The 72,089-nt window shown below is 40.2% G+C and overlaps 1 long non-coding RNA gene across 1 annotated transcript; it reads left to right on the top strand.

The window, feature by feature from the left end:
• The first annotated feature begins 53,174 nt into the window (after positions 1 to 53,174).
• LOC119485576 lies at positions 53,175 to 68,696 on the top strand. The gene is made up of 3 exons (XR_005206308.1): positions 53,175 to 53,185; positions 64,071 to 64,075; positions 68,576 to 68,696. It is a non-coding gene; the product is annotated as an uncharacterized LOC119485576 (long non-coding RNA).
• Positions 68,697 to 72,089: the final 3,393 nt, after the last annotated feature.

The following is a 72,089-nucleotide window of genomic DNA, read 5'->3' as shown; positions in this document are numbered from 1 at the left end:
AGTTGATTTCTCGCTTCAAAATCTTTCAAAAGTGAATTTAGTGATGAAACTAGAATGGCACACGGAGAGCACAGACATCCACCCCCCTCTCCGTTCAGCTTGCCCCATCATCCACGCGTATTTTTGTTTATGTTGAGATTAGCTGTACGTAGCGCAGCATTGTAAAACACATCATTCAAACTGGACAGAAACAAAATAAAACTCACCTAAACCTTCGTTGTTACTCTTTCCAACAATCACCAAGTGTGCTTTGGTCGAGCTCAACTGTAATTGCATTGAGTTCAATGTGAAAAAAGGTTGAATCTACAGTCATCGTCCGTACTGGTTTTAATGCTCAGGCTGATTGTAATTCTTAAAAATATTCCTGAATCCGGATCATGATCCGGATCGCCACCAAAATCTAATGAATTGTTCATTGTGCCACACCCCACCCCTCCAAAATATTTCATTCAAATCCATTGTGGACTTTTAGAGTAATCCTGCAAACGGACAAACCAACAAACCAACGCCAGTAAAAACATAACCTCCTTCCTAGGCCTTTGGTGGAGGTAATAAAAAACATGTTGATTCTGGCTACTGTTGTTGTTTCACCATAGCCTGTGCCATTCCGATGCTTTGCATTGTGGGATACAGTAGGCGAGATGGACTGGTCCAATGCATACTGGAATTTTTTTCCAGACATCTGGGTATTTTTGGCACACTGGAGATCTTGCTTTTTGTTTGCATACTACATACTACTAATCAGTTGGTACTACTATTAAAGTATTCGGTTTTGAATACAGCTTCCGTTTAAACAAACACAGCAACAAACAATGAGATGGTGAAATCAGTATAGTCAGCTACAGCATGTACTGAACAGTACGTGTGTATGGAGGGGTGAAAAAGTATGGTTTGAGGATATACTGTTATGGTCTAAACTTAAAGCAACACAAACACTGTCTCATGGTACGTGAGGGGAGAAAGCTTCCAGTCCTAATATCTGAGGCCAGGAAGTCATAGCAGTGGAGCACTGGCCTCGGGTGCTCCGGCCTCCGTCTGATGAGTAACACACCAGGAGCTTATTAGCAGGACAGAGACGAACAACAACCAGGCCAGAAAAAGGCAGAACAAGAGCAACATCACAATGATTTCTTTCTGTTATCCTCTCAGTGTAAACGGCAATAGGGCTCCTCACGTGAAATTAATATGGATAAAGAAAATGACTAAATAAACATTTAAAGTTAAAGATGAAACCGCCTACGGGATCAGCTTGACATCTCAAAGCGAAACGCCTTGTGCACAACACCTACAGTACTGTCTCACTCATTTATGTTTTAAGGCATTCTTTAGGTGTGTATGTGTGTGTAAAGGCGAAAGGGGAACTTGTGAGGAAGGAGACAGTGAACAGCATGAGTCCTATAATGGCTTTCTCTACCATTCTGGCTTGTTTGGACTCATCATTCCTTTTCTTCCTCATGCCCTGACCTCTGCTCTCGCCTTTCACTCATCTCTCCTATTGTCACAACGGAACAGAAAGCTCAGAAGCTATCCTCTATTACCGTACAACAACCTTCAAATATATATATATATCCTTTTTTTTTCTCTCTCAAATCATCGGCTTTCCTTGCCCCTCTCTCATTCTGTGTTTTCTCCTTTCGCTTTATACTCCCCCTCCACCGGCAAACTCTGTCTGTCTATCAAAAGTTTAGCTTACCCAACTCTACAAATCCATTTGAGCGTTCAGAGGAGAGAAAATATAGCAAGGACATGTACTGCTTTTCTTATCCGTAACACAGCGGCCGATGGTCATTTTGCTCAGGAAATGATGTTGAAATTGTAGAACATCAATCCTAACATATACCTTCTCCTAACATTGTCCGAGAGTGAGTCCAGAGCCATCTGAAGTGCAAGCGTATAGCCTAAAGTTGCCACAAGTATCTGATCAACACTGTAAATGAACTTGCAAGTAGTTGAGGTTAGATTGCTCCCACTGTAGTATTTCTACTGCTCCTCTCAGTTGCACGGCCGCAATCTTTCATACTTTATACCCTACTGATTTTCTCTTCTGATTTTGCAAGGAAAAAATGGGATCGGGATCGATAGATGATGTAATGTAAGTGACTGCACATTTAATTTACTACATGAAAAACGGATTTAGTCTTAAATTACCCTTTAAAGTCAGCTAACATCAGCCACCGTAAGCTACTGGTCACACCAGAGTAAGTAAGGTTATAACAGCGGAACACCTGAGTGTATTAAATTCAGCACAGGCGTGTTTTATTTTTTTATGGATTCGGGTTTTGATTTGAGGAAGTATGTGTTGTTTCCTCTTTCAAAAGTTACATATCAGTGACGCTGGTCAGAGTAGCTAATTAGTGCATAGAAAAGAATAGAATAGAAAGTACTTTATTGTCTGCTTTTCGCGTACAAAAGGCAGAAATTTGTCCTTGGTTCACATGTGCAAAAACTGCTATTAAAAGGGTACATTGAAACTACATATCACATCCACACAGGACACATTCAAACACATTCACATAAAAGCACAATACATCAATGGAAGCTGGATGAACAGCAGGTACCACGACTGAATCAAGGTTAAATAAATAGGTATAAAGTGCAGTGTGCTGAGGTAGCAGGCTGGCTTCAGAAAATGGCTCAATTAGGAGTTGGTGTACTCTGTGCATTGGCTGACCTCAAAACTCCATAGCTTGCGCAGCAGGAAAAGTATTTGCATCTGAAAATAAACTTTGGTACAAGCATTATATTCTTTAAAAGCACAACGAGTAGCATTTTCCTAAAAACAATGTATAGACTCAAATGCAAAAATAATCTCTCTCATCACTTATGACCCACTAAGTGTGTGGCGTTGGTTGTATTTGTAGAGAGCCTGCCCTCTGCCTGTATTTTCTTATTTTGCTGTGTTCGGGATGTTTCTAGGTGTCAACCTTTATAAAAAAACGTAGCGACCAGGTGCCAGATCGGAAGAACGCATCTAAGAGGAAGCTACGAAAATGTCGGACAAAGCGCCGAAAAACGCAAAAAAAAAAAGCAAGCCTAAACACAAAGCGGACCACCACAGCTTGTTCCCAAACGAAAGAGAATCTGGGGTTGGCTTTGACCGGCTGGCGAGCCGGGGAGGAGGGGCAACCGACAAATCTCCCTTATTGTGCCTTTCACCCTTTATTGTTCTGCTTGACTGTTCCAGTCCCTATATCTTACTGAAAATGTTTTAAACTTACTTCAAGTGGATTGAGCGATCTCTACCACGTGGTTTAGGTGTGTTATGCTAAAAAAAAATCCACTAGAAGTATCTGTTTCTTTAAATAGCATGCCTTTTCAGTCTGCCTCCTTACAGGAAGTTAGCAACAAAAAAGTCACTCCAGACATGAGGACTAATGAGGTCTAATTTTTAAAGGTGAGCATATTTTTTTGACATATAGTTTTATAGAGGCCTTAATGAACAGAATTATGTCATTTGATACCCCAAAAAGTCCAATAAGGTGCAAATCCTTTTTCTAAAAACATGCTCTACCAAACAGTTGACCTTTTATGGTAAAGCTAATGATGTAATTCAAATATACTACTTGCTACTAATTAAAAACAATTTTTGATAATTCTTTGTTGTAAATATGATACAATTAATGCTATTCTATTATATATACTGTATATATGTAATTGCTAGAATAATTTAATAAATATTTTACTGCTTTTTTACTGTCTAAAAACAATGTGACATCATTTACTGGTAAAAGTAGTGATGCTAAGTTAATAAATTTACAATTTTTATGAAATAAAAAACATATGGACATTCACTGTTCTTAATATAATTTGTAAATATTATATTTTTAAAGTTATTATATTATAGTTGATGAAAAAGAAATATCAGTATGATTTTTCACCATTTATGAGAGGTTTTCAAAGTAGCCTACTGTAAATATGGTAAATATCTGGAATAAATACATGAAAATTGTATTAGTACTGGCAATACTACCAATTCCATGGTAACAAATTGACATAATTGGTATACTAACTTGTTACTAGCATAATGAAAGTACATGGTTTGCATTGTACTTTTACCATGGAGCAACATCTCAACCATTTGGTAGAGGCCTGCGTAAAAAAGAAAAGAAATAAAGAATTCATTGTTTTTTCTGAGTGAGGACATTAAAGGGTTAAAGACCTGAATGTATCCGATAAGCTGTTTTCCCTCTCTTTTGTATTTCCTCTTGTATTAATATTGCTCATTTGTTTGCTGGCAGTCCAATATAGTTTCTGGATTTTGCCAAGTCAGCTTTCCACATTAATGCAGTCTGCAGCACAGGTAGTGTTTCGGATTACAGCTGAGCTGTTCTGTTTTGTTCCTTTCCATTTTGCAGCATATTCGAACTATTACAGTTTCTGCATAGCAAAAAAAAAAAAAAGAAGAAGCTGCTGTACAAATGTGCTCTTCTTTAATCAATATGAGACCGACCATGATGATAGAAGTGTGAAATTGCAAACAGGGATTTGAAATCATTTCATTCGTCTGTCTCAATAGTGTGAAATCTGAGATATGATTTATGAATCACCCACAGATGCTCCGTTACATGCCTATTATGCGTTCCTATCGGCATTAAAGCTGGAGTCGGCAGATAGGAGCAGATATAATTAAAAAAAAAAAATGTTTTTATAAAACGGTCACTATATCCTGACAGTAGAGCATGAGACAGGTTATCTTAAAAAAATCATGTGCCTCTGTGTCCTCCGGTGCTCCTAATGGCATCTGCAAGATTTCACAGACTGGAGGGAAACAACTAATCAGAGCTGAGATGGAGCCTTGCCATCTCTGAGCAGCTGTCAATCACTCGTGAACTCCGATCAAACGGTCAAACTAGGCAGTGCTGATCAAATATGAATTCATATTCTGTTATTGTAATGCCTATTTCTCTCCTCAAATGTTTTCAGAAACATCTTGGAAACAAAGGAGAAAGTTTGCTCCGGCTGGTGGGCGGTGTTTGGTACTTCCTCAACTGATCTCAACATGGTGGCCGGGTTATCAGCTTTCTCATTTTACAGCCAAACAGTACACTACAAGATGTTTGTTATAACATTTAATCACTCGGCCTAGTTTGACCGTCTGATCCGAGTTTGCAAGTGATTGACAGCTGCCTCCGTTATGGAAGTTTTGCCAAATGATACCAACAACACTCAGCCTACTGCAACTTTAAGGCATATCCATTCAATGTATCTACACCGTACTATTCGCACAGTGTTCATCTGTGTAGATGACGTGCACAGGTGTTCTAATGGGACAAACAAACGCAGCAGTCTTTGTTTCTGTCACCTGCCTCCATCCTTCGACCACTCTCCCTCTCTCTCCCTCTCTCTCTCTCTCTCTCTCACGCCAACATGCCGAGTGCCTTGTCTGCCCATCCATCAAGCAAGGAGGCAGATGATTGGCCGCCTCGGACAGCTCCTCATAACAACAGTCTCTGCATGGTAACTGTTACTGAGGAGAGAAAATTACTAAACCCACGAGATACAGCCTGCTAAAAATAGCATGCCATCAAAAATCCCTGCTGCTTGTAACACCCCGTGTATATATGTGTGTGTGTGTGTGTGTGTGTGTGTGTGCATGGGGTAAGGAGACGGATAAAAATATGGAGAGAGATACCGAAAGAGAGGTAATACATGACAGAGGGAATGACTGACTGACAGACCGACTGGCACTCTAAATGGCTGACTGATTGTATGATTGATTTACTTACCACCTCCTGTCTTCACTAAGTAAGTAGCATAAATCAGCACTGCAGAAAGGAGCAACACTTTAAAAGACTCTGCTAGGCCTTCGGGGTTTTTCTGGCTATTTCAAGACGGATAAAGTTACTGACACATTACCTAGACACCACACACACACACACACGCAGGATGGCAACTCAACATCAAAAATACATAGCTAAAACTCAAGATGGGAGTGTGTGAATGTGTGTGTGTGCGTGTGTGTGTGTGTGTGAAAGAGAGAGAGAGAGCCAAGGAACCCAGTGGCCATACTGATGTGTCTAGTAGGATGAGCTCCTTTGATGTGCCCGTATTTATAGATATGACCCAGGGGCCAATATTGTATTTAGGTACCTGCAACTTGAGCTGGGAGGAATGCTCAAATCCTAATATTTCAGCGTGTACATATGTGTGTGTGTGTGTGTGCGCACACCCGTGCGTGTGCGCATCCACGGGTGTATTTGTCTGTGTCCAAACTCAACAGCCTGGCTTTAAGCTTCTTCTTGCTTTAGTTGCTTTCAGCAGCAGATACTGTTAGGTATTAGGCTCCAAAAGCCGGTTTACTGTTGTAGAAAATAACTATAACAGTCCAGCTTTGAAGGCCAAAATTATAAAAATTGGAAAGCGTGCAGCGCTTTCAACTGATCTTGTTATTTTTAGCGGGTCATGCTATACTGATAATCAGCATTTCGGATCGCAATTGTAATTTGCCGCATTGCAGAGTGGCCTGATGAAGATAAACCGAAAAATAAATTGACCCGATGTTGAGGGAACGTGGGAGTGCGATGTTAAGAATTGCAAATTATTACATCAGATTGGAGATAATTTTTTTGAGAGTTCAAGTTCACTGTTTTCTTCTTTTTTTTTCTCCCCCTTCTAGAAGACACACTGGGACAAACAGTTCGTAGTAGCGAACAAGCAGGGGGACAACAGATCGAAGTAAGTGAGCAATTTTTGGGGTTGTTTGTTTTTGCCCGCAGTTAAGCCCGTGGTGTCCAATTGCCTGTTGGAATGATCTCTTTCACAGTCCAAGGAAGCATTAAAAACTTAATCAAAACGCCCTGCCAATAAAATAGGCCTCTTCAAATGAAGTATGTCATACTAACAATTTCCCACTCCACTTTCCCCCGAGTGCACACACAAACAAACGCGCGCAAACACATTTTGTCAGCACAATATCAATACATATTGGCATGCTGCTGTTGCGTCCTGCCATCCCTGCTATATTCCCTCCTCTCAGAAAAACTGCAGCATATATTCTGCCAGCTGGAAGCCTTAGTGATTATTTAACTGCTCTGGGCTTAGCTTGGCAGCCCGCGAAGGGAGGGTGAGGGAGGAGAGGAGACGAAAGAGGGAGGAGAAGAGAGGAATTAGCAAGGGATGAGGTGTGTGTGTGTGCGTGTGTGCGCGTGTGCACATATGTTTGTGGATGCTCTAAAAGCATTAATGTGCGAAAATTCACTAAGAGCATCCCTGAGCCGATTTTAGAGTGTCAGATCCACTTCCCGGCCGTGTGCATGCAAGTTCTCCTTCAATTGGGAATGCTGTGACAGTGAATCCGGCTATATGGATCAGTCCCTAACATGCTGGATTCTTTTTTTTTTTTTTTTTCAACAGCTCCTAAACACCCTTTTCCCCCTACCTCTCTAGTTTACACTTCCTGAATGATAATACCACAAATAATTAGCAGAGAGTGTGCTGTTGTACTGGGGAGAGAGAGACTAGGCAAAGGAAACATGAACGAATCCTCTCAACATGCTGAGAATAGCAACAATTGAATTCCTCCAAAGCCACAGAAACATATCATAATCCTGTAATTGATATCCAATTTTGGAGTCCTGGATACACTATTGATGTGTTATTGCTCCACGACCATGAAGAATTCTTAAAAAAGACATTTCATTGATTGGCATGGTACTTTAATCCCCAAAAATATGTTGCTAAAGCACGAATATACACAACATATAACATATATCACATGGATATATACTGTATAGCAGGGGTCTACAACCTTTTTTCCTCTGAGAGCTACTTTGTCAAAATGAAAGTGGCCGAGAGCTACTCATATTTTATATTATTAGTAACATTTATTCACATCGCTCAGCTCCACCTAAACCAGCTGAATAAGCTTCTTTTGTGTGAACATTTAGAAAATGTTGATATCTAACACTCACATTTTGACATCATCAACATCTTAAATTCAGCAGCATGTGCATGTTTTATTTCTGTTTGCATTTCTTTACGTTTTCACTGTGTCAAGCTCACACTATTAAATTCATCATCATCATCAGATGAATGTCATAGAAAATAAAACAATGTTGTTACTTATTTTACTTGTCCTTATTTTCTGTCTGTCCACATATCACTGTGTCACATCACTTCCCTTCATCATCTGTAGTTCACATGCATGTATTACATGCATTCAGTGTTTTTAACAGTTAGTGAGATGACACTGCATGGAGTCAACAAGAGAGGTGTCTGCTGGAGTGTGTCCACTTAGAATCACTCTTTTGGAGTCATTTAAATGTTTATCTCTCAGTCTTGTTCTTAACTTAGATTTCATGACATTCAAGACAGCCAGCTGGGCCGTATCGCTGGATTCAACCGACTCATCACACTGGATGGAAAACCATTTGCACCTGTCCAATGTCCTGTTCTAGCTTTTCCACAGCATCCACAGACAGACAGCGCAGACACTCTCCTTGCCACAGTATTAGCACCAAGTTGTACAACGGCGATAGCAGACATCATTTCTGTCTTACTTTTATGGTCCTTGAATAGCGTTTCAGTTTCGTTACGATGTTTGCCACTTTAAATGAAGCCTCTGCTGCAGCGCTGGCCTTCTTCGTCGGTTTGATAAACAGAGACTGTCGTCTATTAAGCGTTGTTTTCAGCTCCTCTACCTTCTCTGTTCGTAGACTGCTACCAGCCGGAAAGTCCCGTGAAAAGTTGCCTTGCACTTTGGTGAAGTGCCGCTCGACATTACATCTTCTACCGACTGACACGCTCACACCGCAAATGAGACACAGACACTTGTCATACACATTTGTGAAAAAAAAATCTATTTCCCATTTGTTATGAAAATAGTATGTTTTTTGCCTTTTCTTAGCCTGGCTATTTTCCGTGGTCATTGTCAAATCTGGTGTGTGCTTGCTAGCCTGCCAACATCTCCTAATGTTACAGCGTTACTGACGTAACCAAACATGGCAGCAGCGCAACTCCTTTAATTGACAGCTGATTGGCAAATAATCGTTTTTTTTGTCAGAAGGGGGCGGGATGTCTGTGAATTGGTTTGGATAGAAATTTAGGTTTACCAAGTGACTTTGTCTTATCAACTTTGTTTACATATTCTTTGAAACTTTGGCGAGCGACTCAGAAACAGGTCGCGAGCTACTGGTTGCTCGCGAGCGACGTTTTGGAGTCCCCTGTGTATAGCCTTCAGTAACTGCAGTGTGATACAGGCTTAATAATTGCACACATGGCTTAAAATTATTATTATGCTAGCGTGTTAACGCAAATTTGTTTAAACACCACTAATTTCTTCAACCCTACAATTTTTAGGTTGTAGCGGGCTCAGTTTTAAAGTAAGTGAAGATACTGGTGTAACCTAGGTTAAAGGGACTATTTGTAAGATTCAGAAATGCTGCTTAACAGCGACACCTGTGGCCTTGAAATCAACGAAAGTCAGCGTCGAGCTTGCGCTTGCTCGCTCTACACAGACATGAACGAGCATCGCTCAAAACAGTGAGGTGACACACGTCAGCTAAAACCACAATATCACTATTTCAGCTGCTTGGCAGTAATGTTAGCTGACCAGACGAAGGTCTCTCCATGAATCACTGCTGATCCTAGTGTTGGCTTTTCCTGCTCAGCGCAGGCTTCAGCAGCGGGGCTCCTCAACGAGTTACGTTATCGCCTCCCGACCGCAGCCGGCAGCCGAAGACACCGGCACTCGGTCGGTAACGAGACGATAACGTAACTCGTTGAGGAGCCCTGTCACTTCACAAGACATGGAAAACCTCTGTTGGTCTTGAGGAGCGGCAGCATTTATTTCTGCACAAACGTCCACTCTACATTCACTAGATATTCTCAGAGCTAAACTAACTCTTCTGCAGTGTGGAGTGAGCGCGCATTCACGTCTAGAGGTGGAGCGAGACGGCGAGGACGCGCGCGCTGTCTGAGTGAAGGAGAGCAGGCAGCAGAGACGAGGCTCCGGCCACACGCGAGCGCGCATATGCGAACGCGCATGTGTGCCGACCCGCTATATACATACGCTTAAAAAGTTACAAACAGTCCCTTTAATATAACCTTAAGCAAATAAAAGGTTAAACAAATAAATACAATGTAAGCAAATTAAATGACATTTGATATTAAGTTAATTAACATTTACAGTCATAATTGTAGTTTACATGGTTGATTTTCCTATTTTACTTTGAGTACTGTTGCTTTAAACGCGTGCAGCGTAAACAGCGCATCAGCGTAACTGTAGCGTCACTTGCTGGTGAGAGAGGGAAATTAGAGAGAGACTAGCAGAGCGCAGGAGACAAAAGAGGAGTCAGGAACATGAAAAAGAGAAGTCAAATAAGAGTAAAGAAGCAAGTTTTCTAAGTTTTCTTTCCATTTTTGGAGGATTTTGTCAAGTAGTTCTTGCTAGTAAAGTGAGGTGAAAGCCGCCATGTGCTGGGTGCGGTGCATTATGTTAACCTTTAACCTGTGTTCAGGTGTTAGTCCTCCTCAAGTACTTCATTATTATAACTATGTAAGACTAAATTACTTTTCCGTGTATTGCACTGTTATACAACAGGCCAGGTTTTTTAGTTGAGAGGATCGTTTGGTGTTTACACACCGAAGCTGGAGAATTAAGAAGGCTAGCCACCCATAGGAGAAATCGAGTTGGATGTGCGTCTGCTTCTGCAAGGTCAACCTACACTTCAGAGATCAGGACACTGATTCATACTCCTGGATTGTGGTAGGACTAAACCTTCAGTATTTTTTTCTGCAGAACGCAGTGGAGTTCATTTGAACTTATAAAGGACTTAACAAAAGGACTGATTACACACAAAGTTGTGAAGATTTTGGTTATTGATCATACAAATTGATCAGTGGAATATTTTTGGTTTCATGTTTTGATTCTGTGTTCAACTTTTTTATTTTCATTTATTGTGTGCCGAATTGGTGATACAAAGAGGTTGTGTTACTGTAATTGTATTCACTTAATGGTTAAGTGAACTAAAGAGAAATATAACTAAGGTCATGAAAAGGGCTAACTGAGATAAAAATTAGAACTTAGTACTGAGTCAATTTAAAGAGAAAACAAGAAACTAAATTACAACTTAAAGGCGCCTAAATTGAAAAAATCTCCTAAACTTAAATAGGTTTAAATCAAACCAGAGTGAAATAGAATAGGGAGAAATACATGTTTGATGAGATTTTGGGTTTTATTTTCAATGTTTTCCAGGGATTTAAGTGCACAATTCCTGTGTGGTGTGTGAAATGTGTGATTTTGGTACCAATTAATGTGTATGTGTACTACTAACTTTTCTATATAAATAAGCCGGCAGTTCAAACTTACTTCTTGGTCTGTGGTCTGTTATTCTTGAGTGCTAGTTATAAACTGCTCCTCTGAACCTAGAACTGGTCCTACCTATCTGTAAATATCTGCGGTGCTACACTGGCATCATATGAAACTAGAAAAACCAAAGGAATCCATTGGCAACAACCATGTCATACAACCTTGAAAAGAAGGAGGTTAAATAACGCTCCAAACTTACACTACATTTTGGAGAGGAAAAACTGGCATGGCCATTTTCAAAGGGGTCCTTTGACCTGAAAATGGGTTCTCTGGGTACCCACGAGTCTCCCCTCTACAGACATGCCCACTTTATGATAATCACATGCAGTTTGGGTCAAGTCATAGTCAAATAAGCACACTGACACACTGACAGCTGTTGCCTGTTGGACTTGAGTTTGCCATGTTATGATTTGAACATATTTTTTTAATACCAAATGCATTACCTGTTAGTGTTTCTGGACAATATCTGTCGTGTTTTGTGTTAATTGATTTCCAATAATAAATATACATATATTTGCATAAAGCAAGCACATTTTGTCCACTCCGATGTTGATAAGAGTATTAAACACAAATCTCGCTTTAAGGTACATTTTGAACAGATACAAAATGTGTAACTAATTTGCGATTAATTGCAATTAACTATGGACAATTATGTGATTAATCACGATTAAATATTTTTGATTGTTAGCCCTAATTTTTACTATTATTATTTTTTTTTATCATTATTATTGTAAGGGAGGGGTTTACCTAAACCAACATGCAACATGTGTAGATAAAATAAGACACATTTCCAATACTAGTGAAAGAAAGAAGAGAAAATTGCTGTATATCACTACACAAATATATATTCACAAAAGTAACACAGGCCTGTCTCATTAAAAAGTATAATATGTAACAGTTGTCGGCTGCTGTTTGTAAACACACAGAATTCAAAGGATGAACAGGATTTTTATTTTTGATTAAAGTTGGGACATCCAAGTCCAGAGTCAAGTCCAACGTCCAAACCAACAAGTCCCAAGTCAAGTTCACGGCAAAACCACCAGGGTTGTATGTTGCACACTTTTTGATAACGTAATTGTCAGATCTTGGGGCTTGGGAAGGGATAGAAGGACACTCCATTCAATTCACGAGTGAAGTCACAAGTTGTTAGTGTTTAAGTTACAGACAAGTTGCAAGTCTTCTTTGTTTTTGTCAAGTTAAGCCTAAAAACATCAGCTTCGTGACTTTAGTCTTTCCAGCTGCTGAAAAACAATTGAGAAACAGAGTTGTTATCCTTCTGGTGTAGTGGTTTCTCTGTCATCATTTAATTTATTTCAGCTTTTTTTTAATCATGTGGAAGATGATTTTATTGTTCTATGAATGCCTGAATGACTATGTAATTTGATTATAAGGGATAAAGACATTGATTTATGCACTGCTAAAGAAACACAAAGGTATTTGCCTCAGCTGTATTTGTGAATAGCATGTCAACAGTCCCTCATTCTCAAGTCCGAGTCATGAGTGAGGATGAAATGGAGCATGAGATCGACAGGTGGACTGGTGTGGACCGTTGCGGTGGAGAGGGACCTGAGTCGGAAGGCAGAGCTTTTGATTTACCAGTCAATCTATATATATTGCAACCATACGGTCATGAGCTTTGGGTAGTTACCGAAAGAATGAGATCGCGGATACAGGTGCCCAAAATGAGTTTCCTTCATAGGGTGGCTGGGCTCAGCCTTAGAGATACGGTGAGGAGCTCAGACATCCGGAGGGAGCTCGGAGTACAGCTGCTGCTATACTTTGCGTCGAAAGGAGCCCGTTGAGGTGGTTCGGGCATCTGATCAGGATGCCTCCTGGGTGCCGTCCTTTTGTCTTAACGCCTCGGGATCAAAAACTGCTGGGGGGTGGAACATCTGGACTACAGTACCCTGCTGTCACAGTGACCTGGCCCCGGATGGATGTTAACAGGCATCTACATGCTAACAGTCAGTGATATTGTGGTAAATGTTGCGAATACATCTCATGTCCGAGACTCTCAAATAGCCATCAGTAGACAGGAATATCATTCGTTCATGTTACTTTGTTAATTATACTTCAAATCTGTTCACTTAATTAAACCTGCAGTAGTCAGAATGTTTTTTGGCATCATTGGGCAAAAATTCCATAATAACCTTTCAGCATATTGTGATTGTGTTTCAGCATGTTCTGAGAGAAAACTTCTGCTCCTCCTCATGGCTCTATTTTCAGGCTTGAAAAGAATCACAGCTCATTTCAGAGAGAGAGCGTTCCTATTGGCTGTTCATTCAACGGAGGCAGCTGTCAATCAATCGCAAACTCTGATCAAACGGCAGGCAGCGCAGATCAAAAATGAATCAATATTATGTTACTTTAATGCCTATTTCTCACCTCAAATGTTTCCAGGAACATTTTGTAGTGTACTGTTTAGCTGTAAAATGAGAAAGTTTGCTCTGGCTGGTGGGAGGTGCTTGGTATTTCCTCAACTGATCTCGACATGGCTGTCGGGTCACAAACTTTATCATTTTACAGCTAAACAGTACACTACAAGATGTTTCTGAAAACATTTGAGGCAAGAAATAGGCATTACAGTAACAGAATATTGATTCATATTTGATCAGCGTTGCCTAGTTTGATGAGTTAGTGAGTGATTGACAACTGCTAGGAGACGGCAAGACTCCAGCTCGGCTCTGATTGGTTGTTTTCCTCCGGTCTGTGAAATCTTGCCGATGCCATTAGGAGCACCGGAGGACACCAGAGACACGTTTTTTTTTTTTTCAGATTATCTGTCTAATGCACTACTGTCAGAATATAGTGACCGATTTTTAAAAATAACTTTTTTTAATCATATTTGCTCCAATTCTACCTACTTCAGCTTTAATGAAACATAATATGAATATATGCAGACACGTCATGTTGCAAAAAGAGCACAATTCTGCAAATAGAATGTTAGCAAATTATAGCCTTGTACCATCAGGGGTGTGTGTGTGTGTGTGTGTGTGTGTGTGTGTGTGCGTGTTTTGGGTTGAGCTACACACTCATGAGGACCATCTCTTGACATCCCTTTGTTATGCTGAGGGTATTTTGGACTGTGAGGACTTTGTTTTGGCCGGTCCTCACAGTGACCCGTCAGAGCTGATTTTAGGGTTAGTGGTTGAGATGGTGAGCCTCAAAGGGACTAAAAGTTCTATTCTGTGTACTCAGAAGTAATATAAACCACTGTGTGTGTGTTTGTGTGTGTGTGTACGTGTTTGTTTTTCTATTCATGGGTGTGTACTGTATGCCTGTGTCTGAAGAAAGAAAACAGTAAGTAGAACATTTTTACCACAGTGGGAATGTCTGTAAGTAACGTATTGCTGATTCAGGACCTCTGAGTAAAGATGTTGTTGTCTGTGACTTTGTGTGTGTGTGTGTGTGTGTGTGTGTGTGTTTGTGTCAGGACTGCCTCGGCGGAGTTCAGGCTTTGAACTCTGCAGCTCGGGCTGCATTTGCGACACGCATGCCTGCATTTGTGTATGCGTGTGTACACTATACGGGGTAGGCTAAAAGCAGCGAGTATTCCTTTGGCGCACATAAACACGTGTGTGTGTTCATGCTTCAATGAAGCATTTAACAAAACTACATAGGAAAATGTGAGTTTGCTGAATCAACAATGTACAAAAAAGAAAATATCCAAGTCCCATCTCTTTTTTCTTTTTAACTCCCTTTCTGTTCTGCCGTTATTCCCCAAACGCTTACAAGCCTCATTCATATGCAAAATCACTCACAATTGAATTTTTCTTCACCATATATTTAAATAACACGCAGCTGCGATAACTGCACTATTTTACAATATAATGACTCCCTCTCTAAGGTCAATGGTCATCATTATGATTTTATATCATGCAACCATGAGGATCTTATATATACAGATCACATACTGATGACCGTATTATAGGATATACCCAGAACGTTATTATACAATCCATTACTGGACTTTATGACCCCGGGCACTATTAAAAGCTAAATTGGTCTTATAGCAGCACAAAAAAGGACAAGAAGTTAATTCTACCATGAAGTCTGCAGATAGACAGGCGGGCAGATGAAAAGTTACACAGTCATACGGGAAGAGAGAGATGAATGCACCAACACTTCATTTAAATCTGGGCTCTGATTTGATTCATTTCCGCATGGTCCATTATTTTTTTTTCTTCCTCGCTTCCAGCTTTTTTAATGAGTGTCTTCATTCTGCGTGTTACTGTCTGAAGCAGAGCTCCAAGCGACAGATATCTTTACACTCCAGCACACATTATAGAGCCAACGCCCTCTGTCCTCATTCTCTCTCACTTTTCTCAGACAGTTGCTAAGTCCATGTCCGTCCAATTTACGGAGCACTTTAAGTGATACTTTCCCGTCTCTCGCCAGTGTTCAATATTTCCCCTCTCAGCGAGGCCGTCTGCTCCTCTCTTCTGACGCCCACTTCACCTTTTCTCAAGTCTCCCCTCTGTCTACACTTTTCATCTTAATTCTACCCATCTCCATATCTGCCCCTTTGTGGCCACGTTCTTACACATCAGTGTAAATTCACATTATGTTTTTGTTCAAAAACTTCTAAGATTTCAAGTTTTTCTGTATTTCTCAAATTCTCCTTTACTCAGGCTTTGAACTTGGCGATGCTAGGAGGAATGTGTCAAAAACATTCTCAAGGACTGAGAGAAAACGCTGAGTGCTTTCTCTCAGTCCAACAGGAATATAGTGAAGATGCCAAGGCTTTCCTGCTCAGGTTACTCAAATCTTGATTGCAATCCAAACCATTATCATTGTTGTTGTTTTTACTCAGCAGTCATGAATCACAACATCTAGAAAGATCAGCAGAAAATGAAACCAGACGATGAATCTGCCAAAGAGAAACATAAGAAGAGAAAGTATCTTCCAGTCTGAAGCAAGAAATGTGGCAATAAATGAATGACAATATAATATATCCGTATGGTTTTCTTGTCTCCAAACTTCTCTTCTTGACACATTTTCACTCTGTTCATCAATGATAAACAATATGCACTTAAGAATAAAATGTTATTATTCAAAGACCTTTAAAAAAAGATTGAAATTTGTGTAACTTGCAAAAATTTGAAGGCTGCTATATAATTCATATTTCTATATTCACAATTAATCCAATGACTGTGTAAACAGTGTGAAAAAAGTGTAAATGCGGACGCTTGTAGTGTCAAACCCACAGAGAATTATCACGCATTTCTGCAGCTCCCTTCAGCTCTACACAGCATTTTAGTATCGTTCAGCTCATTGTTTTAGTTTCACTGCTCACAACTTCACTGTTTTGGTTCAGTCTCACTGCTCTCATTAACCTTACTTTTGGCAGCAGCTTTTTTTTTTTCAACAAATAAGCTCTACAAATCACCTGTAGGCTACTGCTGTGTACCAAACAGCAGACATGCGAAATATGGTGACGGACTTGTGAACATAGTGGAGCATTTAGCAGCTAAAGAGTCATATATGAAGAGGAACTAGTGGAGACCCAAACTGAGTCGAAAAGAGAGTTAATATTGGACGTGCATTCGCTAGGGAGCAAAAAAACATGACTACACATGAAGGGTGCGGGAATGCGGAAAATCTGCATTTTCCTTATTGACAACAATGCACACCGAGTCTGGTGCGAATTATCCGTGTTGCCGCGTTCCATTTTCGCAATGAGTTTCCTCCTCAATAGTTTTGTGTCCACTCCACACAACAAAAACTTATCCAGACAGAGATTATCTAAGGGGCTAATGTTAACTACACAATACATAAACTACTCAGACCCCAACTGTGATGTTAACGCTAACGCTAGCTGTTGTGGTTAGCCCCGTTCCGTGACCAACATATAACCTAACTATAAGCAAGTGCATATCAGCTACATTACCATCATCATTGTATCCCAGCTGCTGGGCGATCTCAAGCCATATATTGTCCTTTAGTTGGTTGTTGAGGTAGTAGTGTTTGTCGTACATTATTAGGTGTTGTGAAGGGGACGGCCAATTGTTATTCCGAAAACACCAATAGTACGAAAAATTTCACCACTGGACCAAAAAAAAGATAATTTGTCTGACAGTCCTTTACCCCGAAAAGAAAACACGATTGTTCCTAGGCCCCGAAAATACACACTCTCTGTGCAAAAAAACAGAAGCACATGGCTAATTATTATGCAGAATGACGGTGATCAGTTGGAACAAAGGATTTCATTGGTCAAATATATATTTCCGCAGGCGGAAATCCGCTGTAATCGAGGTCCGTCCAAATATTTTCTCACCCTCACAAATGTTCCACAGGGCTTCGCGAGCTTTCATAAGAAACCACAAAATATTTCATAAATTTCCCAGATTTTTTTCCACGGCTTTAACTGTGCTGTCTGTCCTTTTGTACTGAAGAGGTAGCATGTAGTGGAATTCATCAGAGCATTTTTTATGAAAACAACTTCCTGGTGCTTCTGAAAAACAGGATGCTGAGAGCAGAGTTGCCAGCCAGAAAACCAGAACAATGAGCTAAAAGAGGCTAAAAAGTTTCATAGAGCAGATAATAGAGGTGATAATTCTCTTTGGGGTTGTCACCATGAGAGGCCCCTTTCATATTACACAGTGTCATCTGATCCATGTTAATATAAAGCTTTGAGGGATATACTACAGATGACATTTTGTGGAGATGCTTTACTCAATCATCTGGCCTTTTGATGAGACACACTGAACAAGTGCACACAGGTGAAGGCTATGATCCCTTGTCCATTTAATCATTCATTAAGGGGACAGAGCAGGTCTTTCTTTCTTTTCCCATTTTCTTGTCCTTGCCTCTCTTTTATTCTCCTTCATTCTGTCCTCCCCTGCCCTTATTCTTCCCCTCTCTTCTTGTGTATTAGTCACAGTCTAGGGCCTCAGGGTCAGTTTGGTCTGCCTGTTCTTCCATTCTTTATTTCCCATTCTCTTTCTTGCCTCCACCTGTCATTCCCTTTTTTTTAAATCTCTCTCCGCTTGGTAATTTCCTTCTTTTCTTCCTCTCCATCTCGTCAGACACTCATGTCTTCTTCACTTTTCATAATTACTAGGGCTGTCAATCGGTTAAGAAATGTAATCGTCCGTAGTTAATCGATTAATCCCAAATTAATAGCACCGTTTTATCTGTTCAACATGTACCCTAAAGGGAGATTTGTCAAATATTTAATACTCTTATCAACAAGGGAGTGGGCAAATGTGCTTGCTCTATGCAAATATATGTATATATTTATTATTGGAAATCAAAAGAACAATGACAGATATTATCCAGAAAGCCTCACAGGTACTGCATTCAGGATAAAAACATATGCTCAAATCATAACATGGCAAACTGCAGCCCAACAGGCAACAACAGCTGTCAGTGTGTCAGTGTGCTGACTTGACTATGACTTGCCCCAAACTGCATGTGATCATCATAAAGTGGGCATGTCTGTAAAGGGGCGACTCGTGGGTACCCATAGAACCCATTTTCATTCACATATCTTGAGGTCAGAGGTCAAGGGACCCCATTGAAAACGGCCATGCCAGTCTTTTCTTGCCAAAATTTAGCGCAAGTTTGGAGCGTTATTTGATCTCCTTCCCGACAAGCTAGTATGACATGGCTGATACCCAATGGATTCCTTAGGTTTTGCAGTTTCATATGATGCCAGTACTCACTCTAGCTTTAAAACTGAGCCCACTACAACCTGAAAATTGCAAGTTGCAATAATTAAAACACATTTTCGTTAACGCGTTATCACGTTAACTTTGACAGCCCTAATACGCATAGTTCTCAGATCACCGTGCTATCGGGATATTACATCTTCCTCTCCGCGTCTTTCTCCCTTCCTGTCTTTCTGAACACCCTTCACCTACAGTTACTCCCCTTACCCACAATCCAAATTTGTTTCTCCACTCGATCCCTCCCCCCCCACACACACACATACACATTCACACACACACACACTTCTCTCTGTTGTGTCGATTAGTCAGAGTTGAAGGCCTGGAGTCTCTGGCTGATGGACACATTTGTCTGCTCAGCAATCTGCTGCTGCGCCAGAAGGAGCATACACACACACACACACACACACATACACACGCACACACACACCCACACACACACACACACACACACACACACTCAAATCCATGCATGCACACACAAGTATGTAGGCACGCACTCACAAAGATACACACACACACACACACGCACAAAATCTGTCAATCTGCACCTATGTCAAGAGGAACTCACCATAACTAATGCCTGAGGTAACCTACTTTCGTTAGCTATCTCTGAGTTGTGAGTCATATGATTACACACACACACACACACACACACACACATGCATGAGCACACACAAGCCCTTCACACACAGGATATAGATCGATATGCAGTGGATTTGGCAAGTGAGTTCAGACGCAAACTATCGTCTGTAGATGAAGAATGTTTCTCTAGCCGCTGTCTGACAAAGGAGGTGAAACGCCCGTCAAACACCATCTCAGCTAATAATGTTCTGAACTAAAACATTAAAACATCCTTCTACAAAGTTGTAAAAGATGAAAAAGAATTTGCAGATTTTGCGTTTTAAGGTCAGGGAAAGCCACTATGAAATACAGAGCGATGGAATTTCAATTTAATTTTGGGAAAAGCAGATCTTCTTTGGTCTACAAAGAATGGTTGATGGAGATTACTCACTGATAAGAAATGTCAGTCCCTTATTTGAACCAGTGATTATAAAGTAAAATGATTATAAATTCTGAAGCTTTTACCAGGGGAATGATGGTAACTGTGAGTATGGTAATTATTTAATAAATGATTTAAACTAGCCTTTTTTGAAAAGTTTTATTTTTATTCCATAATGACATTTCTTTTCCAATGAATTTTATTATACAATACTGACTTAACTCAACTGTACTGTACTGTAATTTGTACAATACCATCAATAATACTGCATCTATTCTGTACATTTCAAGAAATACTCTTATTTAATTCTAATTTATATCATTCTGGCATTTCAACACACTTAATAGCTCTTCTCAGCATTTTGTATTTACTTATTTGCACTGTGGTTATGAGTTATATAGTGCACGTCTTAATGCAAATATGTGTGCATATTTTGTATTTCTTATATTCTCATTTCTTATTTTGAATTGTATTACTTACTTATATTTCTTTACATATATTGCGTTTATATTTGAGCATTATGTACATAATTCACATGTTACGTACTCCTTTATTTTTATTTTCTTACATTTCTTTATGTTTATATAAGAGCAACTGTAACGCTCCGGGGATCAATAAAGTATTTCTGATTCTGATTAAGCAAGCTCAACAAGTGCTACCACAGCAAGGTCAGAGTACTTCTGAATCAACCAACTTGAGGCTGCTGCTGTAAATAAACACAGTGCACAGATATACAGTTTGTGCTGCTTACCTACAGTAGCTGACTAATAGCCAGGTGGGGCTGTGAGCTTAAATTAATTACTCAGCATCAAAGCGAAGAGCTAGTGTTAAAGGTGCAATATGTAAGACATGGGCAAAATTTTAGTTTAAAACATGAAGAGGCTACGGTGTTGACATTATGTCCAAGACATCTACTGTATGTGTTGTTTTCAAGCCCCCAGGAAGAGCGCCGGGCTGTGAAGCAAATTTCTGTAGTGGGCAAACAGTGGAATTACAACCTCTGTGTCCGTCACGTAATGCCATTGGGCCCAAAAATACTTTTTCCCATTGACTTACATTGGGAAAGAGACGTCTGTAACTCTGCGGATGTTTTTTTTTTTTTAGGTAAATCAATTTCCCAGTGCAAACACTTGAATAGCCATTATTTTAAAATGCACTAATATCCGAATCCTGAGTTATTTACCTTCCTCCGATCATATGAATGAGCCCCAGACCGAGACTGCACTGTGAGCTGGGAGGCGGATTTAAAGGAAACGCTACTGTGCCTGCTCTATGGGCCCAATGGATGCGAAAGATCGCCGGATGATCTGGGTGCTTTGTAACTCGGTCAGTCGAGCCATTTTGGCTTCATGCGCCACTGAGCAACTTTCATAGGAATGAACTGGAGCCCGCCTACAACGCTGTATCCAGTTCTCTTCATACATCCGTGATTGCGTTACAGAGATATCTACTGAAATGAGCATGCTAACCAGCTAGCCCCGGCCCGTCCTGTCTTGTACCTCAAGAGGCGATAGTGAGTCACTGTAGCGTCCAGTCTACCCTCAGTCCAACTTGAGAGGACAAAGAAGTAGAGCTGTCCTGAGGGCTTGTCAATCACGTTGAAGGAAAAGGGTCAATGTGCATTTTGAGTTTGTTTATTGGTTTAATTCAAAGTGGCAGAACGAGAAAATGACTTGTCTTCGTAACGCCCTCCCTGCCGCCGGGAGGCTGCTTTGCTGGGAGAAGAGTGGACGTAGCTCTGGGAGACGGACGAACATTCAGTTGCAGTTATCTTGCATTCAGCCAGTGGTGCAAACAAATATAGATTAAAATTTGGCATTGTCATCGGGAATTTTCTTTTATAATAATGAGTTGAGTTTTAATAATTTTCAACATTATTTCAGAATTACTGCTACAACTACTTACTACTCTCCAATGTGTTTCCCTGTGTTCCTCACTCTTTTTGTGTGTGTGTGATTGTGTGTGTGTGTGTGTGTGTGTGTCTCATTCCTGTCTTGCCGCTCACCTGGACCCGCTTGCTATCAGCTCATCACCTCTCCTGGCTCACCACACACCTGGCTACAATCAGTTCATCGAGCCACAGTAAATCAACCCCAGCTTTCCTTCCACTCACCACCACCATATCATTGTTCCAGTCTCAGTGGTATTTGTCTTCAGGCCCCAAACTCTAGTACTAGTACAACCTACTTGTTGATATTGCTTTCTTGCCAACTCATTCCCTCCAATCATGTCTCTCCTACAAAACACCAGATAACTCGTTGAACCGAAACACCGGTGCATTGAGGAACAGAAGCCTGAGGAGCAGGAGGAAGTCAGCCATCCTTCTCAACCAAGACCTACTCCTGCGGCAGTTTCTCTTCAACAAGTGCCAAGTAATAACGATACGTAACATTATGTGGCCCTGTGTAACCCTACCCAAGATGAGCTGTAGGCCTGCTGGTGAAAGACTCTTTTTCAGCGGTCAGTCGGATAAAAACTGGCATCAGGGCATCACATCAGACTGAACTCTTTGTCGCTGCACTGCTTTGAAAGAGACACCAAACAACACCAAGCCCCATCGTCCCCTGTCGCAATCATCAAAAGTAAGCTCATTTACAATTTCAATATTGTTGTTTACTGGGTTTAGTTTTTGTTTGGTGTACAATTGGATTTTATGCTGATGTTGCTGCCAGCTGTGTGTGTATGTGTGTGAATATGTGGCCGCCGTGCCAGGCTATGTTAAAGTGTATTTATGGCTGGACCGCAGAGGGCCAGCCCTACAAACGCATAAGTCTGTCACTGAGTGAGGGACAGAAAGATGAAGTTACACAATTGGTCGGCCGATTGATGGAGTTTCCTCATTGGCCGTTGCTCTTTCAAAATTAAAAGGCGGGGAACAGTCCTTTATGCAAATGAGCCCGTCCATTGCAACGCGTCCGCCTCACAAAACTTGGACCAAGCTGTGAAACTAGGCGATCTAGTTCTAATATGAAACGAGATTCAGCAGTGGCATAGCCTATTTCTCGCTTAAAATGTTTTCCGAAGTAGATTTTGGTGGATTGTTTAGATGGAATAACAGAAAGTTTACGAGCAGACCGCCATTTTGTTTCCTGTTTGAAACGGCAACAAAGAGTATAGAAGCAAAGACACGAAACTCTGTGTTTTTTTTGACAACAGCCGCTGCTGCCATTTTGGACTGCGTAGCTTTGCTGCTGAGCGCTGATCTTGCAATGGAATGAGCAATCAACTTTCACTTCTTGGCAAGGTACGTTCTTTGATGTGGCCGCCGTGCCAGGCTTTGTTAAAGTGTGTTTTTAAATGTTAATGCTGGTGCTCTATCCATACGCTTGATTAAGGACACTGTTGCGTCTGTCAGCTGTGTGTGTGCGTACATATGGCCGCCGTGCCAGGCTATGTGATGCTGTTAATGTTTGTCTTGTTGGATCAGAATCAGCTTGATTGGCCAGGTATGAGTAGGCCCACGCATAGTGTACCAAGAATTTTCTCGCTGATTATTCTGCTCTCGGTGTACATATGGAAATAGAAATGCAGCTAAAAACAAAGGTCAACAAAGCTTAACAAGAGCAGAGAAAGAAGATACATACATAAAAAGAGTAAAAGGAATATCACACAATGTATCAGGCTCTACATGCTGGATTAAATATTGAATGATTCATGTAACAGGTTGCTTCATTTACTTAGGCTTGTACTGTATGATTAAACTGGCGCATTCAGGCAACTAGCCAATAGATGTAATGGCCTATTTTGGTTAAAATATCAGAACCTTTTAAGTAGATATTCGGTCTACATGGGCTAGGTCCACCTGATTTTCTCTGTGCCCATCTACACTGTGATTTCTTGTGTCTTTTGGGTTCAAGTGAGAAAAAATAAGTGCCAGTACTCTCTCATGCACATGTTGGCATGAGTGTCGGCGGCCGGTATCAGCAATCTGTTGCGACTTAATCCTATTTATTTATTCATTATTTCTTTAAGCATGTTATACTGTGTCAGTCATCATCAGCTGTGGTTTCATTGATGTATTATTATAATTGGGCTATGCATCTTCTACAGCAGGACTATTATACTCCAATGCTATTCCAACTGGAACATTAAAGGGTTAAGGTTGTGTGTTTTTTACATTTACCCATAGTGTTTATAGTGTGTTATTTGTAGCCTATAGTAGGGTATCATTCAGGTTTTAGGAGCAGTGTCCCAGTCAGGATGCTCCTACATATTATGCAGCAGGATAAAGAGACACATTCAGAATTTCTACAGTGAATAAAAGACACTAGGAGATATTGGCTTTGGGGGTCCAACCCAAAGAAAATTTGAAGGTTTTTGACTTAAAACTATGCAATTTCGTTTCATAATTACTAGTTAAATTATTATTTTTTATTTACACGTATCACAGCCTTTGTCTGAACATGTAATTCTTCTGGAAATGTTTCCCCTTAAAGAGCAGATTCAGAAAACTTTTAAATAATGTATTAAAAAATATTTGTTCACAAATAAAAAAAAGTTATGATGAACAGTTCACTATTTTTTTTACAAAAAGGACATGTACATTGTATAAAATTAGCGCACCCTCGTTCTCACCCTGTTCGTCTAGATGCTCCCCACAGAGTTGTTATATTCATACGCATTATGAGGCACGGAGCAAATACACAGGTGCTGCGTTGTTATGAATCATGAATGACTCTCCCACAGAACCTGATATGAAGAGGGCAGAACATAGTTCCAACAGCTTGAGAGAAGTGCCGGTATGCAAGAAAAAGTCATGGTCATACTCCATTGAGTAAAATGAAGAAGAGCCGGTACTGCGTACCGGTGAGTACTGTCCCACTTTGAGCACTGGTTCATCTCCTGCTTCAGTAACTCCTGCAATAACCCTGTTCAACTTTATCCTGGTCTGCATTGAGTCCCCTTGCCAACAACTCCTAACATGTACACAATTTATTCATATCATTATGTATTCCATAGTGAGTTTTTTTATTCATCTAATATTGAACACTTTGGGGCTCCATAGCAACAGTACACTGCTGTTGGTCCCACCACTTCCCCCTGTGGATTACCATCTGACTGCATAAAAAAAGTACCTTTGAAGCAGTCTAAAGCTGGCGAAGGTCTGGCAACAAGTCATTTGAGACACATTATAATACTTTCCCACACCTACTCACTTTTACAACATTTGAGAAAGAATCCGCTGCAGCAGCGAAACTGCAGCTCTACTGATTGGTAGAAGCAAGATGGGGGAACTATTTGATGGCTACCACCGTGTGTTGATGCACCCACGAGATCTCTCGGGAGTCTACATTTTGCGGTGCGGTTGACTAGTTACTGTAAAAATAACACACAAGAAACAGGCGTGCTCCAGCTGTTTTTGCCTATATTGACGAGCTTCCTCATCGTTTCTCGTGGAAGTCAGTGGGGGGAAGAGATGATTTGGAATAGTAAAATAAAGTGGGAAAAAAGAAGTGGAAAATCAAACACCCTGGCTGTGGGTGATGAACGTCTGCTGTGGTTGTTCGTCTCCTCCAGTCCATCCCAAGAGGAGAGTGTGTGTGTGTGTGTGTGTGTGTTGGGGGGGATGAGAGGAGCAGAGGAGGAGGAAGAGGAGGTTTGTCTGAATCAACATGTTTTTTAAGAGGGATGTGAGAAACTGGGACAGTGGTGGCATCGCTGATGTCCCTGGGCTCGGCGCGCTACAAACACAGGACACACACACATAGAGAAAAGCAAGCGCGAACAAACACACATTTACACACGGAAGACTTTCTCGCACCCTTGGGGAGCCCCGCTTTCAAAGTGCTTTCAAAATGGTGCTATGCCGAATCTCCATACATTATAGTCAGAATTTATATAAAAAGGCCGTATTTGCATAAATGTAGCCACATAGGGACCAAACACAGCAGAGAGAATATTCAAGTGGCTTGACTTGTTAGTCCCACTGACACACACACACACACACCTAGTCCTACATGTACTGTACAAAACACACATATCTGCTCACATACAAGAGACAGACATCAAAGTGGAGGTACAATTCCAGGGAAAATCATATGACGCCATAATTCACGCATGAACCTGACAGGTAAAGTCATTTGATTGGCGTCTGAGTGTTTGGAGAGCGATCCCAGGACAAAATCAGGTCTATTAGGTGCCTGATTGCATTAGATATGCAAATGAGGCCCAGCTGGAGCCAATCCCGTCACACCTGTGGGTCCTCGAGGTCCTGCTGCGACAAACCAAAGAGGTGTGATTTTAATGATGTGCTCCAATATGAAGCAGGCTCTCATTCATTACAGTTAATCTGCAAGCATATGTTTTTAAAAAGTACATTAGTGTGTTAATTTTAGCAGAGGAGGAATACCTGTGGAGGGCAAAGAGTGGCTTTTCATCTTAACCGCATGGGTTCAAAGTCTCGAACAGTGAGTTTGATGCATGTTTTGAAAAAGAGAAAAAAAAAAAAATCGGGTTGATGGTGTCCCTTGTGCATTTTGGACGTAACGTTTAAAAGCGGGCGTGTTAAAAAGAGTGAAAATCAGTCATGCATTTGACAGCGTGTACATGAATGCAGTCTACCATGGCAGGAAACATGCCGCACACGTTCAAGCGACTAATGAAGGTAAAGGGTTAGTTAGCTGGTGTCATCTAAGGGAATTTTTCCATGCAGAGATTAGTCAGATATGTCTCCAGATATAGGCAGACGATAAAGTATGAAGTGCGGAAAAGGGCAGTTCATTAGTACTCATCAGTGCTACACTTTTCTGTTCCTGCCTCCGACTACAGAACATGTACAGTCCAACAAATCTTGTCTATGTGCTAGGCCTTACTCTCTATGTATTCTTATGTCCTCCTTGATGTTTGTTGTAATAACAAGTAATTCTAGTGTGATTTAAAGGGGACATCATGTTCATTTCCAGGTACATACTGTACTTGTATTTTGGGTTTCTACTACAACATGTTTACACGCTTGAAAGCCGTTTCTCACCAAAGCAATGCGAAAATGCGGTGCGGGACACGTTGACAACTATGCACACCGAGTCCGGTGCGAATTATCCGCATTGCCGTGATCCATTTCCGCAATGAGTTTCCTCCTAAATAGTGCTGTGTCTACTCCACACAACACAAACCTATCCAGACAGAATGTCTAACAGGCTAACTACACAATAGATCAACTATCAAGACCCCAAATGTGATGCCGATTGCTGTTGTGGCTCGCCACGTTCCGTGGCCAACATATAACTTTAGCAAGTGCATATCAGCTCCATTACCATATTCATCGTATCCCAGCTGCTGGGCGACCTCAAGCCATATATTGTCCTTTATTTGATTGTTGAGGTAGTAGTGTTTGTTGTACATTATTGGGTGTGGAGAAGGGGACGGCCCATTGTTATTCCGAAACACCAATAGTCCGAAAAATGTCCCATTGGACCCAAAAAAGCCCATTTGTCCGACAAATCCGTTCCCCCCAAAAAAAAGCCCATTTCCCCAAGGTCCCGAAAAATATATACTACCCGTGCAACACACAGACTTTTACCAACCCTAGCTTTAAAGGTACCCTTTAAGGGGTTTTCTTGTATTCAAGCAAAAGTTAGGGTTTAGGTCTAACAAACATGTTGAGTGCATTTCCATCACCCATGAAATATTTGCAAAGCTGTCAACAGCGTATTGCTACTGTATTTTTGTTGTCATCCTTATTCGCAATAATGACATTTTATCATGTATTTGCTGAAATGAATGAGTATAAAAGTTTATGTGAAAGAAAGTCAGCACTATGTGTAACATTGGCATATTACATTAGTGTGGTACATACTTGCTCCTTACTTACCCTGCAGAAAAGGATTTAGTCTGTAGTCTTTGTATGTCAGATGCAAATACTGTTAACAAATGCCCTGACATACAAATGTCTGGGGTTTGCAGATGTAATGTCAGTCATTACTTATTGATTAGTTATTCTAGTAATAATCTACTCATTCGATTAAAACAGATATGTGTATCTTTTATTCTACTTGATCGTCTGTCTTTTGTCGTTTTCTGACATTCTGTCGATGTAACTCTTAAGGATAGCTTTGTGAATACATGTGCTAACATGACACATTAATTTAACTTTTGAATAACTAATGTAATGAGTATTTGGATTGGTATTCACAATCCTCCTATGCGCATCATGAATTATGTAGATCCATTCTGAATATGGTCCTGGTACTTCTCTGCTTCACTTTGTACACCGTGTAGGCCTACATCCCTGCATACAATCATATCATCAGCTCGACACCAGCCAGGCTTGAAATGGAGCCCGTTTTCCTCGCTCTCCTCTATTCTTTTAGATGAGTTGCATGGGTCTGCTTATAGTCAGTGTGAAATGAGCTGAGCTAAAGTGGTTTTGCTAGGGCAGTTATGCCTGAACCAGAGAGAGAGAGAAATGAATGGCTGGCTGGAGATAGGAAATACTGTCTGAACATGAAGAGGAGGAGTTGTATTCAGAAAAATGTACATGTGTGTATTTTGAAGTGAATATGTGATTATAGCAAATAATATGTGACGTGCCCCACATCCATGTCTCTCTCCTGCTCCGTCTCCCGGAATATCTGTTACACCAAGTCCTCATTGGCCGTGCAGTGAAAGCAACGCATAAGCAGCACGACAGCAAAGGGCTTCAGGTCCTCGGTGACTGGATCAGAAGCATCTTACACAAGCTCACAGGCCAATACGCAGTCATGTATGTACATGTACATAGGTGACAAAAGAGATTACAACCATGAAAAGATGCATGCACTGTGCAAATGGCCTACACAGCTGGTTAGAATCAAACAAGACAATAGGTGTGTTCAGACCATGGACTGTAAGAAGTGGACGTAGTCACCGCGACGTCACCCATTGGTTTGTAGACCGCCGTTTTGAAGCCTTGAGTTTGGCATTTTGGCCGTTGCCATCTTGGTTTTTGGCTGTTGCCATCTTGTTTATTGGCAACCAGAAGTGACACGAGAAGGTGGAGCTGAGAACAACCGAATGCTGAATAAGATAGACGACCAAAATGTTACAATTAACATTCACGAACTGAAAACACACTGTGAAAGGGTTAAAGTTTTAAGACGAAAACACGGACAACTTCCAGACCGTACAACGCCGTGGTGGCGACGTGTCAATCACAGGGTAGCCACGCCCTAAAGCACACCCTGCTTTATCGTCTAGTTCACTCTAAATAGGACCATAATTTACTAAACGAACATCATGCTGTATTGAAGAAGACTTGAAACTAGAGATTGAGACCATAACTCAAATTTACAATGTTTACTGAGGTAATACATCAAGTGAGAAGTAGGCTCATTTTCTCATAGATTTCTATGCAATCAGACTTCTTTTTGCAACTAGAGGAGTCGCCCCCTGCTGGTTATTAGAAAGAATGCAAGTTTAAGGCACTTCCTCATTGGCTTCTCTTTTCAGAACCAGAGGTTGTCACCTGGTGCAGACAGAAAGCAAAACCAGTGTGCCTGTGTGTTCGTCTTCAGCTTCTCACTAAACTCACCAGACACTTTAGTTCTTTCTGTTATCTCTGTATGTTTATGGATGAGATTCATAAAGCCATATTTTTTGCTTAAGTTGGAACATTTTCAACACTTGGAGATGCGTCCTCACGTCAATGTGCGCAGCTCCGGGTGAATTTGTGTGTAATCACGTCTTTCCATTTTGTATGCAATCACACTGCCTCTAAAATTAGCTTTGCCTCACACCAGTAAGACTCCTTAGCCACACCAGTGGCTCTGTGAGGTTATGCTAAGGTTACCAACTTTCTCACAAAAGGTGGCGTGTCACGATGCACGGTGCCACGGCAGTGTGGGTATGGTGTTGTAGTAATAATAATAATAATAATACATTTTATTCATGGGCGCCTTTCAAAACACTCAAGGTCACCTTACAAGGCAGAGTTAAAAAATAAATAACAATGTAACAATAAATAATAAAATGAACAAAACAAATTTACAGTGTATAAAATCATTATGTACCGAGGATTCGTGGGCGCAGATGGATAATGATCAAAGTGAATATTCCAGTTTAAACAGATGTGTTTTGAGATGAGATTTGAAAGCGGAGAGAGAGTCAATGTCACGGATGTCTGGTGGGAGGGAGCTCCAGAGGCGAGGGGGCAGAGCGGCTAAAGGCTCTAGACCCCGTGGTGGTCAAGCGGGCGGGTGGCGGAGTGAGGTGGATGGAAGAAGAAGACCTGAGAGTGCAGATGGGTGTGTTGATATACAGGAGTTCAGAGAGCTACTGGGGAGCGAGGGTTATGGATGGCCTTAAAGGTGAGGAGCAGAATGCTCAAGGACAGGAGTGATGTGATTAATGGAGGGGGTTGTGGTGATGATGCGAGCGGCAGAGTTCTGGACCAGTTGAAGTTTGTGGATGGTCTTGAGAGGGACACCAAAGAAAAGGGAGTTACAGTAATTCATTTCTGTGAATATGCAGTGTATATTAATATACTTTTTCAATTAAAAAGGCACATTCTATTTAGTATAAAACTGTATTATTTAGTATAATTATAAAGCTCATGTGAATAAACCTCAAAATAAACGGTCAGAGAAATCACAATTTGGACCATAACTGCAAAAAAACTCAAACATTTCAAATACAATAGAGGAGATAAAGTGGGACTTCGTGACTCCCACTGTCTACTTTTTTCCATGCATATTTTTTGCTGCTCTTGACTGATTCAAGCAGTCCTTTGTCATTCTGCACAGCCAGAGAGTAGTCCTTACATGACAAGTCACAGTTCACAGATGTTTGAAGTTCATTTTTTGATCAGCTCCGTGCTGACATTTGCATTATCTGCTGCATATGCTGTGATATGTCTGATATCCAATTCATGCTTTTCCAGACAGTTCACCAGAGCTTGATGTAGGCTATGCCATTTGCAAGTTCCATCACTTGTCTTCATAGAAGTCAAGTAACTTGCGCTGCACTCCCATCAGATACAGAGACATATCTCACGCACAATGGGAACATTTTCCATCAGGGGCAACTGAGATATACACAGGCTCACCTTCGGTCAGGGACAGAACGTCCAACATATCTCGCACAATCTTTGGTCCTAAAACACTCATTGTAATAATCTCAGCTTTTGTTCTTCCCAAGTGTATCTTCTTCTCAACATTTGAGTCATCAAACAAAACAACGTTGAGCTTAACAAAGCAGTCGGTCCTGTCGTAGCTGAGTCTGTGTTTAACAGTATGGTACACATCCGAGGCTTCATTTGCAGCGATTTTGTCACAAGTGTCTCTGGGATTTTTAGTCCCTGGAACTACTTTTAAAGGAACTAAAAGGTTCCTTCAGCCCACTGTTGTCTGCGTTTCCACCGCAGTCTAAAGACCTGCTAAGATTAAAAAAAAATAAACCTTTTCTTTTTTTATTAGATGAAACAGGCGGAAACACTGAGTCGAGAGGCCGACAGCAGAGCCTAACTGTACTTTTAATGTTATAAAACAAAGAGAAATGCTCACCCCTCATCCTGGAATGGTCCTAAATCGATACTAGAGTACTTCCTTGTTTTATGAATGAAGTGGTTTGAAGCAGCGGTGCTGTGTGTGTGTTTTACCATTCGGCAACGGTCATCGCTAAAAACTCCGCCCCGAAAGTTCCGGTACTTTCAGAAAATACTACCCACCGACCAGGGCCTTATTTGGGGCCCAAAAATGTCCCCGCAACTTAATTTAAACCCTGGTCCTTGCGGTCAAAATGCAATGAGTTCCTCAACAGGTTCTTAGTTCCGAGGGATGTTCCTGTGGTGTAAACGGGGCTAAAGAATTCACCGATAGTGCTTGCACCTTTTAGTTATTGTGGCTGTCCTGTGCAGTTCTGTGGAAGCATGCTGAGTTAGGTCATTTCTCACTTCCATGGCCAATTGAGAATTCCTGACTGCATAAAGTACAGAAGGCACAGCTGACGGGCTTAACCCACATCTTTTTTTTGCTTTCCATTGTTTGTTGAAGCTACACAGTCAGCTCTTTTTTGTAGGTTAATCCATATTTGCACATGCCAAACCGACCGAACAACACCAGACATCAACAAAACTTTTTTTTTTTTTTGGCAGGAATTTGCACATTTACCCTACACACAACTAAAGCACATGAGGGGGGCTGTGATCGGAGGACAGGTGATCTCTGTGTTCAGCACATCAGCGCATCTGTACAGCTGTTGTATCAGATCTAGGATCTGTAAGAGTGTCTGCTGGACAGAGCAGAGAAGCAGTCAATATGGGCCAAGGGAGGTTTTGTTTTGGACAAACCAATTTAGCCCAAAATAGGGGACGATATAGGACAATTGGCGACCCAAGGTTGTACTTGGGCACTATGCTTACATTCATGCAGGTAGGTTTACCATGTTCACTGTCTTAGTTTAGGTTTTCTAATTTGCACTAAACATGTAAACAAGTAAAGCTGAGGGCTCATGGGGATGTCAATAGTTTATAGCCTCTGACAAATTAACATTTTGACCTGATGCTGGTGCTGGAAGAAAAGTTAAGTGATCACCAATTAAGTCATCGCAAATCGAACATTTTCCATAAGTCCGCATTTCTGCAGACTTTGCCTGAGGGAATTACCCACAATTCATAGTTTTGTGACATCAGATGCAGGGTTACCAGGAGAAGCCCGGAGGTGTAAAAAAAAAAAACGGCACATGGGTGTTCAAAAACACATGAAATCAGAGGAATGCAAGCATTAGACTATATATTACACACCTGGTTTATTCAGCAACCTCTTCTTTTAATTTTGCTTAATGAAGTTTGAAGTAAATAGATTTGGACAGCTCCCTCTAGTTTCGTAAGGCAAGATCCTGGAACACGTTCAAAAAGGCAGTCAAAAATGTAAAATAAAACCCAGAATTGACGTCGTCAAACTAACGTGATATGTCCCCTCAAAGTGCTGTCCCATTCATATTAATACCATTTCAAACCCTTGCAGCCTCTCACACTCGAACATTTACCAGGTGACGTCAGGCAAGTCCCTGAGGGTTCAGGGCTTAATGCCGTGGGGGGGGGGGGGGGGGGGGATTGGGATTGGGGCATTATAATTCAGGGTTATGTCTGTACAAAATCTCATGTCAATCCAACGAACAGTTGTCCAAACATTTCCCTGAAATCCACAACTGTCAACCTCACGGTGGCGCGCTGGCGGAGACATCAGAGCATCACCACATGGAGTCATTAGGATACATCCTATTTCCTTCATACAGTAACAGACATGGAAATTGAAAAGGAAATCTATCACAGAAGCCAGTAAATTAGCATGGAGGCATATGAGCATAATTATAGAACATATTGCATCCAGAAAACTCTTGCTCAGAGCTGTGCCGAGTGCTTTCAAAGGTCACACTGATCTGAGGGGAAGCTTTTAACTGGATGATAGCAGATGTAAACAAACAGTGTTGGCCATTCATTATGGAAAGCTACTTTGATTTGTCTGATGAATGTTTTGTGCATGACAATGTACTGAGGGCCTAGAATCTGTGGGAATTGAAAACAAAAAAAATGTTGTTTGTGTTTGTTTAAAACAAGTACCCTGTGTTAAATAATGGGCTCATAAAGTATGTGTGGGAACCGACAATGAAGACTGCATGTCTCAGTGAGTGTTCCTGAATTATTAGGGAAGACAATGAGGTGAACTACAACGAACCACAAGCTGCCTTTGTCCCCTTCTAAACCCGATTAAACAATCATAATCAAATTTCAGTCGAAATTGGGAGGAAACTATCCAAATAGGCGATAAATTGCCTTTAACCTTTGAAAGAAACAAGGGAAAAGCTGTCCCAGGCACATACCAGCTGTAATTGAATAAACATTGTACAAGACACTAAATTAATTCACGTGGCTGGATACTTCCAAGGCTTTGACCAATATTCTGTTTCTATAAAGACTTCACAGTTTTCTGACCACAGAGAGTGGAGTAGAAGCACTTGAATGTTAAAAAGGAGATTTAATGCGGTTAGGATAAATAGGTGCAGAGGGAGTGGTTATGTAGCTGAGGATATTGCCAAATTATTTTTCATTACGGTACTAAGAAAAAGCTGTCACAGAGAGTGTTTCCCTTGCTGAATTTCTATTTGTGATTAAAGTGGTAAAACAAAATATGACAGATACAGATGCATAAAAAAGCATTACATTTAAGTATTTTTTCAACCTGGGTTTCACAATTGTGGCCATTCTGACTGTACATTTGGGGAGACAGCATAAGCATCCCATAGCTCACATTTTACATACAAACAGGAAGTAGCTTCCTTAGCTGTAGCTAACTGCATAGGGATCTATATATGGGGCAACCAGTCAGCTAACAAACTACCAATTCATATGTAGTAATACCAAACATTAGCACTTATCGCTTCATATATAGTAGATTTTACTTCAGCAGAGGTAAACATGGATTACAGAAATGTCCTTTCATTGCTTTGAATGGGTGTTTATCCAACTCATTCTCACTCCCAACTCGTCAAATACCGCCGCTTGGTCAGTGTCCCTCGGCATCGGAGACCAATGCACGGGGTACCCCTCTTGCGTTACTTTTAGACGGACCAAGGACAGGGTGTCAATATACGCTCATTACATGCATAGTGTACTTTCAAAATAAACTTCCGTTTTCACAGGAAGCTAAGTTTAGGCAACACAACCACTTAGTTAGGTTGACCTTAACTTCACTAACTAATGACTCACGTGACTCTCGGGGCTGGCGATACTGAACGACTGACGTGACAATATAAGTAAACGTTACTTTTAGTTTCACACGGGACACGAACACCGATCTCCTGGTTGAAATTCATGTTTGTTTGACCCATCCACCACCTACCTTGACGGCCCGAATGGACTCTCACATTATTAATACTACGCCACTTGATCTGACAGTTGAATAATACCATGGGTGGGTTCACATTGGAGTTAGTTGAAAGCCCGGTTCGTCATATACTGTTACTAAAGTGTGCTCCCGTGCCAAGGGGGCACTGAGCAATTGGCACTGACCAATCAGCGGTATTTGACGAGTTGGGAGTGAGAACGGGTTGATTAGACTGGCACAGCCTGATTTTTGCTTTTTCCTGGTCATTCCACACACACACATAGCGGGAGCATTTAATGGTCCCAAATGTGCTGGCACTCAGCAGATCTAAATGTGTGTGTGCCGGTTGGTCAGTGAGGTGATGCAGCGGTCTGTCCTGGAGGTCTAGAGGGGATGCAGGTGGCGCGCTCTGCCATCTGCCGCGCCACCGTATTAGGATGGTATCTCGCCACCTGCTCGGTGGAGTTCAAAACACCCCGCACACACACACACATCCACCAACGCACACACTGATATACACAAACACGCAGAAGCCTGTGGGGTGGAGAAGAGATGAAATATCCTCCTCATCAGTCTTACACTGAGACCTGGGGACCCAGACCTGGAGACCGTGACCATACATCTGACCGCATGACCCTGGGATACAGATAGACTCCCGGGGCCACACACACAGAAGCACACACATGCACGCTTTCAAATTGTTCTTTACATCCTCATTTTAGTTTTTCTCTCCCCGTATCTAAAGCAATGCTGCGGCTCAATGTGTTTCTAAATGTGCTTATTTGAATATCACTGCTATCTCTAACCACCTCATTCTTGGCCTCCGCAGCACACGGATAATACACGCCATCAAATCCTGACACGTGGGTGCACGTTTGTGGGCGTACGGTTATGTGCCACCACAATGTCACCGTATTAACCAGATCAGAAGCACAATGAGTAAATAGGTCAACTCGAAACCCTTTAGTGCCAATTTAGAGACTGATGAAAGGGCGTAGGAAGGCATGTATCATTATAAACCTCATTAAATGGGCCAGCGTCTGTCCCAGAGGCTGGAGCAATGATGTTGTAAAAATGTTATCGATGTGGTCGTAATATGAGCTACGGTGCTCATTATGCATGTGATGATAAGTAGCCCGAGATGCTGACACATTTAGGTGTATTTTACGCTCTGTCCTATTATCAAACAGCGTAGTTTGTCTTTAATGGTCCCCTGCGGGCCTTTGCGTTTCACACATCACTGTTAGAAGCATGTTTACGGAGAAAAAAAAATTCTCTTTTTTTGCTTTGTACAAAAGTCCTCCGCTTCCATGTGCTGTAGATGAATAAACTAACGTCCTTGGATACTTTTGCAACATTTAGTGCACTCCAGCAGTTTTTGCCAGGGTGTGTTCTAATTAACATTTTCCTGCTTATCTTCTGACTATCTGTATGTCCACTAAATCTAATGACTGACAACCCCAGAGAAGGGGTGTGGACTTGCAATCAATAACGGGCATACTCTATAGGAATAGTAATGCGAAGTGAGGAAATCTTTTAGCACATTTAGGTGCGTTTATGAAGCCTTTGTTTGACTTGTGCAACTGGAAAATATATCTCTTTGGAAATATTTCTCATATACATCTATAAGCAAGAAATGCAACATAAACACTTAGACCTAAAAGGGGTTTTTAAGGTAGAGTTGTGATGGCACACAAACACAGAGCTAGACTGTTGATTACAGCACTAACTCTTCATGTTGGGGTGTGAAGAACGTTACAGCCTCTAGGGGCTGCTAGTGGGGCTTTAGACCTTTCAGTCCTGTTGCACATGTGCAATATACAGTATTTACAGTTTGTATCATTCACTTTGGCTCAATTCTTGCATGGTAATTATTTTTTTTCTAAACAATAAGCTTAAGCTCTCTGAACAATTAGTTTGTTGTTAACAACAAATTAGAATTTCTCATTCTTTCAAGCAAACTGCACGTGTGCACAAGAGGAAGTACGGTTGTCAACAATTTGCTCAATAATCACTCGCACATGTCTTGCTGCTCAAAACTGATGAGATGACATACATACAGACGTAGGCAAAATTGTTGGTACTCTTCCGTTAAAGAAAGAAAAACCCACAAAGTCACTGAAATAACTTGAAACTGAGAAAAGTAATAATAAATACAAATTTATTGAAAATTAACTAATGAAAATGAGACATTGCTTTTGAATTTTGGTTCAACAGAATCATTTTAAAAAACAAACTAATGAAACTGGCCTGGACAAAAATGATGGTACTCTTAACTTAATATTTTGTTGCACAACCTTTCGAGGCAATCACTGCAAACAAGCGATTTCTGTAACTCTCAATGAGACTTCTGCACCTGTCGACAGGTATGTTGGCCCACTCCTCTTGAGCAAACTGCTCTAGCTGTCTCAGGTTTGAAGGGTGCCTTCTCCAGATTGCATGTTTCAGCTCCTTCCACAGATGTTCAATAGGATTTAGATCAGGGCTCATAGAAGGTCACTTCAGAACAGTCCAATGTTTTGTTCTTAGCCATTCTTGGGTGTTTTTAGCTGTGTTTTGGGTCATTATCCTGTTGGAGGACCCATGACCTGCGACGGAGACCAAGCTTTCTGACACTGGGCAGCACATTTCGCTCCAGAATGCCTTGATAGTCTTGAGATTTCATTGTACCCGGCACAGATTCAAGACACGCTGTGCCAGATGCAGCAAAGCAGCCCCAGAACATAACCGAGCCTCCTCCATGTTTCACATTAGGTACAGTGTTCTTTTCTTTGTATGCTTCATTTTTGCGTCTGTAAACATAGAGCTGATTTGACTTGCCAAAAAGCTCCAGTTTTGTCTCATCTGTCCAAAGGACATTCTCCCAGAAGCTTTGTGGCTTGTCAATATGCATTTTGGCATATTCCAGTCTCGCTTTTTTATGATTTGCTTTCAACAGTGGTGTCCTCCTCGGTCGTCTTCCATTAAGTCCACTTTGGCTCAAACAGCGACGGATGGTGCGATCTGACACTGATGTACCTTGACCTTGGAGTTCACCTCTAATCTCTTTGGAAGTTGTTCTGGGCTCTTTGGTTACCATTCGTATTATCCATCTCTTCAATTTGTCATCAATTTTCCTCTTGCGGCCACGTCCAGGGAGGTAGGCTACAGTCCCATGGACCTTAAACTTCTGAATAATATGAGCAGCTGTAGTCACAGGAACATCAAGCTGCTTGGAGATGGTCTTATAGCCTTTACCTTTAACATGCTTGTCAATAATTTTCTTTCTCATCTCCTGAGACAACTCTCTCCTTAGCTTTCTGTGGTCCATGTTCAGTGTGGTACACACCATGATACCAAACAGCACAGTGACTACTTTTCACCCTTTAAATAGGCAGACTGACTGATTACAAGTTTGAAGACACCTGTGATGCTAATTACAGGACACACCTTAGCTTAATATGTCCCTATGGTCAAATTATTTTCAATCTTTTCTAGGGCTACCATCATTTTTGTCCAGGCCAGTTTCATCAGTTTGTTTTTTAAAATGATTCTGTTGAACCACAATTCAAAAGCAACAGCTGATTTTCATTAGTTAATTTTCAGTAAATTTTTATTTATTATTACTTTTGTCAGTTTCAAGTTATTTCAGTGACCATTGTGGGGTTTTCTTTCTTTAACGGAAGAGTACCAACAATTTTGCCTATGTCTGTACATGTATATTCCATAAATATCTATGACACGGTGTTACGTACTGTGTGGAGGTGCAATTTGATGTTTATTTATACTGAACTACAGCAGGTTTGTTTTTTTGGCATGGATGTTATTTTGTGGCAAATGTTCTGTTCACTGTAAATGACATTACATGAAAGCTCAAATGTGAATTTATCTATTTTTAATACATGTAACACATTGCTTCACAAGTATATTTACTGTATACACACACATGTACATATCCTTATTCTGTGTACTAAGGTATTGTACAGTATTGACTTTTCCCAGTAAACTTTTACCTACTGTTGAAATGGGAATCTAAACAGCTCAGCTAGGCAGAACTGACAGTATAGAACAGTAAATAGTCAGTGTCAACAAAAAGGTAGAACAAAACAGAAATTTGTATAGAAGAAACATTTTGAGTGTTTACTGCCATGGTGAAAAAAACATGTACGGCTCACACGATGACAAAAGAGCTTTTCATTTTGGTGTCATTGGCCAATTTACTGACACAATAACTAGATTTTGAAGCATGATGAAGTGTTTTGGGTGAGTTACTACCTTTTGCAAACATGGAACAGAGTTGTGATGCCCCCATCAAACAGTTGTGACAGTAGTACTTACTGTTTAGAGAATGTTAACTGTGACTGTTTCAAAAAATGAGCCAAAGCAAATTGAGAAAAACTAAAATACAGTCATTGTGTCAGTAAATTGGCCAATGGCACCAAAATGAAAAGTTGTTTTGTCATTGTGTGAGCTGTAGTGGTCAAAATGTTTAAATGATTTTTCTTCAACATGGCAGTCAACTGGAAATGTTTCTTTTATACAAACATGTGTTTTGTTCATTTTGTGGACTTCTTCTATACCAGAATGTCAGTTTTGTCTAGCTGAAGGCTGTTGTAGCAGGTACAAATTTAATGGGAAAAGTCAAAACTATGGGCTACAATACTGTATACACAGAAACTGGATATGTGTGTTAACAGTGAACATATTTGTGTAGCAATGTGTTACATATATTATCAACAAATAATTCACATTTGCGCTTTCATGTAAACAGAAAATGTCCCACAAAATAACATCCATGCCAATAATTAAAACCAAAACCTGCAACAATAAAAAAAAAAACGCTGCGGTAGTTCAGTAAAAAAAACATAAAATTGTACCTCCTCGCAGTACGTAACACAATAGCATAGATATGTTTGGAATATACATATATGTCTGACAGATTTTGATAATTGAATGGATAATTTTGCATGTGATGACGATGAAAGAATGCTTAGAAGTTGTGAAGAGGACAACAATCTCACTGAGAATCAACTCATCAGTTTTGATCAACAAGACATGCTGTATGTAGGTGGTTAATGTGTGTGACTATTGTACTTACTCTTCTGCACAAAATGTGCCAAAATGTGCAATTTGCTTGAATGAATGAGACATTCTAATCTGTTGTGAACAACAAAATAATTGCCAAGAGATTTGAGCTTTTTGTTTTGAAAAGAAAAAAAAGATTCTCATTCCAGGGTTGAGCCGAAGCGAATGAGACAAACTGTTAACAAAGACAATAGCAGCTATAGCCAACAACCACTGTGATGAGTAATCTGGAGTCATGCTATTTTCCAACCCGGACCTTATTAAAATGTTCTTCACCATCATTTCCAATCATGCATAGCACAAACTCACTGATATCTTTATTAGAGTGGAACTCTCCACTCTGCTGCAGCTTCTCACTGGGAGCAGTAATACAGTATTTCTCAATTATTTACACACGATTTCTGAAAGCGTACCTCATATTCTAAGAACTCTACGCACAAATCCAAAAACACACACACACACACACAAAAGGCACAAATCTGCAAAATGAAACTCTGCCTTCAAAACAATGCGATCTCTTCTCATAATGGTATTTTGTGTACAAATGACGCACACACCATCCGATGAATAGACATGTCTTAGAACTAGTTGAACACTGATGTGCTCAATTTAAAACACTGCCGTGAAAGGAAAACATTGGTATGAATGCCTATGGATGAGTGAGAAGTTCTAATCTGTTGTGAACAAAAAACTAATTGTACAGAGATTCAAAGTTTTGAAATGGTTTTCATTGTTTTGGAAAAAAAATTTGAATTCAATATCGCCAAACCGAATGAGAAAAACTCTAATAAATGCTTGTTTTTCAATATCTCATACATACAGTACATGATTTCATCTATCTATCTATCTATCCATCTAATCACCAAGTATAATTTTGGTTTTCATGTAGTTTTCATATGTAAAATCCCTGCAGTGAACATGCTCTCAGATGCAGAGTGCACAGAGCGCATTTAAGCAGTTTCACATCATTCAGATGCAAAGATACAGTGGGCTTTTTAGGAAATAATTACCAAGGTCTGGCCCTCGTAGCTGGCAACGGCCACGGCTCCTTGGGAAGAAATCAACAGTGTTTGTATGTATTGATTTTATTTCCCCACCCACCGTAGCGAGTAAGGGGAATCTGTCTGGAGTGAAACGGGCGAGCTCGCAGACAAACTGGGAGCTTTGTTCAATACGGTTAATAAGTTCAGAACACATGTACAGCGGGATTTAAACGGCTGTCTATGCAGATAACGCTTCACTAAACGTGGCACAAAATAGACTTTAAAGCAGCAGTGGGTAGAAATGGAGCAAATAGGATTCAAAAAGTTATCTTTATGAAACGGTCACTATATCCTGACGGTAGTACATGAGACAGATAATCTGAAAAACATCATGTGCCTCTGTGTCCTCCGGTGTCTTCCGGTGCTCCTAATGGCATCTGCAAGATTTCACAGACCGGAGGAAAACAACCAATCAGAGCCCAGCTCGAGCCTTGCCGTCTCTGACCAACTGTCAATCACTCGCAAACTCCAACCAAACGGTCAAACTAGGCAGCGCTGATCAAATATGAATTAATATTCTGTTACTGTAATATCTAATTCTCGCCTCAAATGTTTTTAGAAACATCTTGTAGTGTTCTGTTTAGCTGTAAAATGTGAAAGTTTGTGACCCGGCAGCCGTGTTGAGAACAGTTGAAGAAATACTAAGCACCGCCCACCAGCCGGAGCACAGCCAATAGGAACGCTCTCTCTCTCTGAAATGACCTGTGATTGACCAAAGTCTCCCATCACGGGCTAGATTGTCTAAAGCCTGAAAACAGGGCCATGAGGAGGTGCAGAAGTCTAGTTTTCTCTCAGAACACTTGAATTACAATATTCTGAAAGGTTATTATGTCATTTTTGCCCTATGATGCCAAAAAATGTCTGCCTACTGAAGCTTTAAGAGGAGTGTTTATTGATACATTTATTAAAATGGAAGCGTATCTGTTCCATGAGACGCACATCAAACACTTCTATAAACACTTTCGACATGTATTGAGCGGGATCCGCCTAATAGTCGGCCGGTTTCATAGTCAACTTCAGTTGTTGCTCACTTCCGTTGTGTTGTGGCTTTTGCATTTGTTTGCCTTTTCTCAGCAACCGTACTACAGTACAACAGAGTACAGCACAATACAACATAACAGATACAATGCAATAAAATACATATTAATGCATTACAAAAATAGCAGATATGTAAAAACAATGAGAGTATGTAACGACAGTGCCAGAAATGAGGTAGTATGATTACTCATAATTGTAGGTTTACTTTGCTTGAAGCAACAGCATGAGGACTATGGGTTTTGTTCCCCATCAGTTACATAGGCTTAAGGAAGGGAATCCAACATAGCCAGTATGAACAGGAGGAATGATTAAAGCAAGCAAAACCTGTTTCAATGTCCATATGGACACCGGACTATTGTTTTAAGAGAGACACTGAAGAAACAGTATGTTCTTATCCACCTATCTCTAACTGATTATTATGATTAATAGGGCTGATCATGCGTTTTACATCCCGGGCCAAAGATTTTGATCTCATTTTCAACAATGGGAAGCTTGCGACATATTCAATCAGGTCTATCATTTCTACCAATTAGCTATCTAATCAACAATTAATTAACTTTGTTTTGCACATTTTCCTGGTACTGGCAAATAAGATATTAATGGAAGCTGAATGGAAGCATGGCTTGTTGCTTTCTTTCGATCAGTAGAACACACAGTCATGTCTTGTGAGCTTTCTGTTTTTGAAATTTAGATTGAAACGGATTATCACAGACCTAAATTATTATTATGCAAATACAGTTTTTTCTTTATTGTTTACACACTTAAGGCCCAGACACTAAGCCAAAATCAAAGAACAAGCGGCGATGAAGGCTGACTGTTGCGTCGCCTCACGTCGCCTTTGTCTTGGCCAAGAAGTTGCATTTGAACACACCGCAAAGACTACAGCCGACGGCCAGTTAGCAGGTATGGCGTGAGAGGAAATAACTCTCCACACCAGCAGGCGGCGGTAGTCTGTATTTGTCATTCAAAAAGGGAAACCGGAAGGCCGAGGACGGCGGATATACAAGCCGTTGTTATGATATGTACATGAAACAAATCAGCGTTTGCCGAACAATTTTCACACCACTCTCACTTAGCTTCACTCCAGATAGTCATGTTGAAAATAGCTGATCAGGAAATCAGAGTGATATCTCTCACCGACGGGCGTTGTCGCCAATTCAACATGCTGAATCGTCCGAAAAAAAACTTGACACAGGCAGACTAGAGCCGACGGTGCGGGACACACCGCAAAAAGTCGGCATGATGTGTCAGGGCCTTTACAGTGGTACTTGAGACACAATGACCACAACCTGCAACTCATGTTCCAACTCCCTGAACTAATTCTGCTAAAATACAAGCACATGTTCTGCTTTACACTCAGATTGAAGTTCTGAGCCCCACTTTTCCCTTCATTTGGCCCAATCTTCAAGGATAAAATCTCTGGAGTTCACATGGAACACACAGCCATTCAAAATGTTAAACTTCAATGTCCTGCTATCCACTCTGACTCCTCACATGGGCAAACACATGTTGCACAATTGTTCCACTCGTAATCAGAGCTTTAGCAATTAAAGGGCCCCAAGTGAGCTCTTGTGTTTTTTGTAACAATGGATGAGACATAAGAGAGAGAGGCATAGCAAAAGGAGCGAGAGTAAGAGGAGGAGGACGTCAAAGAGGAAAAGCAAGGAAGGGAGTGAAAAGGTTTTTGTATTGTTTAATATGTATATAGAACACTTTGTGTTTGTTGGGATGTATACAGTATTCTGTTCATATTACAGAATATTTGTGTACAAACATATTTTACAACAGACTTGTACTTTTATGTTGCACACTGCCGAAGAGCAGCTAAACAAATTTTCATTCAAATTCACACAAGAGTTGTCCTTTCAAAGTAGTGTTTTACATTGAGCACGTCAGTGTTCAACTGCTTCATAGAAATGTCTGTATTCATCTGACGGCGTGTGCGTCATCTGAACACAAAATACCATTATGAGAAGAGATCGCATTGTTTTGAAGGCAGCGTTTCATTTTGCAAGAGATTTGTGCCTTTCGTGTGTGTTGTGTGTTTTTGGATTTGTGCGTAGAGTTCTTAGAATATGAGGTACGCTTTCAGAAAACGTGTGTAAACAACTGAGAAATACTGCATTACTGCTCCCAGTGAGAAGCTGTAGCAGAGTGGAGAGTTCCACTCTAATAAAGATATCAGTGAGTTTGTTGCTATGCATGATTGGAAATGATGGTGAAGAACATTTTAATAAGGTCCGGGTTGGAAAATAACATGCCTCCAGATTAGTCATCACAGTGGTTGTTGGCTAAGGCTGCTATTGTCTTTGTTACAGTTTTTTCTCATTCGCTTTGGCTCAATTCTTGAATGAGAATTATTTTTTGGAAAACAGTAAGCTCAAATCTCTTGATAATTAGTGTGTTGTTCACAATTTCTCATTCATTCAAGCAAATTGCACGTGTTTGGCACACGTGTGTTACGTATTGTGAGGAGGTACAATTTGTTTTTTTACTGAACTACTGTATGTTTTTCATAATTGCGTTTTTTTTAAAAATGTTTTATTGTCATGGATTTCATTTTGTGGCAAGGTCAAAGGTCGAAACCCCGACCTTCTGATTGGTGGGCGACCCGCTCTACCTTTGAGCCACTGATAGAGTGGTGTAACACACTGCTACACAATACATGTACTGTAAACACAATATCCTGTTTCTGTGTATACACTATTGTACAGGATTGACCTTCCCCAGTAAACTTTGACCTATTGTTGAAATGGGAATCGAAAAAGCTCCGCGCTATATATATTTCCAAGGTTGACTGCCATGATGAAAAAACATGTGAACAATATGAACAGTAGGGCTCACACGATACAAAACAACATTTTATTCAATTTACTGACACAATAACTAGGTTTTGAAGCATGAATGAAGTGTTGTGGGTAAGTTATTACCTTTTGCAAACATGCAACAGAGTTGTGATGCCCCATGAAACAGTCGTAACAATTGCACTTACAGTATAGAGAATGTTATGACTCGTTTGAAAAAACGAGCCAAAAATACAATTGAGAAAACCTAAAATAAAGCTACATAAGAAAGACCCCGAAGTGTCGGTTTTGAACGTGTCAGGGATGGCGTGTCAGTTTCCGCTCATTACATGCATACAGTGTCTTTTCAAAATAAACTTCCTTGTTCACAGAAAACATTTAGTTTCTGCTCATTGCATGCACACAGCAGTGTCTTTTCAGAATAAACTTCCATGTTCATAGAAAACATTTTTATTGTCTGCTCGTTACATGCATTGTCTTTTCAAAATAAACCTGTGTTGGCAGAAAACATTTAGTTTACGCTTGTTACATGCTTAGTTTCTTTTCATAATAAACTTCTGTTTACAATCATTTAGTTTTCACTCGTTACATGCATAGTGTCTTTTTAAAAATAAAGTTATGTGCTCGCAGAAAGCATTTAGTGTTAAATGCATAGTGTCTTTTCAAAATGAACTTCAGTGTTCATAGGAAACATTTAATTTCCGCTCGATACATGCATAGTGTCTTTGAAAATAAACTTCCAACATACTTTGTTTTTAGGTTTACTTGGTTGGGTTTAGGAAAATTTCGTGGTTTGGGTTCAAATAAGTACGCTTGTTAGGTACAATAAGAATGCTTGTTACATAACTTAAGTACATGGCGTTAGTTGAAGGAACAGTGTTTAACATTTTGGAGGCTCCATTGGTAGATATGGAATTTAATGTTTTCTTTAGTGTATAATCACCTGAATATAAGAATCGTTGTGTTTTTGTTACCTTAGAGTGAGCCGTTTATAACTACATCTCTTCTCTACATTGGAGTTAGTTGAAAGTCTGGCACTTCCCATACAGATGCTAAGGGGTGCAAGAACGGGTTGTTAAAAAAAAAAAGAAATGTAATATTACTGTACAACCATTTTTGGGTCACTGTCTGAGGGCTCTTACTGTCATACAGATATACAGTTTTCATCAGCCTACAAATTTCACACAGAATATTTTTAAAAGGAGTTGCCAAAAGCATCTCTTCTGACAATATCATTATTGAGGTTTGTGGGGCACACTGATATTTTGAGTGACAGGATTAAAACAAGCTATTTTTAGAAATATGCAGCCACAGCCGATGGCCATGGAAAAAAGAGGGAAACTGGGGTGATAATTTCAGCAACCACAGGCTCACTGTGCAACTTAACTGCAAGGCTGAGCTCAGATACAGTATTTATTTTCCAACTGTTGTGTTTTAGCCAACACAGTGTGGGCTGCGCTGGCTCAAGGGTTTCAACGGTTGTTGGCATTTCACACTGTGACATTGCACATTATCAGAAAGTCAAAAGCCTAATATGTAGGGACTTTAAATTGGTTATGTGGGGGCTTGTTTATTCATACTAATGATAAATGCAAACAGCAACATGTAATTAAAAGGTGTTTGGGGTTAAATTATAATGTAAAAATTGGCTCCACCAGCTTCAACATTAAAATGCTGCTTACTGCATCAGTAATACAAATGTAGTGATCCAGCTATTTAACAAATATGATATAATACTCTATGAAAGGCTACTAATATAACATTTAGTAGTTAATGGTGCCTTTACCCTCCATATCTAATACAGTGTGCTGTCAACAATTTATGTTGTAATTACTGCTACTTTTGCTGAAGCAGAACAATTAGTAAACAAATCATTGACTTATCACCTTAACATTTTTTTTACAGCTAATGTGTAAGCTGCCTATTTACACATCCAGCAGACATAGAGCAACATTAGCATTCAGGTAGATGTGTTTTTTCTGTAGCTTGATGAATTCTCAAGGAAAATCTCTGGGTCTCCAGGGGGTAGATGTAAAATGTTCTTAATGGCTAGTTGCTTACTGTGTCTGCTGTTTGGTGCTGCAGGCAGTTTGGGCAATGTAACATCTTTCACATTTAACAATAGACATTAGACAATAGTCATTTGATCCATTGTTAATATAAAAAACAACAACATTGATTTGTGTAGCTTTAAAGGGACTATTTGTAACTTTGTACGCGCATAAATGTAGCGGGTCGTCACACATGCGCGCTCGCATATGCGCGTTCGTGTGTAGCCGCTGTACCCTCCTCCTCTGCCTGCTCGCCTTCACTCAGACAGCTCAGCTCGCTCCACCTCTAGACGTGAACGCGCGCTCACTACACACTGCAGAAGAGTTAGTTTAGCTCTGAGAATATCTAGTGAATGCACAGGGGACGTTTGTGCAGAAATAACTGCTGCAGCTCCTCCAGACCAACAGAGGTTTCCCGTGTCTTGTGAAGTAACCGAGCTGTGCAGAGAGTTACGTTGTCTTCTCGTTACCGACCGGGTGCCGGTGTCTCCTCTGCTCTCTCCGGCTGCGGGCGGAGAGAGCAGGGAGACATGCTGGAGAGCCCCGCTGGAAAAGCCAACACTAGGATCAGATCTAAATCATGTTCATGGAGAGACCTTCGTCTGGTCAGCTAACATTACTGCCAAGCAGCTGAAATATAGAGTGATATTGTGGTTTTAGCTGACGTGTGTCGCCTCACTGTTTTGAGTGATGCTCGTTCAGGTATATTGAGAGCAAGCAAGCGCGAGCCCGACGCTGACTTTCGTTGATTTCACGGCCACAGGTGTCGCTGTTAAGAAGCATTTCTGAAAGTTACAAATAGTCCCTTTAAAGGTTAGTAATATTTGAAAAGAAATAAACAACAAACCTCAGTAGTTTCCGTAAATAGTTGGGCGCTTTAGTTTTAAGCAAACGTTACTCAAAGAGGAGTAATTTTTTGTTGTTGGGGGCTTTAATCAGCTGCAGATTTCATGCCCAAGTATTGAGGGCAGCAGGACGGTGTATGTGGGGTCGACTTAAACTGCAGTGACCTCGTTCATGGCAGTGAAGGAGGTTTTGACCCAGTGCCACAGTGAGGTTCATTGATTTGTTGTTGCAGTTTTTTTTGCGATCGCTTACACAGTTATTGCATAATTTCACTAGTTGTGTCAAAACTCTATACACTAGCCAACACTTGGAGATAAACATCTCAATTCTATGTCAAAATGAAACTCTCCAATCAAAACCTAACAATCCTTTTTTTGAAATGGCTGTCATCGATTAAATTATTTAATCGCAACTAATCACAAGATTGTCCTTAAGTTAATGTCACATATCACATATTTTGAGGTCAGAGGTCACTGGACCCCTTTGAAATTGGCCATGTCAGTTTGTCCTCGCCAACATTTAGCGTACGTTATTTAGCCATTAAGCCAACGTGGTTAGTACCAATGGATTCCTTAGATTTTCTAGTTTCACATTAAGCCAGTGTTTCCACTCTGGCTTTAAAACTGAGCTCACTGCAACCTCCAAAACACAAAATAGCATTAATGAAATTGGTGGTGTTAAAATGCATTTGCATTAACGCAATATTATCACATTAACTTTGACAGCCTGTCTGTAGTATTTTGTATACCTTTTTAATTTCCTCATACAGACTTCTGTGAATGATTGTTCCAGTACAGTACATCAACTGACATTTCATTGAACAGAAAAAAAATTATACAGCTTTATTTTTTACTATTGTAGGTTTTTACAACAACAAAAAAAACAAAAAACACAAAGGAATGTGCAGTGCAGAAATCAATACAATGTTACTTTAAAGTCACTGAAACCAAAATAATAATAGTAAAATTACAGTGCAATGGTCAAACAAACTGAACTGGCCACATCACCATCAAAATCATCCCTAATCCGCTTCTTTGTGCTTGTCCTCTTCCTCCTCCTCCTCTTCCTCTCTCTTCCCTCTCCTCTTGCTCCCACTGCCTCCATGTTTGCAAAGTTCTCACAAAAGAGGCGAGCTTACCTAAGGCCTATTTGTAGTGCTAAGGCTCAGACTGTTTGGTGTTCAATTAGTGTGTGTTGCCAATTCGTGTTTTGCATTTTGAATAGAAGTGTTTTCCCAACAATTGCAAAAATATTTCATTCTTAAATGTGTGTGTCTAATGTAAGAAACAGTGTGTAGTGTTTTGAAAAAAAAGTGTGTTGCGGAATTACAAACAAAGTGCCAAGCAGGAACTGTGTTTGTACTTCTGGTGCCTTTGTTAAAGGGCATAGTTGCGAACGTTAAGGTGTTGATGCTTTTGTAGCATTCACTTTTGGCGTGTAAGCAATTGCAAAAAAAAACTGTAATAGTTTTTTGGACCACAATAGAAGGAAATGGCACAGAAAACGCTATGTCAGACTTTGGCTGCATAGGAAATACTTGTTAGATGGATCAGTCGATTGTTGGTTTTGGTCTTTTCATGGGATTTTGTGGATAATAAAAAAATCCCAAATCAAAGTCTGGTACAATATTTACTGCTTGTCTGGTGCAATATTTACTGCCTGTCTACATGCAGCATGCAGCCATTCCAATACAATGTCATGTTTGAAAATTTGTTTGTATGGCTGACCAATGCCTCACTTATTTATAAGTTGTTACAGGCTACTAGATCGAATGGGTAACACTTTATAATAACCAGCATTTATATAAATGGTTAATTGATAGTGAATTAAACCTAGTCAATAGTTAATTTACTGTTTTTAATTAAATTAACATTTTATATACTATATATATATATATGTATATATATATATATATATAAGTATTTGTTAATAATTGGAAATCATTTGTAAATCTTTAAGATTTTTTTTGTAAAACTACAAACCACTTTGTTAATGGTTAATAATCGGTTTGTAAACCATCTATAAACATTATTTGGGTGACTATTATAAAGTTGCAACTGATGATTATTATATCTTATTACACGGCTGTGTTGAATACTCAATTCCGATTGGTCTGTACGATCTGTAATTTCTTTATAGCAGACCGTTGTTATCGCACAGTTCTGATGTCGGTCTCTGACGGACTGTTTATGTGTCATGTTATTGATTTCTTCATTAAGTAGCCATGTAATAAGATTAGCGTTGGGGTGCAACATCGCCCTGTCAGGTTTCTTTTCACCACAATGACCACAACAATACATTATCCCTTGTTAAATGGTTAATAAATAATTTCTAATGCATCTATAAACATTATTCAGCAGGGCTGGGACGATACACCTATCTTCCAATTTGATACTATCACGATACTTGGGTGTCGATTCAATAACTATTGCTATTTTTAAGTATTGCGATTCTACAAGTTTCGGTACTAGACATTGTGATTTATTGCGATTTTTTTGTTAACCATTTTAACACTAGATCTTAAAAAAAAAAAGTTAAGTCACACACTTCTAGGAACTTATACATAGATTTACATAAATATAACCCTTATATCCATTTAACAACCCCAGCCTCTGAGGTGATTACAGTATATTTTGATTTAATGAAAGGTCTTTCAATTAAAGTAGTTTACATCTTGTTTAATATATGTGCAGTGTATATCAAAAGGAAAGTTTGACCCACATTAGTCTCTTCCTCACCTCTCCTCCCGTGCAACGGTGGCATCAAAGCCTCATCTCAAACTTGTATCACAAGTTTGTTATATCTGAGCTGTGCTGTATCCGATAAATCATCATCCGCAAACTCGTCGCCCAACACACACACATAAGACACCACAGTCACACAATCAGGCGCACACAAACAAGATAAGTTGCTTCCTGGTGCAGCGGTGGCCTCCTGCCCGCTCGGTCAGAATTGATGTCAGAGTGGAGCCCTCTCACCGACCCCTGCCTTAATTGAAGGAAGCCGGTGAACAAGTGGAGCGGAAAATTAGTTCTTCTTACCAGCCAGGCACACAGTCGCACAGAAGTACAGTTTGAGTCACCCATAAACACAAACGCATTAACCACACACACACGCACACACACACACACACACAAACACACACAAACAGCTGAGGATTTCCCTACCCCTGATGCCGTGACCGCATCCTGAACTTTGCTCTATTGGAACGTAATGATTGACATCCTCCTTAGCTAAGACCACCTGAGGCTCATTTAAAACACTCCACTGTACCAGTTCAGAGCTTTTAAAGTTTAATTAGACAAGGACCAGGCTAATAGAAAAATGATCAGTTAAGTCCTCTGGTATACCGATAAGGTTTATTGTTTTATATCACCACAGTGAAATGTAATGCATTCTGTCAGGAGCCTAGCAGGGAACATTTGATATTTAACGAAGAGGAAAATATGTCTGGACCTCACAATGCAGTTTTATGTTGTGTTCTTATTAGGGCTGTCAAAGGTGTTTTCGCAAATTTGTTTTAACGCCACTAATTTCTTTAACGCATTAATGCAACTTGTGATTTTTAGGTTGTAGTGAGCATAGGTTTAAAGCTAAAGCATCATATGAAAATAGAAAGCCTAAGGAATCCATTGGAACCAACCACGTCATACTAGCTTGTTACTAGGACATGATGGATTCTAAAATGATTATGTTCCTTCCAGGTACATTTTGAACAAATAAAGAATGTGCGATTAATTAGCGACTAACCATGATTACCTATTGACAATCATGCTATTACTCGCAATTCAATATTTTAATCGATTGACAGCCCTATTTTTTATCTGTTCAAAATGTACCTCAAAGGGAGATTTGTCAAGTATGATACTCTTATCAATGTGGGAGTGGGCAAATATGCTTGCTTTATTATTGGAAATTAATTAACAACATAGAACAATGACCAAAACTGTCCAGAAACCCTCACAGGTACTGCATTTAGCATAAAAGAAATATGCTCAAATCATAACATGGCAAACTGCAGCCCAACAGACAACAACAGCTGTCAGTGTGTCAGTGTGCTGACTTGACTATGACTTGCCCCAAAACTGCATGTGATCATCATAAAGTGGGCATGTCTGTAAAGGGGAGACTCGTGGGTACCCATAGAACCCATTTTTCATTGACATATCTTGAGGTCAGAGGTCAAGGGACCCCTTTGAAAATGGCCATGCCAGTTTTTCCTCACCAAAATTTAGCTTGAGTTTGGAGCATTATTTGGCCTTCTTTGCAACAAGCTAGTTTGACATGGTACCAATTGGTTGGTACCAGTGATATTCCTTAGGTTTTCTGGTTTCATACGATTCCAGTATCTTCACTCTAGCTTTAAAACTGAGCCCGCTACAACCTTTAAATTGAAAGTTGCATTAACACATTACAGAAAATGTAATGCATAATGTTATTATCACATTAACTTCGACAGCTCCTAGTTTTTACATGTAGCTTCACTTCACTCGGTGGGGTTCACTTAAAATGAACCGCACCAAGACAGTTAGTTCATGATCCACTACATAGCGTGCTCCGACTCTTTGCACATCACTCTGTGGTGATTACCTTCACTTCACTTCTCTCTTCTCTATGGACTGTTAGGAGTTATTCAGGGAATGTAGAAAATCTTTAACTCAGGTAAAAGGGAGTTGAGACTGTATAAATGGCTCACATTTTTTCCCTTAGCCCTCCCTAATAGTCCCTTTACATGCAGTTTGCACTGAACTTTTCAACTTCCTACTAATTAGTCACCCTGTCTCCAGTCTTCAGCGATCAGCCATCATTTGCAGCAGCCACCCTGGCTGAATGCAGAAGTGCTTCTCTGACTGTGCTGAAATATCTGTGGGAAACTCTATTGATCTAAAAAGTCAACAAAGGCAATTTCAGTTCTAAAGACGTGGCAAGTGTTGTTTCATTTTCAAGAAAAATGAAGTGTGTGGTCCCATATTTTTTACTTTATTTTTCAGACAGTGCTGATCTGGATCACTGCAAGTACTTCATTAAAACTATTGTAAGGTATTTACCCAGCCACTGCGGTTAGTTTTTAACGTCATGGAGAGTCATGGTTTGCAGATGTGTGTTTTTTTAAGTTACCCAGTGCTACCTTCATGCAGACCGCATTTATTTACTACAAGAAGTGCCCGGAGGGAGAACCTGCTGCTAACAACTAAACAAAAGCTCCTTTATCTCATGAGAAGTAAATGATGTTGGTCATAACAGCTTCACAACCCCTGGAGAAATGACAAGAAAAAGCACACATCAATCAAAGACAAATAACTGTGGGGCAAAAAGAAGAACAAGGGAGGCATACTGGGATGAACAGGATTTGCTGCTGATTGTGGTGGCGGTCAAATGCACTGATGGGATTTTTGTATAATATATCAGGCTGGTCTCATACACTGTCCGTAGCTATACCTACAAAAAGTAGTGCACTATAATTTGTGTACATCCCACAAAGTCAATTGGTGTGTAATTAATGAAATTGTGAACCAGGAAATATAAATAGTGGCAAACACTGCGTAGAGAGGAGGTAGGGGTGGATGGGTGGGTAAAAAAATATACCAGACTTTCGCCCGGCGTTCGTGTCCCGTGTGAAACCAGAAGTCAACGCTGTTTTGTTTGTCACGTAACTTCTGTACTTCCGTTAAGCCACTTCCGGTGTTATTTAAACCCAAACTGGGATCTTTTCCTAAACCTAACTAAGTAGTTTTCTTGCCTAATCCTAACCAAGTCGATCTTTACCTAAGCCTGACTGAATAGTTTTATTTTTGAAAAGACTGGAGCGGAAATTGACACGTCCGTCACGTGTTGCTGGACATTCGTAAGGGAGATTTGTGTCTATATACACAAATCAAATAGATACAATTTCGTGACTATTTCACAAACTGCTGTGAGACTGTGTTGTCCCACGAGCAAAGGGCTGTGACGAGCATGAGCTCAACACTCCCTACACAACACCTTCTCATCCCAACTTGTCACATACCGCCCCTTGGCTTCACTACCCTTGGCGTCACTTTTCTTGACTAATCTTGGCGTCACTTTAGGATGAGGCAACAGGAAAAAAACGACATGGCTGGTCTTAAAACTACTGCGTTTGTACAGTTAAAATGACACTTAACATTGTGAACAGCAGTCTCCTGGATGAAATCCTTGTGTTGGTTGGTGGACGGGTCAAACAAACACAACATTTTCAACCAGGAAACTGCTGTTCGTGTCCTGTGTGAAACTAAAAGTAACGTTGACTTATTTTGACAAGTTAGTCCCGTGACTCACGTGAGTAACTCAGTTAGTCAGTAAAGTTAACGTCAACCACGACCGTTTCCTAACCCTACCTAAGTGGTTGTGTTGCCTAAACCTAAATTCCTGTGTAAATGTAAGTTGATTTTGAAAAGACACTATGCATTTAACAAGCATATAATGACACGCCGTCCCTGGTCTGTCCAAAAGTAACACAAGAGGGACACCCCGTGCGTTGGTCTCTGATGCCGAGGGACACTGACCAAACACTATATCCTCTTCACATTATGTTGATAATCTTACTTCATTTGATTTAATGTTTTAAACAAAACTTCTGGCCATATCTTACATATTGCACCTTTTTGTTTGTACATGTAACTGGAGTCGGAGCGAAATGAAAGTATCGCCACGTACATGTCCCCAAGCAACTCTGATGCAAAACACGGTGACTGGGTTGAAAAAGTCCACATCATGCCGCCCTTTCTCTCTCTGTGTAGCGAAACTCTTTATGAGAAAAGGCAATAACGCATTAGTCAGGAGCCGAGCATACAGAATAAAGTGGATGTTTTGGTGGTGTTTTGAAATGCTGGCAGCCAAAAAGCCCAGCGCTGCTGTTGTCCGTACGGCAAAAATCAATCAAATCCATGCTCAGATTGAGTGTAATGATGTCTGCACAACATCCCAAAATAAGTGCACTGAAGGGTGAAGTGAAGCTTTTACACATTATTCTGTTATTTATGCCATTTTATCAACAAACTATGTGGCCGTAATGTGCACAACATTGATTACAAATAGATGTATTTACTGCGGAAGAAGCCCTTAAGAACTACTGGGATGTTTTTTTTTTTTCATTTTCTGCCTTTCAAACCTTAACAATCAGAGATGTTGTAGTCTGCAAAATGTCACAGATTTCACAGACTGGCCCCCTATGCTCCCGCTCTCCTCGTCCACTGAGCATCCCGTGGCAAAGTGAGAGCTCATTAAATGAAGTCATGATGTGTAGAAGTAGGAGAAGCTGAGTGAAGCTGGTGACGGGGGTAAAATTATGTTTTGGCAGATAATTCTACAGTCGGCTGCCTCCATCATTTAATATTAAAGATGGTGATTTCAGGTGCACACGTTTAAATACCGACTGTACAGGTTATCCAAGAATCACATTAGGTAGGATTTCCATTAGAAAAGTTTAATTTGTAGCCAAAACAATAAAAAAAGATCATTCAAATGCAAAGGTAAAAAACCCTACTCTCTCTCTCTCTCTCTCTCCCACACACACACACACACACCACTCTTGCAGGAGGACATGAAAAGCTCTCAGCTGAATTGATTGGCACTAAATGGCTCATACTTGAAATCAACCCAAATTACTGACTGGCTAATGTGCTTGAAACAACTTACTTACCTCATCCTCTCATGCAGCACACGCACACTTGAACACACATAAATACACTTGAATTACATCCCTCCATTCACTGCGGCGCTCACACACACACACACACACACACACACACAAGCATGCACCTGCATATGTTTCTCTCCTTTTGATTCATATTCTAACACACAAACAGGCACTTCTGTGTACAGCCAAGAATGTCAATGCCGTCGTTTTTTATCCTGCTGGCCCGCCTCCATTTACCAAGTCATCTGCTTGATGGCATGATTGAGGCAGCGCTGAACACAGCCGCCGCTCTCCTGCCAAGCCCCGAGATTACCTTCAAAGAAAAGTCCTATTTTTCAACAGCCTGGGTTATGTCATATTTTTTTTCAGTTTTTGGCCATCATACCAAATGGGCTGTGATAACATTTTAATCATCAATTTGTTTGCTGAGATCTGAGGATGTGCCAGAATATTAGTGAGGGTCCAGCAGGGCAAGTGACCGTGGTCAGATGATCACATAGAGGCTGTAAATAAGTGAGTCAAAGAGTCTATAGGTCAGTTATAATGGTCCATTACGTAGTCAAAATGTGAGGGTACATAACCAAAGTGAATTCAGTAGGTGATTTGCGCTTCCAAATAAATATTAGGGTTGTCAATTGATCAAAATATTAAATCCCGATTAATTTCATGATTGTCTATAGTTAATCGTGTTTGACAGTTGCGGTAACTGTGTCTGTTTACTGTTAGGTAGTGTACAGTGTTTAGAGCTTTTCAGCTGAAAACAGCTGCATTCTTCTACCAAAAACAACGCACATTAGTTATTTTGTTTTTTTCATAACTGAAGTGAAAATAACTGGATTCATTTATTTCAGCTTGAAAGCTTTACTTTTGTCCAATATAATTAATTGGCTGTATTACTTTAAATAATTGTTAAAGGAACTAAATGTAAGAATCATAAATTGCTTGTTAACAGTGACACCTGTGGCCATTGTTCGTGCTCGCACTACATAGACACGAGCGATCATCGGTCAAAACAGTGAGGCAACTGACACGAGACTGAACGTGATTGACAGCTAAAACAATATCACTATATATTTCACATGCTTGGCAGCAATGTTAGCTTACCTGTCCAATAAGAAATTTGCCAGCTTGGTGTCCGTTTTGATACCCAAAACCAAACGAAGGTCTCTCCATGAATCGAAGTTCCAGCCACTGTTGATCCCAGTTTTCCCCCCATCATTGGTCACATTCTTGTTTTGGAAGACGGGCTTTACTAGCTATAACTTTGTTTTTTTTTGTGCTTCTTTGGAGATTGTGTTGGAGTCTGAGTTGTGGTGGGGGCTGGTCGTTTGTTGGCGTTAGCGGATGACATTTCTAACCGAACATTAGCTATCATTGCACACTGTTGGCCTTGTAGCAGACATGAAAATAAAGTCACTCGCGAGCTCGCATGACATCACATCCGTTGGATTTTTCCGGAAAAAAACAGCCGGCGTTCTTCACATTAAAAGCAGTCTGAAGGATGATAGAGGTTACAATTTCTGTAAAGCATTAATCGATCTTTCGGAGGTTGTAGCGGGTTCAGTTTCAAAGCTAGAGTGAGGATAGTGGCATCATAGGAAACTAGAAAGCCTGAAAAAATCCATTGGTACTACTGGTGGTTATGGTAGCATATTGCGAAGGAGGATAAATAACGCTCCAAACATGCGCTAAATTTTGGCGAGGAAAAACTGTCATGGCCATTTTCAAAGGGGTCCCTTGACCTCCGACCTCAAGATACTGTATGTGAATGAAAATAGGTTCTATGGGTACCCACGAGTCTCCCCTTTACAGACATGCCCACTTTATGATAATCACATGCAGTTTGGGACAAGTCATAGTCAAGTCAGCACACTGACACACTGACAGCTGTTGTTGCCTGTTGGGCTTGAATTTTCCGTGTTATGGTTTGAGCATATTTGTTATGCTAAATTTAGTACCTGTGAGGGTTTCTGGACATTATTTGTCATTGTTTTGTGTTGTTAATTCATTAACAGTAATAAACATATACATACATTTGCATAAAGCAAACATTTTTGCCCACTCCCATGTTGATAAGAGTATTAAATACAAGACAAATCTCCCTTTAAGATACGTTTTGAACAAATAAAAGATATGAGATTAATTTGTGATTCATTTTGATTAACTATGGACAATCATGTGATTAATCACAATTAAATATTTTAATCGAATGACAGCCTTTATACATGTAAAAACTTACATACAGTTTTCATAATAGAAATTCAATATAATTAATTTTATAAACACTAATAATTTCTCACCCTTTAAAGAATATGTGACTGCATTGGTGTCAGTATTAGTGATCATTTTATTTCTGCACTCCTTGTGGACTGCTGACCCGGGTTTGTGTGCTGCAATGTTTACTGCTTGTGTTGACACACTCCTGGAATTTGTGATCCAGGTGGGAGATATCGGAGCCGGGGGGAGGGGTGGGGGGGATGTGCTGCTGAGACGTGCATAGAAATACGCTCCAGGCCTGCTGACTCGTGTGTAACTCCGCTCTCAACACGCCCTTTCAAGTGTGCCTTTGAGGGTATAGCCTAAAGTGCTGTTGCCCACAAAACTCTCGTTCTCACAATGGCGAGTCAAATGAAGCGGTTCTGAATTGATTCCCGTCTGGGGGACAGTTCAAAAATAATCAAAGAATCAAAAAGAATGCGTTTCCACACCTCTAGTTTGCAGACCGATAACCGTACACTGACGGTGCCTGTTAGGACGAATGAATCAAATTTGTGAAAGGGCAGATTTAATTAACTTCAATAGCTTTTCCATCACCATTTCGTCCAATATTTTAGTGTTGTCCAACAAGGACTTAGTTCTGAAGAACTTTTTTTTTTTGGACTGCTGTCGGCTTCTCCCTGGTCGAAATGACCTGACTCAACCTTTTCCAAGTTTTTTTTTTTACAGCTAGATTCACCTTTGTCTTCTTTCGTGGAGAGGGGAAGGACGGTCGGAATGTAATTTCTAACTCTTTCTCCACAAGCTTTCCTTGTTTGTTTTATACAAAGGTCACAGATGTTTGGATGCCTGCTGTGGTGCCCAGCACACTTAATGGGACCTTTACAGTTTTTCGCCCCCACAGAGATAGCTCCGCTTCTGCAGGCCATAACAAGCCCTGCAAGAGAGTGTCAAACCGGCTGAAAACGAGGAACGCTCCGACGCATGCACACGTTCACACACACACACACAGACAAACGTGCACGAATATATTCTTCATCAAACTATTACACCTCCACCAGGCTCCCCACCGAGACGCCTTCTGTTCCGCAGACAGATTCTACATGTTTACAGCTAATGGATCTCAACTGCCATATATTCACATCCCCCCTGGAAGAAATAAACTCAGTGTTTCCGCGTGTCTTCTCCGTGTGTGGGTTATGTGTACGTTTTCATCTATTCATTTCTCCCCGATGAGATATATATCGAGCTTGTGTGCCAGTTTTCCAGCACAGCCATTAGGAGAGCAAGCCGACACAGAGCTCTGATGGCCTCCCGCGGAGGGGAGCTATTAGCTGCATGCTAAATGGTCCCAGTGAAGATGCTAACATTAGCCTGATCTCTCACTGCAGTCATCTCAATGAGCGGCGCCATTATTTACACGCAGAGTGATGCGCCGAGGTGATGCGAGACCAAATAATTGTTTACGAGCGTCGACGGTAAGGACACAGGTGCACATGCATCAGGAAAAGTGACGCGCTGGATTTCTGGGCCTCACATCCCTTTTGAAAAACAAATGTCAGGCATGTGCATGGCTGCTAAACCTGCCTTCACCTTGTTTACACGTGTTTTAAAGAAAGCACCCTAAACTTTTCTTCCCCCGTGTCTTCTCTACCTCCGCTTGTTCCTCCCGCTGTGTGCTCTCAATCTAACGCAGGTCAGCCATTGTTCATCTCCTCTGTTAAGTTCCCACAGGACAACTATGCAGCCCAAAGATCCAAGAGAAGAAAAAAGAAAACAGCCCACTCAGCAATCAGTGAGTCTGTCTGTCTAACTGTGGGAAAGAAAAAGAGAAATATCTGGAGACAAAGCTTGAGATTTAAAAGACTGTATAGGTTTCAAAATGATATCGATGTGCAGATTGTTCGATATATTATCAGCAAACACTTAAAAGTGGCCAATATTTGTGTGCACGGTATATCAGTAGGAATATTTCTTTAACCCTCTGAGACACACACATGAACAGACCCGTTTTTGTCTTTTCTAGGGTGGGGACAGGGGGTCTTTAGGGGGAAGATAGCAGGTCAACAGTAGATGTCACATAGAAGTGGTGTACATCAACTGAAAGCTGGGAACCTGAAGATGAATTTGATAGAACTCAGCACTGTGTGTCAAGTTGTTCTAGTCAGGAATCAGAATAAACATGAACTAATTAATTAATCAAATAAATTGTAAAAATGTATAAGGGCTTAGATAATTATGATGGAAGTACATGATGGCCATCCCAATGCTCTATTATGTCTCATAAGTTACTCATAAGTACCATTTGTAACAGATTTGGTGCTAAATGTAACCATTTTTACCACTTAAAAATGATCGATAATCCCTCCAAAATACCACAGTAAGACACCAAGACCTTGAGGAACACCATAGGAAAAGACATGCTGTGATTTGGTATAAAAAAATGTTTGACATTTGGAGATTTCTGCAAGAATTGCTTTTTTCAGCGATTGGATGGCGAGCACTTCTGTTCTGGAAAAACTGCTCAGAAACCCCCTTATTGTCAATCTAGCTAGGAAAGCCATCCATCCTCTGAATGCCCTGGGTCTCTAGTTTGTGGCTGTAAAGTGTCATTAGGCTGTTGTTATCCTAGATGTAATAACTAAAATAGAAGTATTTTTATACAGTTATGAAGTAAATTTCCAAAGATTATCTCACTACAATGAAATGGCTACTATGGGGACTAACAGCATCACACATAAATACAATTGGGCTCATTCGATCCACAAGAGTCTGTGCTTTACAGTCATACCCAATGTATGTAATTCCAAGACTGTTATATGTCTGTAAAAGGGGAGACTCGTGGGTACCCATAGAACCCATTTTCATTCACATGTCTTGAGTTAAGAGGTCAAGGGACCCCTTTGAAAATGGCCATGCCAGTTTTTCCTCGCCAAAATTTTGCCTAACTTTGGAGCATTATTTAGCCTCCTTTCCGACAAGCTAGCATGACATCGTCGTTGTTACCAATGGATTACTTAAGTTTTCTAGTTTCAGAAGTACCTTCACTCTAGAACACTCTAAAACTTAACCTACTACAGCCTCTGAAAGACAGTCAAATTGGTCAGGATCGCCCGCGATCCTGCCGGTCTCATGGGCTTAATGATCAAAAATCTTCAGTTATTCTAAATTGCTACAGTGTAGCATTGCCCATTGGGTTAGTATTTGTATAAGTGCCCATCAGTGTGTTCATGTATTAATGTTTCACTTTACAATAATACAGTTAGGTTTATTATTATCAATAGTTAATTCATTAATGTATGTAAATCATTTATTAATGATAAGTAATATCATATATGCTATATCAATAATGATATGAAATAATAATAATAAGAGCCCCGAGTCAAGACCCAAGTCAAGAAAGCCAAACAAAGTCATTTTCAATAAATTTGGAGGTAAACATTGGGATAATTTGGCAGTAATTCCAAATAAATTTCAAAAAGGCTACTTGTTAATTATCACCTAATTACCATGACATTTGTGGACCTGTAAAATGAAGTGTTACCGCTCGTTGTTTTGTTTTCAGGGACTGTAACTTTACCATTTTTAGTTCAATCTCACTGCTGCCATCAACTGTTTTCCAAGCCATTTCTGGCGGAGGGTTGTACAAATTAACATTTATGAATAATAGCAGATTGATTCGATGAATCATTAATGAGGAAAAGCAGTAAAACAATGATTTACAAGATTTCTTTAAAACAATCAGTGCGGGCTCTGCATGGGAATGAACCTTGTGTGTGTAATGTGTCACCAGAAGCCTGTCAGTCCAACGAGGGGTGAGCGGAGTGCAAGCAGTATGTCGGGCCGCTCGCATGCCACCGTAGTCCCGCTGTGTTAGTTAATATTACATATTATTTATTCATGAAATTTGTTTCTAGCTCACTTCACTTTTACTGAAACACATCACCGGCATACAATACAGCTCTTTACATTTTTGCTTGAATGCAGCAACCAACACTTTGTGAGCTTGTGAAAGATATCCTCGAACAGCATTTATAAATGAAGATCGTTTGGAAACGTGGGCCCACACAGTGGAAAAACGGCCTTGACATGTCACGCATTGTGACTCACGTAGCATTAATTGATTCGGTACACACTGTTTCATCTGACGAGTGAAAAGCACCAGAAAGTGGTGAGCGGGTTTTCAAGTAAAAGCTTCAGAAGTTGGAGATCATATAAAGGTTTGAAGCTTATACTGCCGTGCGGCGTTGGGTGTTCTTGAAGGACAAACACATTCTCAGAAACTTACATTCCTTATGAATGTACGTATAAGTCAAATATAGTATAGTATAGTATTGGATCAACACACTCAATAAAAAGTGGTTGAACCGTTGCTTTCAGAAGCATGGTCAACCAGGTCATTATACAACCACAACATACTGCTTACGCTATGATTGAAGGATTTTTGCTACATCAGTGGTAGAAAAGTACAAAATATAGTCTAGTATTATGGCTTGTGAAGAAAAATCTTAAGCATAACCCATTGAAAATCACATCAGTTTTGCTTTCATTGAAGACCCAACTGGTGCTGTACTTCTTTTTAAAAGCAGAATGTTGTTTGCAACTCTTCCAGGCTCATTAGTTCACTCATTAATTTTGGTAAACTATAAAAATCTGAGGAGTAACTACATACAAGATTAAAAGATTTTTCAAATCTGAACATGTTGAAAATGTGAGAAACCCAACACATAACAACATGCTGTATTCAATTTAACAGTTTTTGTAGTGGCTATCTTTAGTCTTCATACTTCTTATCTTCATCTTAACTTACTTTCTGTCAGTAACCACATTTCAAGGATGACATCACAATGTTTTGTGAGTCGTCCCGGTAGCAATGCCAATGCCAACGGTAAAACAACCGTGTTGCTCCGCCGGTAACTCGTTTATTTACAACTGAATCTTTTCACAATAAAAGTCATTTCACAATAAAATTCCCTTCCTGTCCCTTTGTCACATCCAAACGATAAACTTGGCACTAGTAAATGGCACTTACAGTTTTGTTCCTTTAGTCAGTGGTGAGCAACGGTTTGGCCAAAACAGCAGACCACACACTAACAGATTCCTTTCATGAACAACAAGAGTTCCAACTAAAAAAAAAAAGAAGGAAATCTCGCAAAATCTGTCGCGATCAAATGTGCCTTTAATGTAAACAAACATGGCGGACGGCAGGCAGGAAGGAAGAATTAGCGAGATAGTTTTTGCACTACTTTGTACTGAATATTCACAAAGGATGGATGGATGGATGAAGTCATGGAGACACGTTAAATAAACACTTGTGGTGTTGCCACAAATCAACAAGTTGGTCCTCCATTTCCGAGGTCCATCTTCAGATTCTTGTGCACCATTTCAAGAATATTCTGGCTCACCCCGAAGTCATTCAGCTTCCTGAGTAGGTGTAACCTCTGCATAGCTTTCTAAAAAACATATTCAGTGTTATCTATAAAAAATATCTATATAAGTTCCTAAGTATTTAAAACGGCTAACCTTTTCAACAAGGTGTCCCGTGATTGTTAAGGGTTGGCACAAGTCTAGACTTGTGGTATGTCTACTTTTATCTACTACCGTATAAGTAAAGTGTATTTTCTTCCACCCCTGATGTAATTCAACAGGCAGAGACTTGAAACTTTGCTTCAGCTATGAGTAATATCGGCTTATTTTAATAGTTGCTGTTGAGCCTTAATTGCTATCCAGTAAGAGTGATCCATCCTCTAAAAAACATCCTTCCTCAGTGAGTGCACACCATGTTCCATCCACAATTTACTTCATAACAAAGTGTCAGTGTGATATTTTATATGCTAATTTTGTATACAGTAAACAGTCGAGATGAATATTGGACTAAATTGAAACAAATGTGACTTTTTCTGATCAGGGACAGAAAGCTCTGGATGATGAAGGTAAAGCCATGCTTCAAGAAGCACAAGAGCTTGAACAGATTTGTATTATGCCGGACTATTTTTGTGTTAAACTTACCTTGCAGAACTCCAAAGGACCACCGTTTGAGCTTGTGGCAAGAAAAAGTCCACACATGGGAATATAGAAGAGGGATTTAGTTTTTTAAAAGCAGTTTGGAAAACTAATCAAAAAGGAAAACATTTTGTGCACATCAAAAAAATTATGCTCTTTTAACTTGTCTTTAATAATGTCATCCAAAAACATACATCCAAAACATAAAACTTAGACATAATGTTACTTTTATAATCTTGCTTTTCAAGACAACAAGCAGACACATGCTGCTTCCATTTTCCTACTTTGAGTGCAATGATAAGTCATTTCTGTGAATTATTCCCGTGCCTCACTTTAAAAAAAGTTGCTCTGATCCTTAGAGGACAAAAATGCAAACGCCAAAAACTTCCATGAAATACACATTAATATTATTTTCCACTTTCATTGAGTTAAATCTTTTAACAAACTTCAGTCCTGATAAAAACTAACAAATATTCGTTCATTTTCAGAATTTCAGTGCAGCGCAGTACAACTGTCATTGCTTCAGACTGAGGCAGTTGTCATTTTTACGCCCACGTTGAGTAAGTAGCAAATGTACTTGCACCCAGGGTTGGTAGGTCTCAAAGTGAGGTGTGGTCAGGCGCTTTGTTGGCGCATTGCTATCTTGAGGCCGCAGAAAGCGATTGCGCCATTGACCAACAAAATCCTGGTCTAAAGTCTGGTGCAATATTTTCCTGCTATTTAAAAGGTGCATTATTCAGATACTAAGATGCTTCTACATAGGAGAGTTCCCAACACGCATACACTCTGCTTGTCACATACACAGGGACATGCAGCAGCGCCTTCTTCCTCAGTTAAACACAGTGTCGGCGCTAGAACAATGTTTTTATTCATGTTTAAGGAAAACACAAAACGCAGGCGGCGGGTGACAAATCAAAATATAATGTAATATAATGAGGTAAGGCATCTCAGGCATTGTGTATTGCTCAGCCTGCAGCGTGCTCTCAGCAGTCCTCCGGTCACTGGCGTGACCGCCCGTGATCAGAGAGAGATCACGATGCACACATGCACTCTGTGGCGTCTCCTTTCCTCATCCCTCTGTGTGTTGCGAGTGTAGATGTAGGCTACTTCAAAGTTTGCGGGCCCCTCTCCCCCCCTAAATGGCGGCGTTTTGTTACGCCCAAAATTACACCTATGATTAATTAAGACACTAAATACAACCCCTTTGCCCATTGCGTTTTTTACTTTGCGCCCAGATTATGCGCCGCTTAACTAGCAAAAGTGGAGTTGGACACGCCCTAAGTGCACTTTGCGCCATGCATGATTTAGACCATGCGCTATAGATAGTTTAAATAGGTCCCTGAGTGTTCTGTATTGTGTTTACACAGTTTATTACAGACTTATTATAGGGGATGAAGTTGAACTTCCAAAATTTGGAGAAAAAAAACTCACATCCTTGCAAAAATGTATGCCATAAGCATTAACACAGCCAAAAGGCATAAGGGTTAAATTAAAAAATATACAGACAGGATTCACATGTATAATGCCTGTCTGGCATATTACATTGCACTTTATTATCTTAGCTGAGGTTTGAAAGTGTTATTAGCTGTAGAATACTGCTTTTAAAAGACTGCAGTTCATTTACAGGAGAGCCGAGACAAGGAGGGTATTCAAGCCAATAAGACATGTTTTATATTCACATTTTGAGTCATTTTCTGGCATTATATCTGTAATTCTAACCAACACCCACTCCTCCTACCCCGTGGCTCCAGCATTCAGGGCTATGCTTTGAAAAAGGGAGTAAATGTTTAATTAGTCACCGTAATGAATAGTTAACAGTTATATGCGCCACTTCTTCTGGCCTTGTCTTGTTGTGTCTGCTCGCTTATCGGGCGTACTCGCGCGCTTGTGCTCCTTGTGGCTTCCCCTCGCATCTGAATAAGTTATGAGAAAGGCCAAAGCGCAGTCCGTAGAAGGCAGGAGATGGAGTAAAGTCAAGTTTGTAGACAGGCCAGATGTTGCTTCCTTTTGCTGTTGTCAGAACCTGCATGCTTTAAAAAAAAGGACACACCGAGTGAGTGCGCTAATCATTTCTGAACACCGCTTTGGATAAAGTGTGTGTGTGTGTGTGTGTGTGTGTGTGTGTGTGTTGGCCGTGCACGAGCTTGAACTTTCGAACTCGCACGCACTTCGTGACAAGTCGGAGCACACGTTCCGACACACATACGCGGACAGCGGAGCAGCACCATCACTGAATAAACCATCACAATCATTCATCTTAGTATTAACTCATCTCTAATTCATAACCCTCCAATAGACAATGCTTACTGTAGATATATGAGATGGAGAAAGAGCGAGACAAAGAAAAACCAAGGAGATGTGAGAGGAGCAGGTCTTGCTTAGTGTTGCACAAACCTGGGAGGCCCTGTGAGACCCGTCTGCATGGACATTCGAGCCAAATTGGCTTTGGCTCGGGGGCGAACATGCATTTTATTCATCTCATAAGAGGGCGGCGTGCCAATACAGCCATTAAGTAGGTATTTCCTTTACAACAATTAGCTCCCAATACGACGTTGTCTCATTTGTCAGCGAGCTCGCCTGTCGATTTTGTTCCATGCTGAAATAAAGCAATGAATACAGCAAGCCGAATTCCATAACTGGCTTTGGTAGAAAGAACACTCGCCGGGGTCATTTCAACATTTAATGTCTTATAGCATTCTTTACCCTTTTTCTATTTATTAGTTTTTTTTTAATCCCCCGGCTCAAAGAAAAGATATGCGCTCGTTGCCAACCCCTAATCCGCTGAACTTTTAAGGTTTATGTGGATTTCACTAATGAATGTACATTCTGCAAAATGCATTGCCAAATACCAGCAGTTGTCCTGGCTCGCAATCATAGCACCAATTTTCTTCTGTTAGCAGAATAATTGTATTCTAAAAACATGTTTTATTATTATTCTGCAGCGTCTCAGCGGGAGGAATAAGCAAGACCTACATAAGGCAGACACAAACAAGCAGTGATAACACACACGCACAGTGTTCTTATGTTAACCTTGCCGCAGTCTCAGCTGTCACTCACTCACCTCTGACAAGCGTGACTCACGCCTACTCCTTCTCTCATTGGTCAGGGACAATTCGTGACTAACCTCTCCTCTGAGGAAAATTTGACAGCAGCTATTGATGGGCATGAATATGGGACAAAGGATTAGTGTGTGTGTGTGTGTGTGTGTGTATTAGGGGTTGATGACTCAGGCCTAAGATTGCCTAACCTCCTTTGCTCTCCACTTAAGTGAAACGCCACTCAGTAAGAAAAGGAATACATGTAGTTTTTGTTATGTTATTATTGTGTATGCAATATTAAGTTAGGTGCTGTGTTTGTACACATATGTATGCTTTGGCAGTGTTATAGAGCATCAATACTGTATTGCTGCTCCTATATCCTAATAAACATAAGTGGGTGTTTCTGCAACTACGGTCACTTTTGACTCGCCCAAATAAAAAAAAAATCAAGCTCTATGAATTTAAATTTTAACCATCAGGGTATGTAATACATATAAACAGGTACACACAATTACATATAGGTTAATATTTTAATCTGTTTACTTTTTACGGTTTTCATCACTTGTTCTAACTTAATGTCTTTACCACAACATTGAAATAATGTGAGTTTTATACATTTTCCTTTTTTTTTAATTCTACAATATTTTTAAGGCATTCAAACTTCTTTGTGCGTCATTGTAAATACTGACATAAAAACATTTTCAAAAAATAGGGGATTTCATGATTTGCTCACTGAAAGATTTAGACAGTAACCATAGATGTCAGTCTTCATACACAAACAAAATATAAAAGTATGTTTTATGACAGATATTGCAATTCTAATGTCAAATGTCATGGACAAGGACATGTTGCAGAAATAACATTCTTGCTAATATTGCAGATAAATGGCAGCTGGAAAGCTCCGCTATGTTAGCTTTGACTGTTAATATCTAATATACATGAATTCAACAGTATTATTATATAAGTTCTTTTCTGGATGTAGTACAAAATACACAATAACTAAGCTGTATGGTAAGAAGACACAATAAATACTTGAGAAGAAAAGGTGATCTTAACCTTGTTATTCTTGACCTTGAGAGGTCATCTATGTGTGGGAGGCCCTGTTTCCATAGAAACTAGACTTTTTGGGCTTTGAAAAAAAATGTATTCAGTGTCATGGTAAGGACTCAGAAGTGTGGGACAGGCACATTGAGATGAAAAAAAAATCATATAAATGATTTGTAAACAAATAAATCATTTGAATATAGTGTAAAGTAATATGAAATAAGTCCATTTGATATAATGTCATACTATAATTGAAATAGCTCATTTTACGTACTGTATCTTGACGTTGAAACCACAGTTGTGGGACATGAAGAAAAGTGGTGTTTGGACCCATAAAATGCTCCATAAATTGTATTAAATCACATTATTTTAATAATTATTTTTTACGCCAAGATCGGTAATCATACTGTATATGTACAGTGTATATATACATTGCACCGCAAATTTTAACAAAAATTCCCAAATTTCAATGCTGGGACTTAAAAATGCCCATAGTTACAGATACACTCAAGCATACTGTAAGCTAAACTCTATTTCACACAGGCGGTTTCCTATAATATGGCTCTTTGGGAGGTGGCACGATGCAATTTGTATGTATGTTCTTAACGAATCGGGATCAGGATGAGCCATTATAGATCTACTGTACTTGAGATGGACTTATTTAAAACGAAAGAAAAAATGCCTACCTAAGGACATGACGCCAGCAGCATGCCAACGATGCTTTTAAAACAGCTGTATAGCGGAGAAGACAATGACTACAGTTGAAGAATGACCTTGTCTCTGCTCTCTGAGGCCCGGGTGTCATTGTAGTAATTATCCTAAATCTACTGGGAATGCCGACCACGCTGCTGCCAGCATTCAACATGCGTTGGCCTTTCGTCAACTGCAGGGTCCTGTCATCATTGACATCACCATTTTGGGGAATTCCGCCAAGCTGAGACAACAGATGGAAGCAACGTGGCGCGTCTTCGCCTCTGTCCATGCTGATGAGACAACACATTCTCACTTCCAACTCGTCAAATACCACCGCTTGGTCAGTGCCCACTCGGCATTGGAGACCGACGCATGGGATACCCCCTCTTGCGTTACTTTTGGAAGGACCAGGGACGTTGTGTCAAAATGTGTTCGTTACATGCATAGCGTCCTTTCAAAATAAACTTCCATGTTTACAGGAAGTTAGGCTACACAACCATATAGATAGGATCAGGAAACGGTCACGGTTGACGGTAACTACACAGACTAGCGACTCATGTGACTCAAGTGGACTGAAGATGCCGATAAGTAACTAACTGACGTGATAAAATAAGTCACACAGGTCACGAACACCGGTCTCCTGGTTAAAAGTCTTATGTTTGTTTGACCTATCCACCATCCGTCCCGTCCGCCCTGAATGGACTCTCACACTATTAATGCTACGTCACTTGTTCCGACCGTCGAAATAACGCCGTGGGTGTGTTTACATTGGAGTTAGTTGAAAGCCCGGTTCGTCACATACTGTCGATAAAGGGTACCTCTGTGCGTTGGTTTCCGATGCCGAGGGGCACTGACTAAACGGCGGTATTTGACAAGTTGGGAGTTGCTTTGGAGGGAGGCCTGAAGGGACGGGCTGTCAGTGTTGATGACTTGGGAACTTTCTCGCTAGATTTAGCGACTTTTGGAGCTAGTGCTGCTAGCTACTTTCATTGGAAAAGATTTGGAAACACTGGACTGGGTTTTTCGGTCGCATAACTTTTGAAAATCAAGCGTAGTCTTGCTACTTTCTCAAGATTACCAACCCCTAGCTTTAAATAGGACTGATTGAAAAATACATTGCATTTTTGTTCAAATTGAACATCTAATATTTGAGAAATTTGGCACATTCTGTCCAAGGATTAAGGCACTGAAAAGTGTTCAAACGATACATTTGTTTGGTTAAGACAGACAGAGGGTCGGCATTGATGGAACTCGTTTGATGGCTTTATTGATTGGACTTTTTTAGTGACACACATTCTGCAGCAGGGGGCCATCTGTGAAGATTCATTGCTTTCTAAGTTGGAAATGTTTGATGGGAGCAAAGGTTTCTACATCAGTTGGAGAAACTGATCTCATATCACAGCTTACCAGGAGTTTGAACAGCCTTGCTTGTGGAGTTGCCATAGCAATGGGCACAGTCATGACGTCCTCATCACTTTTCGAAATCCTGTTTTTTTGTCCCCCTTACTTTTATTTTTCAGGTTACAGCACAGTTACCTTGTGCTTTTTATATTGACTAGCCTTGGAGAGAATGTGTAGAAGCCACTTGTCCCAACTATTTGCACTATACACTATATAAATGAATTTGCTTACCCTTTAATGATATTCAAACCTTTGGGCAAGAGGTAAGACCTAACTGAGCCTAGGTTAGGATAATGTGCTCACCTCTGTGGTGTCTTTATGGAGAGCATAGCACAAAACACAAATGCCATACCAGTGTAGCAGAGTCACGTCTATCTGGGGAGGAAATATCTGATATTACTCTCTTACCCTGCAATATTAAAAATCCCACTCTGACTATTAAATTTTTAATCAGCTACATTCAAGAAGACAAGCTGTGGGCCAATAATATCTCTTGATTTACACCAAGCAGGCTCATATCAGCAGCAGGTCACGCTTTAAATGTTGCATCATAACTAATGCATGATCATGAATAGGGCTTCTTCATTATGAAGCAATATGTAGATTCCCTCGTCCTCCACACTGTACCATGTAATATTCAGGTAATGTAAAAGCCTTTAACCTCTTCTCTTTTTTTTGTATAATTTGCATTTTGAATATTTTTGCAGTAAAATGCGAGGGTGGATTTATTGAGTATTGTCAAACAAGTAAATTATAGTGGGTAACTTACTTTAAAATTCATGGATTCTGTGCCGCTTTTTCAAGACCTTTCTTATTTACCTGTACAAGTAAAATAAACTGTAAGCTAAAGATGGTTATTTTTGTGTATTTGATTGTAATATCAGTATTTTACACTCTGTCTAAATAATAGTTTCAGTTACATCTCCAAGGACAAAAGATAGACATTCATAGAAACATACCTGACAATATGCCTGTGTGCAGGTTTAGTAGCGCTCTCCTTTCAGCCTGGTGTCCTCAAGATTATGTTCCCATACAGTGAAACTGCTTTGTGAATTATGTTGCGAGTGAAATATCTTCTCCCGGTTTACGTTTGTTTTTTTCAAGGGCTGTCAATCGATTAAAACATTTTAATTAAATTAATCACACATTTTTTCTATCTGTTCAAAATGTACTTTAAAGGAAGATTTGTCAAGTATTTAATACTCTTATCAACATGGGAGTGGGCAAATGTTCTTGCTTTATGCAAATGTATGTATATTACTGGAAATCAATTAACAACACAAAACAATGAAAAATATTGTCCAGAAACCCTCACAGGTACTGCATTTAGCATAACAAATATGCTCAAATCATAACATGGCAAACTCAAGCCATACAGACAACAACAGCTGTCGGTGTGTCAGGTCAGATGTCAAATTTTAGCGTGAGTTTGGAGCATTATTTAGCCTCCTTTGCGACAAGCTAGTATGACATGTGGATTTCTTAGGTTTTCTAGTTTCATATGATATCAGTATCTTCACTCTAGCTTTAAAACTGAGCCCGCTACAACCTAAAAATCATAAGTTACGTTAAAGAAATGAGTGGTGTTAAAACTAATTTGTGTTAACATGTTAACTTTGAAAGCCCTATTTTTGACATATGACAACTATGTTTCTAATCATAGTCTGGAGGAGCTGCTGCATTTATTTCTGCACAAACGTCCACTGTACATTTACTAGAAATTCTCAGAGCTACGAAGTCTTCTGCAGTGTGTGGTGTGTGCGCATGCACGTGAGGTGGAGCGAGCTGAGTGAAGGCAAACAGAGGAGCAGAGTACAGCAGAGACTCCGGCCCTGTTGACAAAAGCTACGGTCTCCCCCGCGTCCTCCGACCGTGGCCAACACTTTTGCAAGACGGGCTTCACCAGATATAACTTTGCGGTTTACACGGTCTCCGTGTAGTTTGTCTTGGAGTCTTGTCTGAACAGCGTAGCTACACGCGAGCGCGCAAGGGACACCGAACTGGGTAATTTATACATGTAAGAAGTTACAAACAGTCCCTTTAACTTATTTTATTCTACTAAACATAACCACATAGTTCTGTTGCCTAAACATAATCAAGTAATTTTGTTTGCATTTTTATTTGTTTAAAACTGCGACCAGAAAATATGTTTCCCTGGAAACGTAATTGAGAATGCAGTTTAGTATGGGAACGAGGCATGTCAAAGTTAACGCCATAATGCGTTAATGCAAATTAGTTTTAACCCCACTAATTTCTTTAAAGCATTAACACAACTTGGGATTTTTAGGTTGTAGCGGGCTCAGTTTAAAAGCTAGAGTGAATATACTGGCATCATATGCAACTAGAATAACTGAGGAATCCATTGGTACCAACAGTGTCATACTAGTTTGTAAACTAACGCTCCAAATTTG

Source organism: Sebastes umbrosus, chromosome 3 (assembly GCF_015220745.1).
Source record: "Sebastes umbrosus isolate fSebUmb1 chromosome 3, fSebUmb1.pri, whole genome shotgun sequence".
NCBI lineage: Eukaryota > Metazoa > Chordata > Actinopteri > Perciformes > Sebastidae > Sebastes > Sebastes umbrosus.
Note: the sequence above shows the minus strand (reverse complement) of the source record. Positions and strands in the feature narration are given on the sequence as shown.